Source organism: Ipomoea triloba, chromosome 13, assembly GCF_003576645.1.
Source record: "Ipomoea triloba cultivar NCNSP0323 chromosome 13, ASM357664v1".
Classification (NCBI taxonomy): Eukaryota; Viridiplantae; Streptophyta; class Magnoliopsida; order Solanales; family Convolvulaceae; genus Ipomoea; species Ipomoea triloba.
Window position 1 is genome coordinate 22,393,862 of NC_044928.1, and position 72,089 is coordinate 22,465,950.

At 33.2% G+C, this 72,089-nt stretch overlaps 6 protein-coding genes across 9 annotated transcripts; 3 read left to right on the top strand and 3 right to left on the bottom strand.

Annotated features, from left to right (window-relative positions):
- Positions 1 to 705: 705 nt before the first annotated feature.
- LOC116000915 (probable methyltransferase PMT21) lies at positions 706 to 5,022 on the top strand. 3 transcript variants are annotated; one of them, XM_031240787.1, is made up of 8 exons: positions 706 to 1,064; positions 2,117 to 2,394; positions 2,471 to 2,619; positions 2,710 to 2,905; positions 2,983 to 3,193; positions 3,291 to 3,966; positions 4,065 to 4,142; positions 4,478 to 4,700. In XM_031240787.1, exons 2-8 carry the CDS (start codon positions 2,122 to 2,124, stop codon positions 4,698 to 4,700), a joined length of 1,806 nt encoding a protein of 601 aa, XP_031096647.1. In that variant the 5' UTR covers positions 706 to 1,064; positions 2,117 to 2,121. The 3 variants fall into 3 exon arrangements, with proteins under 3 accessions (XP_031096647.1, XP_031096648.1, XP_031096649.1); XM_031240788.1 differs by lacking the exon at positions 706 to 1,064 and adding an exon at positions 1,725 to 1,875; XM_031240789.1 differs by lacking the exon at positions 706 to 1,064 and having other exon boundaries at positions 2,122 to 2,394; positions 4,478 to 5,022.
- Positions 5,023 to 9,161: 4,139 nt separating this feature from the next.
- LOC116001638 (AAA-ATPase At3g50940-like) lies at positions 9,162 to 11,741 on the bottom strand. Its single transcript, XM_031241532.1, has 2 exons — positions 10,694 to 11,741; positions 9,162 to 9,909 (listed from the first exon to the last, which is right to left on the bottom strand). Exons 1-2 carry the CDS (start codon positions 11,687 to 11,689, stop codon positions 9,409 to 9,411), a joined length of 1,497 nt encoding a protein of 498 aa, XP_031097392.1. The 5' UTR covers positions 11,690 to 11,741; the 3' UTR covers positions 9,162 to 9,408.
- A 16,911-nt stretch (positions 11,742 to 28,652) lies between these two features.
- On the top strand, positions 28,653 to 34,787 carry LOC116002313 (cyclin-dependent kinase F-4-like). The gene is made up of 17 exons (XM_031242418.1): positions 28,653 to 28,873; positions 29,726 to 30,101; positions 30,217 to 30,871; positions 30,991 to 31,069; positions 31,151 to 31,219; positions 31,298 to 31,387; positions 31,468 to 31,606; positions 32,407 to 32,509; positions 32,642 to 32,694; positions 32,798 to 32,864; positions 32,947 to 33,055; positions 33,193 to 33,258; positions 33,446 to 33,514; positions 33,604 to 33,667; positions 33,765 to 33,911; positions 34,100 to 34,134; positions 34,231 to 34,787. Exons 3-17 carry the CDS (start codon positions 30,864 to 30,866, stop codon positions 34,516 to 34,518), a joined length of 1,386 nt encoding a protein of 461 aa, XP_031098278.1. The 5' UTR covers positions 28,653 to 28,873; positions 29,726 to 30,101; positions 30,217 to 30,863; the 3' UTR covers positions 34,519 to 34,787.
- A 990-nt stretch (positions 34,788 to 35,777) lies between these two features.
- On the bottom strand, positions 35,778 to 42,789 carry LOC116002682 (protein BREVIS RADIX-like). Of its 2 annotated transcripts, none has more exons than XM_031242847.1 (6): positions 42,253 to 42,789; positions 39,155 to 39,281; positions 37,599 to 37,963; positions 37,323 to 37,455; positions 36,885 to 37,222; positions 35,778 to 36,225 (listed from the first exon to the last, which is right to left on the bottom strand). In XM_031242847.1, the coding sequence occupies exons 2-6, from the start codon at positions 39,251 to 39,253 to the stop codon at positions 36,147 to 36,149; spliced, it is 1,014 nt and encodes a 337-aa protein (XP_031098707.1). In that variant the 5' UTR covers positions 39,254 to 39,281; positions 42,253 to 42,789; the 3' UTR covers positions 35,778 to 36,146. The 2 variants fall into 2 exon arrangements, with proteins under 2 accessions (XP_031098707.1, XP_031098706.1); XM_031242846.1 differs by having other exon boundaries at positions 39,155 to 39,285.
- An 18,934-nt stretch (positions 42,790 to 61,723) lies between these two features.
- Positions 61,724 to 68,352, top strand: LOC116000914 (MOB kinase activator-like 1A). The gene is made up of 7 exons (XM_031240786.1): positions 61,724 to 61,868; positions 63,849 to 63,897; positions 64,446 to 64,554; positions 65,061 to 65,154; positions 66,222 to 66,355; positions 66,506 to 66,669; positions 67,973 to 68,352. Exons 1-7 carry the CDS (start codon positions 61,846 to 61,848, stop codon positions 68,045 to 68,047), a joined length of 648 nt encoding a protein of 215 aa, XP_031096646.1. The 5' UTR covers positions 61,724 to 61,845; the 3' UTR covers positions 68,048 to 68,352.
- Positions 68,353 to 69,228: 876 nt separating this feature from the next.
- Positions 69,229 to 71,048, bottom strand: LOC116002593 (scopoletin glucosyltransferase-like). The gene has a single exon (XM_031242758.1). It carries the CDS (start codon positions 70,943 to 70,945, stop codon positions 69,404 to 69,406), a length of 1,542 nt encoding a protein of 513 aa, XP_031098618.1. The 5' UTR covers positions 70,946 to 71,048; the 3' UTR covers positions 69,229 to 69,403.
- Between the last annotated feature and the right edge of the window lie 1,041 nt (positions 71,049 to 72,089).

The following is a 72,089-nucleotide window of genomic DNA, read 5'->3' on the forward strand; positions in this document are numbered from 1 at the left end:
TGCTCATTCAACCGACTTAAACTGACCCACGCGTCACCTGTACCATCACTGTTCGACAGGCATGCATGAACCAGGAAGAGAGTCCATGACGGGTGAAGCTCACTCGACCATACCAATCGACCTATGACTATGCAGACCCGACACTTGGGAATTACGGGTCCCCGTCACAAGTCTAATCCTTCGTATCAGCAATCTTTGGACACTTGGACACTTGGCACCACCGATCTCCATCAGGAATCTTTGTACACTTGGCGTCACCGACCTAACTATCCAACACTTAAGCACCACATGTATAACTTGTCGAAAATTCGACATGTAGCTCTCACAACCTCTATAAATACCCCCATAAAGCATTAGAGGAGGGAGAAAAAAAAAGAGAGACTTACGGGCAGGAATTATACTTATTCATTGCTATTTACATTATCATAAATATTTTTCAAAAAAAATATTTAGAATTTTACAAAAGCACTAAAGTTGTTTGATCTGATTAATTAGAAATTTGAATTAAGAGGTACATGTAAATTGCAATTACGTATGAGTTTTGTTGGACCGACTTGGATGGAAGGAAAATGAAGAGTTATGCATGGGGCCGGGGAGTTTGAGTGTTTATCCAACGGTAGAAATGAGAGAGAGAGATGGAAAGAGGAGAGTGATTTGACAATTGATATAAAACATGAAAAAATGCAGAAAAAAAAGAGAGAAAGAAGGGAGAAAGAAGGGTGGACATAAAAGCCAAGCAAGAAAACAGGACAGCTAGCGAGCCATGGCAATGGACAAAGATCTTCTCTACTTATATATCAAACAAAAGACGACAAAGAACATGTCACTTTTCTCGTTAATGGAAGCCCATCTCTTCATGTCATTCTTTCCTCTATCCTCCTATACATAATACTACTCCAACACATTCCCTCTCCTTCCCTCTTAGTCCCTCCCATTTCTCTTCTCCTTCCCCTCTTTTTTTCTCTGCATTTCATTCTTTATTCTCTTTTCTTGCTTTACTTTTTTGTGTAGGGGCCTTCGAATTAGAGGAAATCTTGGGGTGGGTTTTAAGGCTTGTGTATCAGGTACTTATTCTCTTTTCACTTATTTCTCTCTGTTCTCTGAAGCTGATGAATTGTTTGTTCTGTGTTGCATTGATGATATATGAACTTTGGGTCAGATCTTGTTCAGATTCGTGCAATGTATTTGCTGTCCCTTTCACATTTATGTTCTTTTAGCTTTTCTTGGAATATTGCAGTTGGGTTTTCTTTAATTTTGACAAAGAGCGGTGGGTGGGGTGGAAAAAGATTTGGATGGTAAGAAATATAAGTTTTTGACAAAAAATAAAAAGTCACCATTTTTATGTTTTCCTCAAGAAAACACAATAAAGATGGAATATTTTTTTATTTCTAGATTTTGGGTACCCTCTTCCCTATCCTATCCTTTAGGAGTAATGCTTATCCTCATTATTGAAGGGATTATCGTTATGAGAAGAGAAAATTTAAAAGTGGTTGTGTTTGCCTAGGACTGTATTGAATGGTGGTTCCCCTTTTTTGTATGGTTTCTGTTATGTAAGGGATTGACTGGTTAGGTTTCAAAATTTCTCAACCTATAAGCTGATTCCTAGTGCCCAAAGAGGGTCCTCACTCCTCACTGGATGTTTGCACTTTATAAGGCTTTGGGCCCTCATCATGTGAAAAACACCCTTGAAGGGGATAGTTATATTAGCCAATCTTAACCATTAGAGTAGGTTAACTGTTTGGTTTCTTTTGGGGTTCCTGCATTCATTTAATATTGAACTTCCTCTTTCTGCTCTCTTTGATTCAACAAAGTTCTTGGTCTCAAAGAAGTGCCATTTTCAGTTTAGTTTGCAATTTTTGTTGTTCAGTTGGACAGGTATTAGATTGATTGATTGATTTATGGTATTCAGTGACTGTTTTTAAATCTTTGTTTCATTGCATAGTAAATATTAGCATTCCACTCTTTCTAGTTTTAACTTTAGATGTTTTTAAATTCTTCATAAAGAAACTCAAATCTGGTGAAAATTTATGTGGTTTTTGAAGTTATCTTTCGGTTTTCAATAAGAGTAAATGTGATTGGAGGAGTTAATGAGTTAGAATTTGTGTGATGAAATCAGGGGCAATGAAGTATAAAGATGGGAAACCCTTGTATAAACAAGATCAAAATTCCAGGAAAGTCCCCATGGTGGTACTACTTGTGGCACTATGTGGGATTTCGTTTTATCTCGGTGGAGTCTTCTATTCCGAGAAGGACGGTTATGCAACTAATGATGTATCCAAGGAGGCTGAGTCTTTCGAGGGCACTGCCGGTGGCTCACTGCAAACCGAGGACACTTGGTTGTTTCCTGAGTGCAGTCCCGACTTTCAGGATTACACTCCCTGCACTGATCCTAAGGTATTTTCGAAGCCAGTCTCGTGGTGTGGTGTTTACTCTACTCTTGTATGTTTGAATAAAATGCGGAATATTACAGAGGTGGAAGAAATACGGCCTACAAAGACTAACATTCATGGAACGCCACTGCCCGCCTCCATTTGAAAGAATGGAGTGTTTGGTCCCTCCACCAGAGGGCTATCAGCCGTCTATCAAATGGCCAACGAGCAAAAACGAATGTTGGTACAGGTATGGCCTTACCTTATTCGGTGGTTTTTGATGTTTGGTTGAATTTCGACCCTCGGGTCTGATATCTGTTGCTATTTGGAACTGGTTTAGGAATGTACCATATGATTGGATTAACAAGGAGAAATCTAATCAACATTGGTTACAGAAGGAAGGGGAGAAGTTCCTTTTCCCGGGAGGAGGGACCATGTTTCCCAATGGAGTTACCCGGTATGTTGATTCGATGGTAGAATTGATTCCCGGTATGAAAGACGGGACAGTCAGGACTGCCATTGATACTGGATGTGGGGTAAGTGCACTTCCATGCTTTTATCGAAGATTTTGCTGGATTTTTCAAGAACTCGTTTTCTTCCTTCTGATGTTTAGGTTGCAAGCTGGGGAGGGGATTTGCTGAACCGAGGGATACTAACAGTTTCACTAGCCCCGAGAGATAACCACGAGGCTCAAGTTCAGTTTGCTTTAGAACGTGGGATCCCTGCCGTTCTGGGGATTATTTCGACACAACGACTTCCTTTCCCTTCTAGCTCCTTCGATATGGCTCACTGCTCGAGATGCCTTATTCCATGGACTGAATTTGGTAAAAGAAATTGACAATCCTAAGTGACTATTATATTTTTCTGTTAACTTGGAACATTATATTTTTAACCTCTAACCTCGAATCTGATTGTTTCCAGGGGGAACTTACCTTCTTGAGATACACCGCATATTACGACCTGGAGGCTTTTGGGTCCTCTCGGGTCCTCCAGTGAACTACGAGAATCGTTGGAGAGGATGGAACACCACAATCGAAGAGCAGAGATCAGATTACGAGAAACTGCAAGACTTGCTAACTTCGATTTGTTTCAAACTGTATGACAAAAAGGGCGACATTGCTGTGTGGCAAAAGTTATCAGACAACAGTTGCTATAAGCAGCTCGATAGCCCTGATAGCTACCCGCCAAAATGCGATGATAGCATGGAACCAGATTCAGCGTGGTACACACCACTTCGGACTTGTGTCGTGGTACCAAACCCAAAGCCTGGGAAAGTAGCCTTAGAATCCTTGCCAAAGTGGCCGGAAAGGCTGCACACTGCTCCAGAACGAGTCTCGGATGTTCGTGGAGGCAGCGAGGGGACCTTTAGACACGATGACAGTAAATGGAAAATGCGAGTACAGCACTACAAGAAGCTGTTGCCCGAGCTCGGGACTGAGGAGATAAGAAATGTGATGGATATGAACACATTATTCGGGGGGTTTGCTGCTTCTCTGGTGGACGATCCTCTGTGGGTCATGAACGTCGTTTCTTCCTATTCATCGAATACACTTCCTGTGGTATACGATAGGGGTCTCATTGGTACCTACCATGACTGGTAAACCGACACCACTTTGAATTGCCTTCACGTAATCAATGATCTCTTTAGTAATGGCGCTTCCTATTTATCAATTCAATCTATTTTTGCTGTTACAGGTGCGAGGCATTTTCAACATATCCTAGAACGTACGATCTACTTTACGCTGATGGCCTCTTCACTGCTGAAAGCCATAGGTAAGGCCTTGGAAGTTATAATTTTGTTTATCAACTACAAGCATGCCCTTAGCACACATGTGGACTTTGTCACATTACCCTTTATGTTTTTGTACTTCCATGTTGAGCATATATATAATATATAAACATAAATGTGCAATTCAACTAGCTTTAGAGTGTTTCAATTTGGTATAAGAGACTATGATTCACGTATTGCTTGGAGCCCATGAAAAGTAACTGGCTCACACATGTGATCCAATTATCAGTTTCCATCCCTCGACTAGAAAGAACCGAATGCTATCCATCTACATTCCTTGTAGACCTTACTTGACACTACTTGCATGCTCGTCCTGCAGATGTGAAATGAAGTATGTTCTTTTAGAAATGGATCGGATATTGAGGCCAAAGGGGTACGCCTTTTTCCGTGAGTCAAGGCAATTTGTGGACAGTATAGCGGCCATAGCTAAGAGGATGAGATGGGTGTGTCGTAAAGAAGATACAGAAGATGACGTAGAAACTTCGAAGGTATTGATCTGTCAAAAGGACCTCTGGCATTCTTCTAAGCAGAGTTCAATATGAAAAGAGAAGCCATTTTTTGAGGAGTAAGTTGTGCACTTGCTCACACAGAAGCCATTTTTTGTTCTTCAGATAGCAGAAAGAGAATTTTCAATAAGGAATCCATTTTTCTGCTCTCTTTTTCTATTTTACCCTCTTTAGTCTTTTCTTTTGTTAGAGCCAGCAAATGCAATTACCATTGCATACCTTATTTATGTAAGAAGTTCATTTTTTAAGTATTTATGAAAATTGGAAACTCCAATGTGTACTCCTGTCCGAGTCCTATTGTACTTCCGCTGCATTGTAACATATTCAGTAGTACTCAAAAAAAAATCATTTGCTCAAAGTTGCCATGCCACTTAACACTTGCCTTAACTAATGTCATTTAAATTTTTGATGATTGGTTTAAACATTGCTTTGAGAATGACTCCATTTAATTTCTCATACATATTATTTTCAATAGTATCACATTCCACTTGTGTCTACATAAATGTCTTACACCAAAATTTAGCAAGATAGTTGGCCAAATTGGCTTTGGCTTATGAATCTTTATTTTCTCCCTCAACTACTCAACCATAACATTGAATTGTTGTTTAGTTGTTGTCTTGGCACACGTCTATCAATATTTTTTAGCACTTTGCCTTCGTGCTTTTTATTCCAATTTGCATGGACATGTATAAATACAATTTCCATGTTTAGTATCAGGTTGCAATTTATGACTCACACTAACTAAATCCATTAATAGCACTATTTAGGAAAACAAAATTAGTAACTTTTAAACCATAGTCCTAATAAATTAAAAAAAAAAAAAACAAAAATGAATTTTATCCTATAGTCCTTATTAAAAAAACAAATATGAATTGTAGACCATAGTCCTTGATAGCATTAATGATCTAGGGTCAATACGCTATAAGTATAAAGAGAATGAAAGAGAATGAATAGAAAGAGAGTAAAAGTGGTTTTTATATATCAAGGAACCTTAGTGCACAAATTATTTCTAGAGTTTGAGGTCAAGGAAATTCTAAATTAGGTCCGGATATACTAAGAATTCAAGCATCCAAAAGTCCCTTTATGGAAGGGTAAATTGGTTTTTATAGTATAGCGCATGAAACACATGTTGAGATCACGCGGAAAGAAAAAAATTTATGTTGTTTAGGTATTGTTTGGTTAGTTAGTCACACCACGTGCTTATTTTAAAGTGACTTGAGTCGATAAGATAACTGAAGAGACATTTCACATGCTAACCATTTTTTTTTTTTTTGATAGGGTTGGTTTTCCAACCTCCGAGGTCAAGAAAACACTATTGAGATTGAATAAGGTTAATTAGGAATGAGTATATATACTATACACACTCTGTATATTCCCATCACTAGTCCCCTTACTTCCTATTGGCGCAAGGAGTATTAGCAATAAGAAATATAGAAGAGGTGGAACTATTGTCCTTTCAACCTAGTTCAGTCGAGGACAACTCCCAATGAGATCACAATTTCATGATCTACATAAATGTCACATTTAATTTCTCCCACTTCAAGTCTTCAAATGTGGTAGCATCATTTTATAAAAGTTTTAGTTTATTATTATTTTTAAGCCTCATTGGGGATGGGGGTGGGGGTGACGAGAAGGGGGGGGGGGGTGCGCTTTATAGTATATGAACTAGGATATGTTTAGTTTTTGGAAAAAATTTATTTTTTTATTTTTGGAAAAATAGAAAATGGAGGAAATGTGTTTTTTAGTAGTGTTTTTTATTTTTTATTTTTTCAATTTTCCAACACGCTGATTTTAGACTGCAGAACTCTCATTGCATATTTTCATGACATCAAGATCACGCATGTTCTTCGTGAAGGGAATAAATGTGCTGACTACCTGGCTAATCTTGGCCAAGACTTGGCTTGGGGAACTTCTCTGCTATACGATCCGCTAGAAGGTCTTCAGGAATTGCTTATAAGAGATTCTCACAGTGTTGCCACCAGCAGGCTGAGATAGTTTTTCCTTTTCTTTAGGGTCCCTCCATCCCACCAAAAAAAAAATAAAAAAATTTCCAATTTAACAAAGGATTTTGAAAACAATTTTTCTCATTTTAAAGATTTTTTCAAATACAAAAATCACATAGTACTTTTTATAATCAATGTTATTATTACCTATAAACTTCCATTTCACTTATCTATCTACTCATATGATCTATCCAACTACCTATTTATATATCTCTACCACCACCTACCTACTATATATATCACTACCCCTACTTGAAATCATCCCAAAACCTATTACACACGTGCACACATACTCGAGTAGGATGATTTCACTACTACGTATCTAAACACGTTCTAAACCATGCTATCAAATATATGAACCCGTCATATTAGAATTCAGGAGGTTAGGTACCTGGTATTATTTTATTTGTTGTCATCTATGGATAATATTTATATTCTCCAAATTAAAACTCAAAAAGTAACACTCAAAATCTTAAGTATTTGAGATAAAATTCATATATAATCGATCGATCTAACACTCACACAACCATAATAATAGATATTATTGTCACCTATCACTAACATTATTTGTAGGTTTAAATAAAGAAAAACATTAGAATATTAAATAACTTATTAGTATTTTCTCATTTGAAAAATAATATGAAATCTAGATTTGTTTTGAGTAATATGAAAAATAGATTTTGATAAACATGTTTTCTATTTTACTACCATTTTCTTAATGGAAAGAAAAATGAAAAAATGTGAAAAAATGAAATAAAAAATGCACTAAACTAAATAATGTTTTCAAATTGACATGTTTTTATGTGCTTCAATAAATTAAATGAGGATATGATATCACATATGGGTCACTTTCTACATTGTAAACCTTACTTTTTTATGGACATACAACATTATAATAGAGTTAAAAAAAAAAAACTCATAAAATTTTACAAAATTTCTCCCATGGTAGACTTCTAATTTTACATTGTCCCCGTGCCTGCAATAAGTATTAAATTATTAAAAGTCATTGAGACAAAATAATTTCATTATTACTAAATTCAAACTACTGCACCAATTCAAGTAAATTAAAGTAAGAAATTAAATTATAACAAGTCATCCATAAGAAAGATTGTAAGTTGAAATTTCATCTCAGTTTAAAGTTGATATAATTGTTAAACAGATTAGAGTGTATTAAAAAAAAAGGTCACTTCCTTTTCAAATCAAGTAAAAGAACATGTACCAAATACAACAATTACCCATCATAAAGTCATTAATGAAGCATAGGGCCCATTTCCAAAACACATCAAAACAATTTCAACATGATATATATAGGTTTCTAAAAAAAAAAAAATGATATATATAGGCATGCATCAACTCACAAATATTACAAAAAGTTAAAAGGACTATATTTTTAAAAGAAACTTAAAAAAGTAAGTTGTCGCCATTATTGAGTACATATTGAAGAAGTACAACTTAGCAACTACACAAAACAAAACAATTCAAACCTCACAACATATACAAACGAAACTTTAAATTAAATCAAAGAAGTACAAAGTTAACTTAGCAAGTGCACAACAAAGCAATTCAAACCCCACAACATATACAAACGAATCTTTAATCGAAGACATACATATGTACATATGTACTTTAGCTATTCTTGTGAAGATTGTGTTTGAAGACTAAGCAACTAATTGTCTAATTGAGCGCTATATGAAGGTGACTACAACTTTATTGAATGCTCGTTGAAAGAGTTTCCATCTTTATTGTTTGTTGAAATAAATTGTTTATATTATTTTGATTTTAGTATTTTTTTCTACTTTATCTCCTAAATCATTTACATTTCTCAAATTTTTCCGTATTTTGTCAATGTAAACTTTAATAATGAAATATTCTGTTAACTATTTATTATTTGTAACTTACTCATTGATTTCCATAAGGAAATTCTTAGGTTCGAACCAATCTTAATCAGAATTGGCTTGTTGAATATATACTATAAATATGTTAGAGTGTATTAAAAAATAATACAATATAAAATTTAACATAAACTTTAGTCAATTAATTAACCAGACTATATACATAACATTCAAAGTTGAGCATCAAAGATTACAAATAAAGAACCTTGAAAATTATTTTCTTGATTTTTTAAAAACAAATCTAGGTTAATTTTTATAGCGAGACTTGTTATTGAATTTCATTTTATACACACTGTAGTCTTATTATAACACCACTGAATTATAATTCTAATTCAACTACGGTTTCATTAGACAATATACATTCAAATATGTGAAACTGTTTTTTCAGTTTCATTTTATATACAATGTAATTTTATTACAACACAACTAAAGTATCATTTTGATATAGCTACAGTTTCATTTGATAATATACACTCAATATATGAGACATGTTATTCAGTTTTTTTTTTATACATACTATAATTTCATTTCATTTCAACACAACTAAAGTATCATTTCAATTCAGCTACAGTTTCATTTGACAATATACACTAAACATGTGAGACATGTAATTCAATTTTATTTTAGATACATTGTAGTTTTATTTTGTTTTGAACACTCCAAAAATACAAAATTTGTTAAATATAACAACTGTCATTTCTTTACTTGGGTACCATTTTCAAATCATGGTCCACAGCCTTGCCGCCCTCCTTGGTCAAGTAGTCCACTTATGTCCTCCATGATCAGTACAGCACAGTTCTGCCAGCCCAGCCCAGGCCAGCTCAGGTCACTTATCAATGGTTGCAGATGCTACGATACCCATCCACGCACTACCTGTTTTTTTACCTTCCTCCTCTTCTTGTTCTTGTTTTTCACCACTCTCTTCTCAACCATTGGTTTGATTTCCTCACTGCAGATTCCAATATCCCTTCCCACCTTCCCCTCATCACCCTGACCAGTTTTCTTCTTCTGCTGCATAAAGTTGATGAGTCCTTGAAGGGCAACATCTGCCTCTTCACTCTTCATCAGCTCTTCTGCAATCTCTGCGGGTGTCACCTCCACCTCTCCCAAAAGTTTGTCAATCTCAGTGAAGTTGCAGTGATCATCTTTGAGGCCATGGTAGTTTGATGCAAGAACCCGGAATCCACTGGGAGTGCAATAGGACATGTGGATGTGCATGTCCATTCTTCCTGGCCTTAGTAGTGCAGGCTCCAATTTGTCCTTGTAGTTTGTTGTGAACACAATGATCCTCTCGTCGCCACAGCATGACCATAGCCCATCAATGAAGTTCAGCAATCCGGATAGAGTTAGCTGCCCATAACAAACATCAACTACTCTTAGTCTCTTAGTTGGGTGGTGCAATATACTAATATAAAATCCAGAGTTAATATTCAAGTTAGTTAGTTATTGGCTATAGTAGCTTTTCTGATCCTTTTTCAATTTAGTTTGATGTTTTGTGCTTAATTCGTCTTCAACTTTGCTGGTTTTACCTAATTGAGTCTTCTTTTAGGATAACTTGGTACCTAATTTAGTTATTGACTATAGTGGTTTTACCAAATTTAGTCTTCAACTATATATAATGGTTTTATCCAATTTAGTCATTGGCTATAGTAATTTTACCTAATTTAGTGTCCGAATATAGTGATTTTACTCAATTTAGTCATTGATTATAGTAGTATTATTTAATTTAGTTTTCAATTATAGTGATTTAAACCAATTTAGTCATGGACTATAGTGATTTTTGTCAATTTAGTCCTAAATGACCTTTTGTGTGCTTAATTGGATCTTGGACTTCAATGATTTTACCTAATTGAGTCCTTTGTTATGATAGCTTAGTAATTTTCCCTCTATTAATATCCATTTAGTCATCAACTATAGTAATTTTACCCAATTTAGTTCCCAACTATCATTGAATCTATCAGCCATGGTCATAAGGTTGACAGAGGACTCAATTAGGTAAATCTATCGAATTTCAAGACCTAAGAAAAAGTCATTTATGGCTAAATCGAGAAAAACTAATATAGTGGTCGGAGGACTGAATTGGGTGTTAACTCATAAAATCTACCACTCCCAACTATATATGCTTAATTATTACCTGACTTTGATCACCCTGGTTGTGAGTGTGAGGCCATTGTTCAGCATTCCTGTTCTGCAATTCAATGCTGCAATCAATATCCTCAATCACTAGAATGGATCTGTTTTTGGTTGTGGCTAGTAGGCTTTGGAGTTCCAAGTTGCTCTGCAGGCTCGCAAGATCCAAGTCATAGATGTCAAATTTCAAGTAATTGGCCATGGCAGCTATCAGGCTGGATTTCCCTGTCCCTGGAGGTCCATACAACAAATACCCTCTTTTCCATGCCTTCCCAACTCTCCTGTAGTAATCTTTTCGCCGAACAAATCTGTCCAAATCCTCAATCAATTCATTCTTCAGCTCCCTATCTATTGCTAGGGTCTCAAAGGTGGATGGGTGTTCAAGGTTAACACTTGCATGCCAGTTCCCCAGAGAGTGGAGCTTTATGGTTTTTTTCTCTTCTTTTATGGCCCTTGATCTTTCTAGCACAAATGGTATGTATGAGGTGAACACCATTTCTCTAAATTTCTTGTTGAAGCTAAGCTCAAATGATCTATGCTCTGTAGTTTCTGAGCCCTGATCATAGTTATAGCCTCCGGGCTTCTTAGATTCAGAGACTATGAGTTCCCAGATGAATTCTATGCCTTCAAATGTATCAGTGATTTTCTCCCCTTTGGTGATGATGAATGAGAGGGCTTTCTCCTCTGCTGCCTTTGAGATCTTGAGCCTATCTGCTGAGGGGCTGAGTTTTGTGCCCAAATAAACCTCGGAAGCCTCGAATATTTCGTTAGAGGTAAGCCCATTGTACTCATCAATCACCAAACTCGCTCGGGAAGTGACGGTGCAGAATAGGCTTCCGAGTTTGGACAACACCTTGTCCCGGATCCCCTCGGGCACGAGCTGGTTGGCTATGGCTTGGAGCTCGGTCACCACGGTCCTCATCAGGACCGCGAACGCTGTGAAAGCGGTGTAGGCTGATAAAACTGATGTTGTTGAGGGCATATCTGCAAGAGAAAACATTTTCTCAAGACTATTGGTTTTTGGGAATGAAGAAGAAAGAAGAGGGTTTTATGGTCTGTTTTTTTTGTTGCATGACATTCTGGGTGGGGGGTTTTATAGGAGCCAAGTTTTAATTAAGCTTTCATCAGAAGCTTAGCTTATTGGAATTAGGTAGTCAAGATGTGGACTAACTCCAAGTTCCAGATGGTATAGTAAGAACCTTGCTCTGGAAGAAAACAGCATAGCAAAGTCAAAGCGTGTTAATATTCCAAAATACTTGTCCACCAAGGGAACTTTAATTTGTATACAATTGCTACAAATTTGTTCATAAACTTAAATGGAAAAAAAACCCAACTTTCTAAAAACAGCAGTATCTGCTTTGGCTCAAGTATTCACCTAAAAAGTTTAATTTTACCATACATTGCCAGAATTTTAAAAAAAAATTGTACTTTTCGTTCCTAAGTTATATGATAATTATATAATTCGTCCCTAGGTATTGATTGTGCTAACTTTTCGCCTCTAAGTTATTATTGGTGTTGCACTTTTCGCCCTTTTATTAACTTTTCATGCTCACTGTTTATTCTTGGACTATACTAAAGTTGCAAATTCATCCATGATATTTTGTTAGTAAAAGAATGAAAAGTGCAACACTAATCATAACCTAGAGATGAAAAGTGAGCATGACCAATACCTAGGGACGAATTTTTCAATTATCATATAACCTAGGAACGAAAAGTACAATTTTCCAAATAAAAAATTACTGCTGTAATTATATTGTTCAATAATATTCTTATATCTAAAACAAAACCAAAAAAAAAAAAAAATCTTATATCAGAGTGGAAACCAAGAAATTTAACCTTGTCATTAAATGGTTACAATTGTACAGATGTATGTATGATATGAATGAGACAGTAGATTACAATCAGAAGTTTAAAATTTTGAGTAAGATTATACAATTATTATTTTCTATTTTCTATTTTATCTTTAAAATTCTTAATTTTTTTGTTTTCAAAATAAAATTTTATATTTTCTTGAAAAGTTAAATTAAATATTCTTTCTAATCTATAATTTCCATCTTTTAAAGTTATCATCGCTTCTGGGGTGACGATTTTAAAGTCTATCTCAATTGTTATTGGATCGAAACGTGTAAATTCTGAATAATCTCTTTGACGCTGAACTTGGTAAAATGCAAGTGTTAAACAACAACTATAAAATGAGATGATTTAGAAATATACATTAAAGATTAGACATAGAATTTTGGTTAGCAAAAACGCGTTTATGACTTTTTCAGAAGATCCAGGAAAAAAGAGAAAAATCCGACTGAAATTATTGTACGCTGTTTAGTCAAAGCAATACGGAAAGGTTTATAATATTATTAATATATTGATATGAATAGTAAGATTTGTCCCATAATCAATTCAGTTTTTGCTATTATTCTCTTCTTGATTTCTTTTTCCTCCTCAAAAATTAGAGTTTGGAGAAGTAATAAATGAAAGAGTTTGGAGAAGTAATAAATGAAAGATCTTGACAGAGAAAGCGCTTAAAAACCCGTATAATATTCAATTGCAAGAACTGAATTTATTATTTTATAATAAATCAAACGAAAAGGAAATTGATTTCTGATTTTGTAACTTTTAAAAATTAAAATACATGACTTCTAAGTTTTTATCAAAGTTGGTCTTTCCAGTCAATCTAGCCTTCTCCCTAATATTACTCCTTAAACAAGAAATCAAAATCCATGTTCTAAAATTTCCCCAATTCTCTGACTTAATCGTATCATCTGAGAGAAGAGAAAATCCACTCAAAATACGACATTTTTTACCAATAGCCAACAAGTTCTTCATTACTTTGACCACACAGCAATGATGAGTCAGAGCAACACCATCAATAATTTTTTTAGAATTATTTGTGAGGTCAATATTGAGGTGAAGGAAAGAAACGAAATGAGAGAGAAAATTGAGGAGCTCTTACAACTCTACAAATACGTATAATTTTTGTGTGGGATCCACTAAAAACACAAAAAAACAATAACAAGTAATTCTGGCGTGAGTTGTACCCACTAGATACTCTCAGTCGGGTGCATGCGTTCCATGTAAACAGACATTTCTTTCTGACATATCGAATTGTTTTTTTAAGCTCTTTTTCTCTCTCTCATCTCCCAATTGACCTGACAAAAATCAAAAAACAAAAAAAACAAAAAACAAAAAAACTTTATCTATTGAAATTGCTCTTATGCAACCATAAGTTTTTCATGCAAATTCCAATCAATTAAGTTATAATTGTTAAAGTAGTTACACTTGGTTTTTCTCGAAGTATCGTTACACGTTTGTATGCTGGTTATTCTTTTAAGAGGTTCTACATGGTTATTTTCTGTGTATGAGTTTTCAACTTAAGATGCATGTGTTTTGTGTGTGTGTGAATATGTATGGTTATCTGCATGTAGGGACCAATATTTCTAAGTTTCTGTGGATAACATCATGTGTTGAATACTTGTACGTTTTTGTTCACACTACAAACAAAATGCTTTTACCAAGGGACTAGTGGACCCCATATGTGTGTGCTAGTTGTCATACATTATTTTTGTTTTCATTTTGGGTCCTTTGAAAAGCAGAAAAATAACTTCCGAAAAATGTTAGAAAACATTTTCTTTTCCCTGTTTAGTTGCGTTATGAAAAATTATCTTAGTATGTTTGGTTCATGTTCTAAAAAATGAGTGAAAAATGAATAGAATTGTATAATTATATATTTTATTATTTTATTTAAAATATAAAATAATATAAAAATATATAAAATAATAATATTTATTATAAAAGAAAAAAAAAAACAAAAGTCCGGCTCTGGTTTCCACCGGAAACCAAAGTAGTTTCTGGCAGAAATCAGTCCGCCGAAATGGGTGAGATGACCATTTTGGTCGAGAATATTCTGAAAAATGACTTACGGAAAAAATTCCGTAAGTCATTTTCTGAAAAAAAGAATTGATTTTCCTTGGTCAACAGAAAACATTTTCCGTTGACCGTATTTTTCGGACGTTGCCAAACACCAAAAATTGGAAAAAGATTTTTGAGAAATCATTTTTCGAATTACCAAACACACCTTTACTTGGCTTGTACTTATATTGGCTTGTTAGGATTAATACGGTTAAATTAGGGTTAAACTTGTTCATTTATTCATATCAGATCCTACATGTGATAATACTCCCCCCATTCTTACACTTCAGTATGATTGGGCAACTCCAACTACTTTGGTCGAGTAGTTGATTTGGTACTCACAAGATTTCAAGATCAACTTTTCGTAAAAAGTGTTTATTATTGACATTCTAGATTTGAGCTAGTTAGCTATAAACAAACTAGACTAGTTTACTTCTTTGTGGCCATTTGTTGATTAGAGTTACAAGACATACTTTACCTAGAACGCATTTTTGAGTAGACTTTTTTGTAAATCAAAATAAGAAAGGTATGCCAAATTAGTTATTTGGAGGGTGATAATCCTCGTTAGTGCATAACCATTAGCCGTAATAATGTACAAATGACAAAGTCGAACTCACAGGGATTTGAAACAATATAATGCAACAAATAATTAAAGGATAAAAAAGGGTGACACACTCGAAATAAGACTGAATATCAAAATCAATAAATATATAAGAATTAAATAGAAAACTTGTCGAAAATCTTGTAAATGAATACCAGGAACAAGAAAACAGATAAAGAAAATCCTAAGAACATGAATCAATTATTATTACTAATCTTACACTAAAGTTCAACATTGTGAATTAAATTAAGAGTTCGTTCTTCCTATTATATAACTAGTCTGTATGGTATCCCGAGATAATAATGTACGGAGCATTTTTAGCCATTCATATGCCTAGAAAATTTATTCAAACATCTAAAAACTATGAAGTGTAAAATAACTTATGGAAAACATGGTTAAGGAAGCAAATATGTAATTTAACACGACAATCAAACTATCCATATTTTTATCCTATATAAAGCATGAAATTAAAAGACATGTCATGTACACAAATAATTTCTTCAAATACATTGAATTATGCTAGAATTGGCCAAGTTTTAGCATAACCAATCAATAGAATAAGGACAGAATAAAACATAATAAGATCGACAAAAATAAAGACTTAGGGTGTGTCTGGTTGGTAGGTTTAGGCATAATGTATGGGTATCAAAGTGATTGTTATTGTTTGGTTGAATTGGTTTTTAGAATATAATACTACTATGGGTTTGGACTCATACCCTAATGAAATAAGGGTTTCATTCTCCTTCTTCATTTCTTTCCCAACTAATAATAATCATTCTCATTCCACCCTATTACCAAACATGCAAAATACTTTCACCAAAACCTTATTATCCTTACCAAGTATTTGATACCATACCGATTCTAATTCCCATGTACGAACCAAACACACCCTTAAATTAATACAAAGTTTTTATAGTTATTTCATCATATTCATAGAACTGAAGGTTAGCACGCCATTATTAAGATTTTAAGGTCCATTTGAAAACTTGGAAACTGACTTTCGAAAGTCATTTTTTGAATTTTTTTTACTATTTGTCTACAAAAAGAAAATGAAGTCAACGAAAAATATTTATTCAAGACTCAAAGAAAAATGGCTCATTTTGGTATAAAATATATTTTAAAATTTTTACTCATAAAACATTTTCTATAATTCTATCTCACACTTTACCTCTTCTCTCTCTAAGTGATGTCAATGGGTGGATTGACTCACCATATGTCTAGTTATTATTTAAATAGACAAGGCTGCGACACTCCACAACCCAGTAGTTATATTGTGGACCATGGTCCAAAAACGACACCGTTTCTTTAAGTAAAGAAACGAATATCGTCACATCTTAACGGAGTTCCGTAAATGAAACTACAGTTTATCTCAAATGATACTGTCTCACATTTGTTTTTATATTATTAAATGAAACTGTAGTTATATCAAAATAAAACTGTAGTTGTGTTGAAAGAAATTTGCATTGTATATAAAAGGAAATTGAATAACAGTTTCACATATTTGAGTGTATATTATCTAGTGAAACTGTAGTTATATCGAGATGATACTGTAGTTGTGTTGAAAGAAAACTGCATTGTATATAAAATGAAACTGAATAACAGTTTCACATATTTGAGTGTATAATGTTCGAATGAAATTATAGTTATATCGAAAAGAAACTGTAATTGTGTTGAAAGGAAACTGCAGTGTATATAAAATGAAATTGAATATGTTACACTAATATAGAGCTACTTTACTCCTAACGGCTCAGATAGTGCGGTCGGATTGTGAACCGTGGTCCACGGTATAATTTGCGTCCACAAGGCCTAAAGGTTAAAATATTTTTTTTAATTTCTTTAGTTTAGAGTTATTATATTTATCAATATACAATTAAAATATTGGTCAGATTGGTCTGGACCAACTAATAAAAAATTTAGTTCGACCCACAACCCAAAAAAACTAAAAATAAAGTTATTTTCTTCAATTTGTTTAGTTCGGAGTTTTTACATTTTATCAATCTTTTATTAAATATGGGTCAGACTGGGCCAATGCTAATAATAAAAATCTTAGTTTGGCCCAGTACGGCCCACAACCTATTTTTTAGAGTAAGTTTTTTTTTTTTTTAAAATTCTATTTCATAGTTCAAAGTTATTATATTTATCAATTTATGTATTTTTTTTTATTATAAGTTACAATTATAAAAATTATTTATTTATATCTTTTTATTATAGTTATTGTTAAATCTTTATAACCACTCCCTCGGTCACATTTTATATGTCTAGTCCAGTTAACAAGGTTTAACTTAAGTTATTTTATTCAATTTTTCATAATCATAATTTTAGCATTAGTTCAAAATTTATATATTTACAAACTACATTAAAACTACTATTAAACACAAAAATTTAAATTTAAACAAAATAAGTAAAAGAAGAAATAGTTGAGTTGACCAATGAATAATAAACATGAAGTTAAAATGAGATAGATAGAGTATTAAAGAAATATGACAAGTAAAATTAAAATTTTAACATTATTATAGGAAAACATGACAGGTAAAGTGATAAATTTATCTTAATATATATAATTATTATTATCATCATTAAAATAATTAATATCAGAAAAATAGTCAAATACGTCATTGAACTTTATTCGAGAAATCAATTAGGCCCCTAAATTTTAAAAAGTAGAAATTAAAAAGACTTTATGGTCTAGTGGCATCCGGTTGCACACTCATATAGAAGGGAGTGGGTTCAAGCCTTAGTGGAAGCGATATTGACTCGTTATGTTTCAGTAGGTTGTCGCTCCTTCTTCACCTCCATGTCTAGAGCCATGAACGTCGCCCATGGTTGCCTCCAACTTCTTTTTATATTTTTTTAATAATAATATTTCCCTTCTTCGTCTCCAAATTTGGAGACAAAAAAGGAAGGGAAAGAATATCCTTCTTCATCTCAAGATAGGGAGGCAAAGGAATGAAGAATAAGAAAGTCATGGTAACAGAGTTAGTAGTACTCAAAAAAAAAAAAAAAAAAGAAAGCCATGGTCGGCGGTCATGGTTACCTTCAATTTTTTTAATTAAAAATTTGTCCCTTAAGAAGGCAAGGATGAACCTTCTTCGTTTCCCGATCTGGAGACCGAGAAGGAGGGAAAATGGCAGTCGGCCATGGCTGCCTTCAAGGGGAAGGATTTTAATTTTAATTTTAAAACTAAATATTAATTTATTATTTTAAAATAAAACGACAGTCGCCACGTAGAAGATTACTAGCATTTATAGGTAAATAACTTGTTTTTGCGTTTGAAGGCACATATTGGTAGCATTGACTTTGAGCAGTTCTTATATCGTGGACCGCGGTCCACAATGCATTGTGGACCGCGGTCCCAAAACGACGTTGTTTTAGTAAGTGGGAGACGGAGCCTCGTAATTGACATTACAGTTCATTCCAAAAGATACTGCCTTACATTTGTTTTGATATTATCGAATGAAACTGTAGTTATATCAAAAAGTAACTGTAGTTGTGTTGAAAAGAAAGTGCAGTGTATATGAAAAGATACTGAATAATAGTTTCACATTTGTGTTTGATATTATCGAATGAAACTGTAGTTATATCAAAATGTAACTGTAGTTGTGTTGAAATGTAACTGCAGTGTATATGAACAGATACTGAATAACAGTTTCACTTTTGTGTTTTTATATTATCGAATGAAACTGTAGTTATATCAAAAAGTAACTGCAGTTGTGTTGAAAGGTAACTGCAGTTGTGTTGAAATGTAACTGCAGTATATATGAAAAGAAAGTACAGTATATATGAAAAGAAAGTGAGTGGCGCGAATTCATCCGTATGTTTTCATTAATCAAAACGACGTCGTTTTGGGACCGCGATCTACAATGCATTGTGAACCACGGTCCACGATATAATTTGCGGACTTTGAGATTCTTTTAAGCTAAATGCACCAAAATGGAGCTTCATGCCATTATGGAGTTTGTGCCTTGTACAGTTGTACTTGGATTCCTTTGAAAATTATTTCAAGAAGAATTAATACTCTTGAGTTCTCTTTTTGGGTCTCTAAGTTAGAAGAAAAGTATCCTAGATCTCAATCCACTCCTGAAGCCAAATTAACTTGAAAGTTGAGGACTTGTTTAAGTTGTTTGGTCTTCTTAGCTCAAGCCCTTATAATAGGACCTTCTGAAATCTTCACTAGGCCTTTGAGTTGTTATTCACCCTGGATGGATATCATCAAGTATAATATTACTCTAAATATAACGACTACAAGAATACGTATTTTTAGGTACAAAGATATACGTCAATCATTATACGATGGACAATGATTATACTGTAAGGTAGACCATTGATATATAGGGTTAGTGGGCCATTTTTAATATCTTAAGTGTTTATTTTTAATGTGTTGAATATTCATTTTGTAAAGATTTATTTTTAGTGTAGTACTGCAAATTCATTTTTTGTATACTATCTGAAAATAAACATTCAGTATATTAAAAATAAAATATTTTTCAATGATTCGCCTTCTAATATGGATCATATAATTTGTCAATATTGTATGTAACGATTCAATTATATTTAGAAAATATTTCAACCTTTGGAATAAAATGCAAATGCAAATGTATGTCATACTCGGTATCAGACAACACAAGAACATACCTCCTTTTCTTGTCTTATTGTTCCACAAGAATCAAGGACCAACCATTCATAAATTTCAAATGATTTCATTAATCTTGTCAAAAAAAAATGATTTCATAACTTATAATGAGAATTTATAGACAATTTAATTTATTAAAAAAAAAAAAAAAAGATATGGCTAACTAACACGTGATGCATGCGTGGCAATTGGTCAAAATTGACCCCCACCTATCGTATCCTTCAGTTTTGAATCATTCGACAGCACATTCCAACAACATTGTTTCGGTGGTTCAAAGAAAACTCATAACAAGTGCTAGACCCGCATGAAGGAAGAAGAATAGGAGTTTGTTACAATAGCATTGGAGTTTAGAGCATTCATAATACTTTATTGAGTATATGTATGTGCAGACTATATATATAGAAGACTACATTAGGTAGTATAGGAGTTTGTTACAATAGCATTGATAGTGTAAATTGAATCGGGGTCAAGACTACGCTACAAATATGCATGCAGTGAGAAAGTAAAATGACTCTTAGTAAGTCAGTCGGTCAGACCGTCAACCGGTTGGTTGGAAGACAACTGAGCTAACTAAGGCGTTGTAGTATTATGACTAGAAAACGATTACAAGTGGTATTGTGTTACAATGTATTGGATTTGACAAGTGAGGGGAGGACCCTCCTATTTATACAAAAGCAAGTCGGGTAAGCATTAAATTCTCCATATGCAAGTAGCTTAAAGTGACGCGCTCTCGTTGGTCTGCTCAGTCAGTCGCTCTACAGCTACACGTAGATTGATTTCTTAGGTGAGAAAGTCATCATTTTTGCACACTATCAGCAGCCTTCCTTGCAAGCACAAGTGGATCTCCTTTACTTGTAGCGTAAGCTAAGCCCTCCAACTTGTAAAGCGGATCACGTAACAGACCGACTGGGTGGCTTTGGCGAACCAACTGGTGGAATTCTGTCGGTGCGATCCCACGAGTGATCCTGGAGCATCTTTAACCATCACTAGGCTTTCCAATCTTCACAGCAAGCGACGCAATCAGTCACAAGCAATTGGGATCCGACCAACCGGCGGTTCTAGCGGACAGACCGGGTGGTTCTCAATGGACCAACTGGGTGGTCTCACGGGTAGTCCTTGTGTGTATCTACCCATCACGAGTCCCCCACTTCTTGAATCCACGATTCTCGTCAGTTTTGAGAAGTGAGAAATATATTTCCCTTTGTAGCAGTTGTCCATCTTCATCCAACCTCGTCTAGTATCTCTAATTGCGAACCTTCTTTCCTGTCTAGGCTGTTGAGCATGCCAACCGAGCACTCAAATCATGACCGAGTACTTTAATCTATGTTGAATATTACGTATCACGATATATTCGCTACTCGCCATCCGATCGGTCCCTGACCCGACTGGGTGAAGACTTCGAAGTACATAATGTTCACCAGCTTGGGTGGTCGGTTGACGGGTTGGGATTATTGATCGACAACTGATGGGCATAGTTGAGGTATTGGAAGAATTGATGGAAACATCCGAGAAGATTGTGACTGGGATCAAAACTACTAAGAGTTTGAAAGACTCCTTGAAGAAAGAAGTTTGTGCCTCCTCTAGTGAGCTGCACACGACCAGTTGACCGCCAACTAGTATCCGACTAGCTGGTTCCTTGATTGACCTTTCACATGTTGCTTGGGGGTGGCAAAACATTCTGCACCAAGCGCTGTAGGAGGTGCTTCAAGAAGATTGGGAGCAAGTTTGTACTATCCTGCCTGTGGATATCTTGTCACATGGCCCGGAACCTTTCACCGATCAGCCAGCTGGTCCACCTAACTCCTCTACCGCAGCATCCCAGAATCCAGGTTCATAGGTAGTTTGTTTATCTTTGGTTTAGACTTGCAGACTGCCACTTTGTCAAACAGGATTTTTACGTCTAAGAAGCCTGTCTCGCTCTTGTGTCGGTCGAACTAATTTGCAGGTAGAGTCGAGATAAATCAACTAGGTGAAACCTCAAACGGAAAGACCGGGAGACAACAAGTGAACTTAATCACATACTCAAGCGGGCAAGACCATGCAGGTAGGGCCGGGATTAATCAACCAGACAAAACATCAAACGGAAAGGTCAAGAGACAACAAGTGATCTTAATCACTCACTCAATGGGGCATGACCATGTAGGTAGGACCAGGATCAGTCAACCAGGAGAAACCTTAAATGAAAAGGCTGGGAAATAACAAGTGAACTTATCACATACTCGATCGGGCAAGACCGTGCAGATAAGGCCGGGATAAATCAACAGGACGAAACCTCAAATGGAAGGCCGAGAGACAACAAGTGAACTTAATCACATACTTGACTAGGGAAGACCTTGCAGCTAGGGTCGGGATCAATTAACAGGGCGAAACCTAAAACGGAAATGTCGCGAGACAATAAGTGAACATAATCACACACTCAACCCGGTAAAACCGTGCAAGTAGGGCCAAGATCAATCAACTGAGAGAAACCTCAAAAGAAAAGGATATGAGATAACAAGTGAACTTAATCACATACTCGACCGGGCAAGACCGTGCAAGTAGGGTCTGGATCAATCAACCGGGCAAAACCTCAAATGGTAAGGTCAGGAGACAACAAGTGAACTTAATCACACACTCAATATGGCAAGACCGTGCAGATAGGGCCGGGATCAATAAATCGTGTGAAACCTCAAACGGAAAGACCAAGAGATAGCAAGTGAACATAATCAGATACTCGACCGAGCAAGATCGTGCAGGTAGGGCCGGGATTAATCAACTAGATGAAACCTCAAACGGAAAGGCTTGGAGTCAACAAGTGAACTTAATTACACACTCGGTCGGATAAATCTACTAGGCAAAACTTCGGATGAAAAGGTAACAAATGAACTTAATCACATACTTGACCGATGAGTGAGTAATTAAGAGGTACTATTGCAACTCAATACTTCATGCTCTTCCAAAAACATACTCCAAACTTTTACACCCACTTGTGTTCAAATTTGATTAGAGAAAGAAAAAGAAAAAGAATGGATAAACATAATGACCCCTATTAAATTGAGTAATCAAAACATGACAAATCATAGGGAGTACAAAATGAGAGTATAAATTGGGAGTACATGTAGAATTCCTCGCTATATTATTTTAGACAAAAATTATATTTAGACTATGATTGTAATTTTAATTTTTCCCTCCTTAAAGAATGAGTTGTCCAATGTAGACATACGAAACTATCACAATTCAACAACTCAGTAAGCAATTGACAAGGACAGCGTACAAGTGTTTGTATGACTGCGCACCAGCAAACCACCAACACATCATTTCACAAGTTATAACTCATCTAATATGATGCCAAAAGGAAGTCCCTCTTTACTAAATTAAAAATGAAAGGTGTGATAATGAAGAGAAACTTTAGAAGGGTCCCACATACATATATACATTTTAAGTGAAATGTAATTGTAATCACATTTGAAATTTCTCTTGATCAAAGATCATCAAAATTTAAACAAAAGTGAGAGTCATGATTAAAGTGTCCTTAGAAGATAAATTTAGATATTGGACGTGTAAAGATTGAGTTACAAAGAATTTGTGGTTCTGTGGCACCAAGTTTCTTCCTTATATAAGAGGTTGTGGTTTGAGTCTTTACGTTGTGGGTTTGAGCTTCAGTGGAGGTGATACTAACTTAGCATTAGTAGTTTCAAAACAAAAAAGATTAAGTTACAAGAAATATAATAGATATATGTATACATGACATGCATTTTTTTTTTTATTTTTTTATTTTTTGAATCACAAGAGCTTTTATGTAGTAGATGACATAGTGTTCCGAGATGCTCTAACTAAATACTTAGACTTTATAGTAAATTTTACTTAAAAAGTTTAAATTCGACTCAAATGATTAACCAGTTCAAATTAAAAAGATCAATATTTTTGCAGAAAATTGAGTTTAGAATTTTGTACCAAATTGGCTAAGGGCTGCCCATTGCATATAATAAAGGTGGATTAGTGATTTAGGACAAACTATATATCATAGATATGATTCCATATTGCAATATATATGGATTCGTAACTAGTTTTTGTTATGCGCGATGCGCAAAAAATAGTTGCCAAATATTAATATTTTATATTAAAATTTTAAATTTATTTAGATTTTAAGTATTAAAATTATTGTAAATAATAATAATAATGTAAAATATTTTTATAAATTATATATTTATATTTTAAAAAATAACTAACACATAACTCCAATATATAATGTGTATGTATTATTATTATTGAAGAAAATATATAGTGGATGCATATATATGGTAACAATAGTGGAAAAGATAACGGAAGTTATAACGGTAAGGGTATGTTGGTGATGATTATTCAAACTTAATTGCCAACATAAATACTTCAAACAATCAATGCCACTAAAGTATTTAAAAAGAAAAAATAATAAAATATGCCATAAAATATTACCGTGATCACTATATCTTTACTAAAAATATTCTTTCATGTATAGTCAAGAAGAAAAAGATATGCACACCTTCAATATTATTTATTCAATCATAATATAATATTCAAAATCAATTAAGTTAATTAAAATAAATTAATTACAGATATATCCTACCTACAATAATACATCTCTAATTTGGTTGTCAAATATATAAATATATAAATATAAATAAATAAATAAATAAATAAATAAATAAATAAATATATATATATATATATATATATATATATATATATATATATATATATATATATATATATATATATATATATATATATATATATCCAAATATTGCTCTAAGATTACACTAATTTAACAACAATATTTTGAGGTTGGCTAACATTACTTGTCAGTCAAGACAATTAGAATGACATACTATTAGTTAAAAGCTAAAGCTACACTCTCTTTGTTGGGAAGAATTTCGGGAGAACCCGGGTTCGATTCCCACAAGCGACGATTCCTCCTGGGCCAGCTCCTGTGCCTCTCGTAGCGAACTTGACTGGATCCGAACCGTTAGACGGACAGAGAAAGACCCCGTGAATTTACCAAAAAAAAAAAAGAAACTAAAGCTACACTTATCTCTATAATTTTCTCTCAATTTCAAAAGTGAACCATATTTTCATATTAGTATACTTATAATTCTTTATTATTTTTGCTACATTTCTACAATTTCAATTTACTATCAAAAACTAATATAATAATATAATAATTATATAATAATATAAAAACTTTTTTTTTAATCCTAAAAAGTCAACTAAAACTGAAAATGTCAGACGTAATCTAACATTTTTTGAGTTTCAAGGATTGCATTAATTTAACTTAACTTTTTTTTGCCTCACTCCACGAGTTTTTTTTCCTACCATGGATATTTTTTAAATATTATTTCTTAAATAGGAATACTTTTAAATTTTTTAAAATAAAGATAGTTTTAACCTCGTTATTGCTCTATCACCTTTAAAATATTACATTATCATTGCACATTATACACTTTATCATGTAATTTGCCCCACATCATCAATGTTATTTTTTTAAATGATAAGATATCAACATGTTTTTATATAATATTTAAAACTTTAACCACTCTGCTAAGGACTTTGTGGTCTAGTGGTACTAGGTTGCTCTCCCATATGGCCATATGGGAGGTTGTGAGTTCAAGCTAACAGAGTCAAGAAATAAAAAGTTTCAACCACTACAATGACTTTTGATTATTATTTCATTTATTTCTACACTTATATCTACACTTATAATAAGAGTCAATAATGTTAGACCCCTAACTAGGACTAAAAAAATGTTAGTGTAATTGTCTGCTATAACATATTGTACTTTGTGTTCTTCTTATTGTTCAACTTCCAATTAAATTCCTAATATATCCTAATCATTTATAATTTTACCAAATTCTTTCCGTTAAATATAACGGAAGTTTAACATTAAATTCTTTAGGCAATTTGTTTCTTTATTGCAGTTTTCAAACAAATTGGCAATATTCTATAATACAACTCTGTATAGATTCCTAACTTAAAATTAGAATATTGAAGTCTTAATAGGATTCTATAACACAATTTTGTATAGATTACTAACTAAACCATTATTCTACCCAAAACAACAGTATATAAACCCCTCCCATTCTCACTGATATTCACCCAAAACTAAACCTAATATATTCTGCAACACGCCATCTACTTGACATTCTATAGGTATGATTATCAAAATATTATCATGCTAATTCTATTATTTATGTTTATACTCATAATGATTACAGTTTTAAAAAATCAATGATGGTATACTGATCATTAATTAATATAACTTCAATATTGTTATGTAAATATATCTATTGTATAATCTGTTCATCTATACTTATATCCTTGTATGTAATATTATGGTTCGCATTATATTCCTCTATAATCTATACATTTTAGTTACTCCTAACTCCCTAATTTATGGTTTTTGAATTTATGTTATGGTTCACATTATATTATTTCATAACATCCTTTATGAACATATTTCTCATGGCACAAGGATATTAGTCATGACAAATGCAGTAAAGTTAATTGATATTGACACACAAACTGTGGGCTGAAGTTGTACCGTTCATGTCATTAAGAAAAAAAGAACCAAAAAACGCTATTGGAACGCTTAAGAAATCACATTTAGTTATTGACTATTAAAATTTTCTAGTTAGGTGCATGACTATCTAATTTGTATCACATTTTGTTATGCTTTTCAATTTCTCGTCCAACTATTGTTGAAAGTGCACCTTCCGAAAGGAGCAGTGCATTTGCTTCTTCCAAAATGAGTACTTTCAGAAAGGATCACTGGATTTGTTTATTCCGAAAGGAGCATTGCATTTACTTAGATTGGAAGGAACATTTGCGGCAATAGTTAGACGAAAAATTGAACGACAGGACCAAATGTGATACAAATTACATAGTCATGTACCTAATTAGGAACTTTTAATAATTAAGGACCTGACGGTATTATTGTTACCGGAATGTAATTTGTACTATTAGTTTGAGTACAGTGAGTAGTACAATAGTATTATGTGTAGTAGTTTTTGCGTGTCCTCCTTCTACAACGTGATTCTTCCTTTATACTCTTGAGTGTAACGACTCTTTGTAAATGTAACGGATGCTTAACTCCTCCTCTTCAATGTGTACTAAGTGTGGATAATAACATCGAGGAGCCGTTGGAGTAACTCATCCTCTTTAATGTGTCACGTTGTTGCAACGACGGCTGTTTGACTTCCTATGCGCCCGTTCATCTGCCTTTGGGTCCTACTTGTGGTTCCGGGCCGGGTATTTACCCAATTACCCTATTAGAACCAAATGTGATTCACATATAATCAAGGTTGCAAAAATAGCTAGACGTTCCTCATGCACTTTTTTTTTTTAAATTTTAATTTGATAATAATAAATTATTTAGTACTTTAATAATTAATACTAAAATATTAAATATTAACTTAAAAAACAAATAGAATTGTAAATTGTATAAATATTTAAAGAATTAAAACACAATTTCACAAAGTCCACAACTCACAAAGTATCAATATTAAAGTAAATAATTTCGATTTTTTTAAATACATATATTTGGTTTGCGACCGATTTGAAAGATTTAGGAATTTTTTTTATATATAAAAATAAAGAAACTCATTCATTTAATCATAAACTTGAAGCGATTACAAATATAATCGATTGAACGGTATACCGTTTCTTACAGTCAGACATAGAAACAACTTCCCTATCAATGCTACAAAGAACTTGATTCACAAACTGTTTCACAAAATTGAAGCATATTTCGTTGGATGAACTTAACGCTTATTTAATATCATTGAAAAATCGATCAAACGTAGTCAAGATTGACTTTGGTTGAAAAGTCTTGCACACCACCTAGTATATGTTTTCCATTTGTCCATTGACAATGTATCCATCGAGCTAAGCTGCAGATGCTCTTTTTCATTGTCATCTTTGTCACCCAAGATGAAGTTCTCATACGCCAAAACCAACTTATATGTTTCATACTTATGAAAAAAAGAACTCGCTAAAAGAAACAAGAGGAAAACAAACTCGTCACACAAACGAGAGAAAGACATAGAACACAAAAGAAAATAGAAGCATCAGTACACCACCTCTTGAACTTTATTTTATGGATCCACTAGAATCAAACCACCTCTTTATCCAGATCTGGCGGAATCCTTAAACTTTAGATCTTTGAAATTATCACAATATCCTTGAATGGTTGGTGGCTAATTCGGCAGTGAAATTTATTATGAAACTAAAAAACAAGAAACAAAAGAAAATAGGAGACCGCCAGCTAAGAAACGAAGCTCCGTCAAAGGCTCAAAGCTTCGGCCAGATGACTGCGGCTACCAGATGAAGAATCGCACAAAGAAGAACCAAGGGTTTCGTGCAGTGAGGCAGATAGAGAGGTTCTGAGAGAATTAGGGTTAGCCGCTTACGAAAAACTACTTTTAAGGTTTAAGATTTTTTTTTTTTTTTGCTCAAAATGAAGTTGTTTTGAGAGAAATAACACATTTTTTTAAAAAAGGAACAAAAGCTAATTGTTGGGTGTCTAGAAAACTGGCTAGTTCACTGCGGCCCAATCAGCACTTAGGTTGCCGCCGGCCGGTTGCATAAATCACCGATTTGAGTGATTTTCTAGGTGATCGGCCGCCGGCTATCACCGGCTAGACGTGATCTTTGCAACCATATTTATAATTATTAGGGACCAAAAAGTGAAATTTATTGTAAAGAAAAAAAATTGGGAAAGAATATGTACCAAAAAGAAAAGGTAGGAAAGGAATAAAAAAAGAAAATTGCACGAAGGGGAAGAAGAAATAAATAGGAGCAGTAATATCTTTTTCTTTCCCACAAAGCCAAGATTCACATCAACATCATTGTCACAGAGGGCGAGAGAGAACGAGTCAGACGCAGGCACATATATACATGTAGGCACACTGGTGGCCTTCGCAAAAACTCGTAGAATATACAACAACAACGTTATTCACATTAGCATTGGGGTATACTGGAGTTGTCGATAATCTCCGCATTGGCTCGCTTAGGTTATGCCGTTTCCCCCTCAGGTATGAAACCAATGCATATTCTTTATTTATGATTCAATTTCATGGCTTTCTGATCCTGATCTGGGTGAATTCTTGGTGTGAATTGATTCGTTCATGATTCCGGATCTAGGGTTATTGTTGTTCTGGGTTTGATATTCGGCTGTTTACTGGTTTTTCTTTAAACTGTACTTTTTTGGTTTCGATCTTATGGTTTTAATTAATGTAGGCTAATATTATTGGCTTTGTTTGAATGTTCGAGTTTGTAATTTTTATACTTCTCTTTAATTTCTAATGTTTGGGGAATCCATTGATTCCATATACTTTTGTTGAAGAACTTTGATTTTTGTTGTCGATTGGAATGCTTTAGCGGTTAATCTTTGGAGTTATCCGAGTCCTTGATGTTTGGAGAATGTATTTTCAGCACAAGTGTGTGATATTGCTTCTTGTTGCAGTGATTTGTTACTATCAACCTGATTGTTCTGCATTTCTGTGTGAATCAGAAACATGCTTTATTTATTGTTATTTTTTTGTATAATAGATGTGGTATATGAAGTGAACTTGGTTTAGTTCTATTGATTGTGATACTTTGGTTGAATTTGCTACTGAGAATCCTGATTTTTCTAATTATTGAAGTTATATAGGGCTTGGCTCTGTTAATGCTTCTGCATGCTAAAACAGGCATGAGAATAAAACAATAGCTGATATTTAGTTTGGCTTGGCAGGAGAAGATTTTGTTGTATAATTTTGATTTATTTGTTTAATTTTGTTAAATGCTTATCTGAAAATGCTAGCCCTTCTCTATTGAGGTTTTGTGCTATTTCAGTTATGTGATGCTTTGCTCTTTTATTTAGACTTTATCTTGTGGTATTGCAGGTTTTGTTAGACTTCAATTCCAAGGGATTAATATCACTTAGGACATGGAGCAAATATGCCTTTGGTCAGATTGCTATCTGTATCAAGTGTTATCATTCCAAAAAGTGCTTGATGAACGGTTTCTCATCCATGTGGATTTTCTTCTCGTTTCCTTTGTCAATTGCACTTAGTGATGAGCCTTTCTTTAATGATCAGTTCAGGATGCCAACTGCAAATGCTTTATAAAATAGACATTGGATCTTTTATGCAATTTGACAAACTGCATACCTTGTTATGATGTCAGTTGTGACTATACTGTTAACTCATGCAATTTCAGTGTTGCTAGTGATTTCTGATACACCACCCATTTGAGATCATTTGGAACCCTTCACATGAGGTATTGCCTTTTCTTTCTTTTGTGTTTCCCATCAACCTTTAATTGTTTATCTGACTCTTTTGTAATTTAAAAAATAAAAACTCACATCTGAGCTCTTTTCCCCTTGCCTTTGCAGGGCTAAATTCTGTGAGCAAATGGATGATGTTTCTAAAGATCATTGAAGAGTTAGATTGTCTCTTGCACTCTTTCTTAGAGTTGGTAGTTTTTATACACATCTTGGCATTTTCGCTAGACAGGTGCCTGGTGCAAGTTAACCAATTCGCTTGGCTGAAGGATCACATTAGCTTCTTCTAGCATATCTGAAAAGGAATGAACATTAGCTCTGTCTATTATATATGACAAACTTGCCGTACTGTTTGAGAGAACACTTTGGACAGTGTCCTGGGCTGAGAATTAAATAATTAATCCCTGTTTGATTCGACTTCATTCTGCTCCGGCTAGTAGTTGGGTGAATACCGAGATGATCAACACTTGTTTTCTTACCATACCGTACCTAGCTTATTATTCCTTTGATGTCATGGTGGTATATCTCATGAATAAGGCTGTGGAACCTGTCCATCATATCCTTACTGATTTTACCATCATGTGTGGGACCACACACAATTGACGGTGGATTTTACCTAATCAGCCATGCTAGTAGCTTATATGTAGTTCTCTTTTTCAGTGTCAACTACAGGCACAGTACTTACACCTTCACAGTGTCTACATTCTTTCTCCATCTCGTATAAATAAGTGAGTGCTCCGTGCGGGTTAAATATAGAAATGGATAGGTAAGTTTTTTTTATTTCTTCTGTTTCTCTATTATATGGAGTAATTCTTTTTTATTATTATTATTATTAATTTTTTTTTTGGCTGGATTTAATATACAAGTGCTGCTGTCTTGGTGCAGGTATAAGATAATTAAGGAGGTTGGTAATGGTACATTTGGAAGTGTATGGCGAGCAATCAATAAGCAAACTGGTGAAGTGGTGAGGGCTATTCCTATTTAATGAGCTTTGTGTTATGTTTATTATAAATTAAAAGTTCCATTAACATTACCATTTAAACAGGTTGCAATCAAAAGAATGAAAAAGAAATATTATTCATGGGAAGAATGTATAAACTTGAGAGAAGTCAGGGTAAACTTTTCGCTCCCTATTTGATTTTATTTAATTTTTCTTTCCTTCTGAAAATAAATGATAAGTTGTACTTTGCAGTCATTGAGGAGAATGAAGCATCCAAATATTGTGAAGCTCAGGGAAGTGATTAGAGAAAATGACATCTTGTTCTTTGTGTTTGAATACATGGTATGTGCTGCCCTCTGTTAACCACTGTTTTATCTCTTCAGTCATTGACTCTTATACGGCATTGATTTGACTTCTTCTAGGAGTACAATCTATACCAGCTTATGAAAGACAGAGGAAAGCTTTTCTCGGAAACTCAAGTGAAAAATTGGTGTTTTCAAGTATTTCAAGGTCTTGCAGACATGCATCAACGTGGATATTTTCATCGTGATCTCAAGCCAGGTGCAAATTGGAGTGTTCTATTATTTTCTTTTTAGAAAAGTGGCATTTATATGTTTCTGTTACCAGAAAACTTCTGGTAGTGTTTTTTATATACTAAGTGTGTGTCTACCTGTTGATACTCCCTCTGTACACAATTATTTTCCTCTTGGAAAAAATACACGGATTTAGGAGAACATATAAGTAGCTATAGTTCCAATTCTTCCCCATCACAAATGTGTTAAATGCCATATTATTTTTTATTTCAATTTCAATTCAAAAGGATATTTTTGGTAATGAGGCTATAAATATTATTCCATATTAAACTTGGTAGATAGTTTTTGTTGGTGTATCCAAACTAGTAAGGACAGTTACATATGTGGACAGAGGGAGTAGTTAAACAATGAAGACATTAGAGTGAGTTGTTGCATACAATCACAAAGTTTTCCTTCAAAAAAGAAAAGTTGGAGCCTGAAGGAACAAAAAGAGATAAATCTATATTATTCAACTGTCAAACTGCCTTTGTGCAGTTGTCTTTGAAATCTGAACACCTCAGAACTTTTTCAGCCTTAATTTGGTATTTTCTATGAGCTGTTAGCAGTATCAGGTTTACCCTCACACGTGTTCTTGAAGTATAGGAAAGTATTTCAAAGAGTCTTTCAATTCCTGCTGTGTTTGCTATTTCCATGTGACATGAGTAAATTACAGTGTTCTTCTGTTATATGACTTTTGCGTACAACTGCCTTGTATAAAACTGAATTGTTGCATTACTTCTATACTGATTGTGGTTTGGCTGTGCTAATGTAATTTCTATTGTTGCACAGAAAACCTGTTGGTTACAAAAGAGATCATTAAAATTGCTGATTTTGGCCTTGCCCGTGAGATTAATTCTCAACCTCCATATACAGAATATGTTTCAACCCGCTGGTAAGCATTTGCTTCTATAATTTGTGCAAAACAGTACAGTCCAACTTTTATCTTGTTTATTATTATTATTATTATTATTATTATTTAATTTACTTGTATGTTTGAATTGATAGCTAAAATTTTAAACTACAGGTATCGGGCTCCTGAAGTTCTTCTCCAGTCACCAACATATGGTTCTGCTGTTGGTATGCATGAGATTATAGAGAATAACTGTTTTGGAATCAGTTTGCGTCCTTTCATCCTTTTCTATTTTCTGATGTGCAATTTACTTTTGTCTTTTGCTCAAAGATATGTGGGCTATGGGTGCAATAATGGCCGAGTTGTTTACCCTTCGCCCTCTATTTCCTGGCTCAAAGTAATCTCTCTTTCTCTTGTATCTTCTTTTTCATTATTTTTTTTTTCATAAAATGCTTACAGATTATTCTTTTTGAATACAGTGAAGCAGATGAGATCTACAAAATATGCAGTGTAATAGGCACCCCAACAATGAGTGAATGGCCAGAAGGTCTGGAACTTGCTAATGCTATTGGTTACCAGTTTCCACAGGTGGGATAGTTGCCATCCCTTCCCGTCCTCACCCTTCCAAAGCGTGTGCTTGGAATGAACCCATTCCATGAGCATGTTTCCTAACATGTGAATCCTACTTTAGTGACATACTGGCTTTATCCTGCTTTTCATGGCAGATTGCTGGTGTACATCTTCCTGCCCTGATACCATCTGCTAGTGAGGATGCAATTAATCTTATAACAGTAAGTGCTATTTTCAAGTACTTTTATCATTTCTCTCAAATTGTCTTCTATATTTTCTTTTGTGTCTGGGCCATGGGTTCTTGGGTTGGATTGGCTTTTGTAGTTATAGACTGGAAATAATTCCATTTCTTCTTTGCATTGGGACAGTCTGCTTTATAACTTTTCTTGTTCATATGCTCCCTTGCAGTCACTTTGTTCATGGAATCCCTGCAAGCGACCTGCTGCAGTTGATGTCCTTAAGCATCCTTTCTTCCAGGTATCCTTTTTTTTTTTTTTTTGGGTTTAAATATTGAACCATGTATTAGTGCAAACAGTAGATGGAACTGATTGTGTATTATGTGTCAGAGTTGCATCTATGTTCCTCCATCTATACGGTCTAAAGAAGTCCTTGCTAGAACACCTCCATCTGGTTTGTCTTTCTCCAAACACCTCCCCAAGATCCCCACCCTGTTCTGTTGTTCTCTTTTAATCTTTTTCTTATACCTGTTTGGATTATATGAATACAGTAGGGCGCCATAACAATGGATTTGCTTCTGCTGGAACAAAGGCATTTGAACCAAAAGGCAATAGGTGGTCTTCAGTTGCTCTCTCCCACCCAAAGCCCACTAAAAACTTCTCTCCTGCCAAGTCCCATGTGTCCTTGAATACTGCGGGTAATGTTACAATGCTTTTTAACTAGTAATCTACACTTGTAAACTCTCGAGAATAGCCTAAGCCCTAAATGTTGTCATAAGAAACAATGTGTAATTTATACTGTGCTCTCACATGAACTGCTCTCATGTATAGCAGAGGATTAGAAATATTTCCCATTGTTGATTCAATTATTTTTTATGCATAACAGGCGTGCAAAGAAAGTTGGAGATGAACTACCAACAGGTTTGTCTATTTGTAAATTGTAATGATCTTTTACACTATAATGATTATATCACGTAGAGCTAGAGCTGATAACGTTCTGTCTGTTCGTTGTCCCAGGATGCAATGAAGAATGATAAACCTGTTAAGGCTTCAATAAAGCAACAACTGAAAAACCGGGCTTTAGCAAGGGACAACCAACGCGCAAGTGAAAAACCTAGTGTAGTCGTCTCTGGTGCAACAGAAAAGCTAGCCAACATGACAATTGGGTCTACTAGAAGAGTAGCTGCAAAACCTGTGCCTCAACCTATGAAGGCTGGAGGATGGCACGCACAACCTGATACGTTTCTTGTGAAATCTCAGGATATTCTTCCCGGAAGAAGTTACACAAGGAAAGTGGCAGGATGAACCAACTGCTCGATCGCTCTGTTGCTTTTATAGTGTGCTATTGCTGGTCCGTTTTTCTGTGGCTAAAATATGTTGTGTTGAGTGGGCGATCCCAGCCACTTCTATGGTATCTTTCATTTTGTTTCGTTTTATTCACATTACTTGTCTCAGACACAAGTTCGTATGTGTGTGTTTTTTTCCCTGTTTTGACTTGGTTAATAAAATACTGGTTTGTGTTGCTGATATTTTCTCACAGAAATGTGTGCCCATAAATTTGCTGGTTTTGTTTATTGAAAATGTTGTATTTCCCTCAATGTTTATATTAAATTCTTGGCTGTCCATGAATTGAAACTCAATTGTGACTTTTAAAAAGTCATCCCAAGAGGTGAGTATTGAGTTAATACTTCAGATTATACAAATTACAATCAATCTGGATTCTCAATTCCAATCGTTAGTCGTATGTGGAGTCGCAAAATCCAAAGCCCAAAATCTATTTTACTAGGGCATGTTTGGTACGCCAAAAATGTTGTTTGGTTAAATGGCAGTTTGGAGAATTTTACAAACGCTGCATTAAATGACGTTTTGACCAAAATTAACTTGCAGCTTACGCTGCATTAAATGACGTTTTGATCAAAATTAACTTGCAGCTTGCCCAGCGAGTGGGCATAACTATTCGAAAAAATGGAGCCTTGAATATTCTTTTTGCAGGTTGTGTTTGTTTTGAACATTAGAATCAGAATCTGAATGAGAATTAAATACTTAATAATTAGAATGAGTTTTGGTAAAAGTATTTTGCAATGCTTGATAGTTGATAATAAGCTAGGGTTGGAATGAGTACTAATATTATTGTTTGGTTATATATGTCCCTATAATTGGAATAAAAAATAGGAATAAATGTTTTAAAAATACAAAAACAAAAAAATTAGCAATTGATTCTAATTCTAATATAATTTAATTAATTCGAAAACACCAATATGAACAAAAAATCAAAACAAAAATCTAAAGGCACTAATCATTTGTAGTGAGATGGCAACGAAATTAGGAGGCGATGAAATGAAGAAAGAGACAATGAAATGAAGAAAGATAATAATAAATTAATGGGATGATACCTAATTTAAATTAAACAAATTTTTTGAAAGTATAATGATAACTAAATCCAATACATGTGTTTTAAAAACTTGTCAACCAAACAATGCGTACGACTTTCATTCTCATTTCTTGTATTTAACCCATGAACCAAACACGCCCGATGGTTTACCTATTTGAATAATTAACCATAGTGACATTCAAAACTTGTATTACCAAGAAAAGAACAACTGTATATACATATGTATTAGAGACAAAGCCAATAGATCCTTGAAGCCATAAAAAGCAAAGAGCAGAAGACAAAAACTGGCAAATTCAGTCAGGTATTGAAGAACAATGGCTGGAGAGACTAAAAACTCAGCAAAGTGTATTGCCCTGACAAATGGAATCCTTTCTAATTCAACAACTGTATACTAAAAATTAAGCCTTTAACCATCAGAAATGCATGGTAGTGAAGTCAACTTGTAATGTCTCTGATCAGTGGCAAAAATTAGTGCCCTTTCTTTGGATATCCATCCAGTTGTTGTATGAAAATGCCAATCCCTTAGTAAAAGTGGTATACCTCAAAGGTATTCAGCTTGTATTCTCTCTCTGTTCTGCTCCCACCAGCTCTTTGCATGCATCTCTCCAAATCTTTCTCGGCTGTGTCAAATATGAACAACAGCTTAGAGGTGAAAACACTAAACAACGAAGATCATTGCCTAATTGTTTGATTTACTCTTTGTGCTCTAGACTATATTGTTAAGCAAAGGCCGAAGCCCAACACCAGGTGCTTAGGGATTGTTGGGCGGAGGTCTTAAAAGGCCGAGTCGAATGTCTTGCCTTTCAAAAACGTAGCAGTATATAAAGAAATAAAGTTATGTATTTACTACGAGCTATGTTTTTTGAGATAGTAGTAAACGTTTGATCTAATAAGTGGTATTAGAGTCATGCCAGGAGTTCGAGTTCGGGTTGAGGCCTGAAGGGATAAAGTTGCTCATAGCGGAGGCCTAGCGCACCAGGTGCGTGGCTAGGGGTATTGTTGGGCTTGAGTTCAAGCGGAAGCTTGAAGGGTTAAAGTTGCTCGCAGTGGAGGCCTAGCACACCAGGTGGCTAGAGTTTAGGCGGAGGCCTGAAGGGTTAAAGTTGCTCGCAGTGAAGGCCTAACGCAGCAGGTGGCTAGGGAGATTGTTGGGCTCGAGTTCAAACGGAGGCCTGAAGGGATAAAGTTGGTCGTAGTAGAGGCCTAGCCCACCAGATGACTAGGGGATTGTTGGGCGCTTGATCCTAACACATATTTTTGTAGAATGGGAATGTAGTACCTGAATCTGACACGGCGCAGTTCTCTAGTGCCATCAGCTAGTTGTCTGATGGTAATATAGACCCCTGGTTGATCTTGTTCAACCCACTCTGACTCCATTTCACTAGCATTGCTAATGGATATCGAAGCATCAGCATCATCCCTGGATTCTGTAGTTGTTCTTGATGCATCCATACAACACATTTCTCCATTTTTATGGTGTTGGCTACCTCCATGATCAGGCAGTGCAATAGGAGGAGGAGGAGGCTTATTATTATTGCAATTTCTCAGTGCAGGAGTCATCATCCTAATAGGGCTCTCTCTTGAGGAGGACCCTAACCGAGAATAACAAGAATCTCTCTGTGGACCAACAGTTTAAATTAAATTAAGCTTCTGGGAATCAGATAAAAGTTTGTTTTTGCAATGGAGATTTAATTTGTGCAAATAATCATAAACTTACCCCATTTTCAGACTGTGAGGGAGTGCTGGGAGCTTCTTGTTGGTTAAATTTCTGCACATTGTACAGCTCCATTATCCTGTCATAGTTCTCTCCCCACCATCTCTGAGCTTCCCATTTGTCATACATGTCCCGGCTTCACATTCAACAATTCACCAGCGTTAAGAGTCCCACATTGAAAATATATGACTTTATAAGGTCATTAGATAGACCAGCTAATTGATTGGATTCAGTCTTTTTAGTGTAGTTTATAAGATGGTATCAAAGCTTAGGTTATACCTAAAGCGGATTCTCCTAAGATCATTTCCACCCTGGGGAAGAGACACGAAGGTGATTTGAATCCCGGGCTCCACCTGTGCAGTCCACTCCTCTACTCCACCAAACTGGATGACAGGATCTACACTGCCGTGTGCTCGGGCCCCAGCGAATCTCGAGCCAGGCCTAGGAGTTTGGGAATGGCCAGCATTTGTAAAATCCCATGCAGGTGTAGAACCTGAGCTCCCAGGCTGGTAAGGGAAGGGAATGGCCTCTGATGTGAGGGCATCGAAGTCCGGGTTCGGGCGTTGCCCTTTCCTGCAAGAGCCAGTGGGTATGCTGGACTTGCATTTATATGCACCAGAGACCTTTACTGCAATTTCCTTGATCTGCAAATGGTCAAAACAGAGATGCTTCATTATACTGATTGCCATTGTTTTTATGAAACTAAGCAAGCAAAAATGGTTAATGTTCATGTGAATGATAGATATAGCACTTAAGTGCAACATCAGCAACCATAAAAAGAAGGATTCTCTTATAACTGAGGGGTCTTGGACCACTAGCTACTTAAGAAGTGCAATATTTTGGGACCAAGATTTGGGCACATGATCCAAGGTGCAGCGTGATCTCAATCCCTTTTCCCCTTCCACAACCTTGCAGGCTTTATTGTCAAGCAGAAAATAATATTCCCAAGACCCTTTTTATGGGTGGGTCGGGGTGTTGTCATTCAATTGTTATATCATAGATCAGGTTCACCTGCACTATGGACTAGATCAAAAAATTATGTGTCTTAATATATTATATATCAGGTAATAAATTTTGTACTTGATAATATTTTAACTATACAAATGCAGACACATAATTTAGATATTATTTTGAATAATGTAAAGTGGACCATGAACCATGGTATAATGTGCCCAAGTCATTGTCTTGGGTACCATTTAGTGGCCACACAAAAGCTTGGGGCCGATATGGCTCCACACCCTTTTCTGGTCCTTCAAATGGAGAGTGACAAGAAAAAAGAAAAGAAACAGCAAAAGAAATTTGTTCATTCCAATTTATGGGTTTTTGGAGTTTTTGTCATAACTCCAATCAAATGAAGAAATTGGAAAATGAAGTAACAAGACAGACAAAAAGGCAACAATATAAAATTATGGTAATTTTAACTCAAAGTTTACTAACTTAATTCACTAGACACAGCAGTTGTTTATTCATGACAATGTATCTATCTTATTTCCTCAATAAACTTTTAGCTTTAACTTCCTCAACAATCAAGCACTTCTCTTACTTCAAAAAAATAAAAATAAAAAATCAAACACTTCTCTAAATTTTACATTTTAAAACATTAATCCTTCCCCACCATATAAGAGAATGTTATTTGTTTAAGAAATTTTATATTAAAATTATCAAATCAGAAGAATTGAAATCAATTGACTAAGAATTGTAATAAAGTAGTGAATAAAATTTGAAAATAAAGTTACAAACTAAATGTGATAAAATTAAATTATGAATTAAACGTTACAATTTAATAATTGTGTAGGAATAAAATAGAAAATAGTGAAATAGTATAGGGATAGAACCTGTGCCGTGAGGCTTTTGACGGTCTCGGGCGTCCCACGCGTGCCGTCTTCTCTTCCGTCATCTTCTATCTTTGGCTTACACGTGATACACGTAAGCATTTGTTCAAGATTTTCTATTTCACTTTCCCTACCTTCAAAAAAGCTACTCTAATAAACAACACATTTAACATAAATTATTAAAATTTTAAGAGCAAATATCATTTTTAGTCCCTTAACTATAATATATGTATCAATTTTGGTCCTTGACTATTAAAAATTTCAAATTAGGTGCATGACTATTCAATTTGTATCACATTTGGTCCTTGACTATTAACATTTTCAAATTAGGTGCATGACTATTCATTTTGTATCACATTTGGTCCTGCCGTTAAATTTTCCGGCCAAATTTCCGACGAAGTCACCGGTGACTGACTAATTTATTTAATTTTTATTTTAAAAATTATTTTAATACTCCGTAACTTTTAAATAAAAAAAAAACTTACAACTAAAAAATAATAATAAAAACAATAGAAAATGCCGGTCACCCCCGATGACTTCGCCGGAAATTTGGCCGGAAAATTTAACGGTAGGACCAAATGTGATACAAAATGAATAGTCATGCACCTAATTTGAAAATGTTAATAGTCAATGACCAAAAGTGATACAAATTGAATAGTCATGGACCTAATTTGAAAATTTTAATAGTCAAGGACCAAAATTGATACATGTATTATAATTGAGGGACTAAAAATGATATTTTCTCAAATTTTAATTAGTATAGGACTATTTTAGTAATTTTAAATATTTTTTTTATTGCTGAGCACAAGGTGCTCAGATGACATGTAGTAACTTGTCCATAGGAAATGTTATGAGATTGAGCCTCAATGGTCTATATAATAGAGTCAATATAACTCAAAAAATATATTTCTTTATTTATTATAATATGCTTTAGTCTCGATATTTTATATATATATTTTAAAACTTTAATAGGTTCGTGTAAGAAAAATATGGCCAATGTACAACAATTAAAGAAAAAAATTATCAATTTTCCATTTTGCATATGAAATACTAAAACTGAAAAAGTTATAAAGAATAAAGATAATAACATTTTAAAACAGTCATGTCTAAGAAAAAAAATTTAATGGAGTTTAATACTTTTGTTCCTTTTCGAATTAAAATTATAACTTTTTTTTTAAAAAAAAAGGATTAGAGACTAAAAACACTAATAAGAAACAATTGAATGACTACAAATATAATTTTTTATTTTATTTATTACTTCTTGCTCAAATTAATTTTCGTTTTCCGTTTATTCTTTAGCAAATCTTAATTTGTGTTTAAAAGAACTATTAGTGTGATGCTTTAATATATAAATGTTTTTACTAAAACTGAATTAAATATTTTTAAAATTAGATTATAAGTTATTTAAATCAAATATTGTTATTTGAATGGGACATAACAAAATGAGGTTTTCAAAAAAAAAAAACAAAAACAAAATGAGGAATATGGAATTTACGGTAATACATTAATTACTATTTTGAAAGAAAAGGGAAGGAATATTACTATATTAGCCCAGCTTTATTTCACATCTACCGGATGTTATTTCTAGGGAACACAAATCATTCATTTCAAGAATTTAAGGGCGCTTGTTGATGTTAAAAAAAAAAAAAAAAAGAGCAAAAAAAAAAAAAACCTTAAAAAACTCTAGGAAAATATAATAAACACTCTTTTACTACACACTAATTTAATTTCCATATTTTAGTATATAGTGTAGCATATTAAAGAGTTTTAAGCTTCTCTTTTTCAAATTTAAAATAAAGGTCAAAATATATCAATGCAACTCAGGTCAAATTCAAATTAGTCTCGTAATATTAAGAACATCGGACCCAATATGCAATATATATATATATGTGTGTGTCATATACATTTTTTTTGTGACCTCAAATTTCACTTTAATAGTGAACTACCCAAACTTTAGTCCAATTTCAAATTAGTGTTTGAGTCTAACTTCAATTTTGATCATAGGATTATTAAAATGTTCACTTTTAGACTTTAAGTTCAGAATCAAGGAAAATTGTTATATGTACCCTCATTTTCTACTCTCAATTTTTATTTATACACAAAATCTTGATGTATAAACTTGTATTGAGACCCACATTGAAAATGTAGTTTATTAGAGCCGTCACATGAAGGAGTAAAATTGAGAGAATAAAATTTGGGAGTACACGTAGTAAAACTCCAAAATCAATCAAAACTTATTTCTTGATTATTGAAAATATATCCCTTTTAATCTTTTGAAGGACCACAATTAGCTAATTTAAACTCAATGATCATAAATAGAAAAATGTTATAATCAAAGAATTATGAAATAGTGTTTTAGTGTTGGGAAGAATGTAAGTTTGAAGATGGTGAGATAGTTATGAAGTCCCTCCCACCCACTCAACACAAATACAAACAAAAAGAAAGCCTGGAAAAAGCAAAAGAAAGTGAAGCAGATCAGAGTGCAGGGAGATCAGAATCAATGGCTTTTAATATCAATCAATCATCAAATTCTATGCCCCAAAATATAAAAGTGAAAAAAATAATTAAAAGTAAAAAAATTCTCAAAGTAACTTCATTCTCTGCTCTCTTTACTCTACTCTCTTTCCCCACCCACCTATAAAGCCAAAAAAAAAAAACAAAAAAAAAAAAACAAACAAACAAAACAAAACAAAACAAAAAAAACAATAAAACAAACAAATACGAATTCTACTCCTCCCTCCTTCCCTCTTCAAACCCGAGGGGACAACCATCCCAATACTTTGATTGTCTCGTTTTCTAAACTGATAATTGGATTACATATTTACTATTTATTGTTTAAATATATAATGCTAAATACTTTCTCTTGTCAAAATCAATTTTGAGATATTTTTTTAAAAAAAATTATATTCATATCTTTTGAGTAAGAGGGAAGATAGTGTGGAGCATGGGAATGGGAATGGCAATGGCAAATAGCTTTAGAAATCAAACACAAACACACAAAAATCACTCTCTGGAAAGTGACTCGTAACAAATTAAATTTCTAAAAACAACTAACACAAACACAAAAACAAGAGCAAACAGAAAAAGAGGTGAAGCATTACCTGGGAGAATATGGGTCCAACGTTAGTTAATGGTGTAATGGAGAATGTTCGGAGCCCCGTGACGATTTTTCCGGCCCTTTCCCGCTTCGATTTCGGAGAAAAATAATGTACATCGAGAACCCAACCGGATCAAGTCTGTAAAATCCAGAGCCGGCGGCGCAGTTTCGGAAAGTCCGAGGGAGGGAGGATTTTCAGGTCCAGGTTTTACGGTAACGTGTCGTGTAGAGAAACATCGCAGGATGGAGAGATTTGCGAGATCGAGATTGTGCTCAGAATCAAACAAGGAAAGAAAAGAGGATTGAAGAGAAAGGACGAGAAGACGTCGGGATATGATGAAGAAGAGGTGTATATATATATATATATACATAGAAGAATGTGACGGCGTCTATATATCTCGTTTCGCTATAACGGAAGAGTGGGATTGCACGCTGTGCTTTAATTTCTGCAGCATAAGAATGATCAGTGGATAAAAGGGTAAACTATGGTAAAATATCTAATTCTATACAAATTATAAAATCCAATTACATATATTTGTACAGCTCAATTAGTCACAGAAGTAAAATTTATCACAAAAAATATTTCGTCAACAAAAATTTAACTTCAGATACTCAGTTGAGTCATCATAATTTATCCACTTAAACTGGAATGTGGGGCGCTTAGTGGGGAGGGGCAACATGTTACGTTTTGTAAATGTAACAAGTTTTATTACATAATTATTAGAAATGTCTTTTAATTGAGAATTTGAAATAAAATATTTATACATGATCCTATCAATTAATAATTTTTTAAATGTTAGCACTAAAGTACTTTAAATGTGTTAATGTTAATTTGAATTTGAAAAAGAATTTATTTCACTTTTGTCAGTTCTTTTAAGGGTGGGCTGCAGGACTAAATTGAAGAACAATATAAACTTGTATAGGATTCAATCGTAAAGATTGGAATAATTTGTTAAATCTTATACGCTCAAATTAGTACAAACAAAAGATAACATCAATAAGGCTGCTCTTAATTAGTAGCAATATCTTCTTCTCGTACGTGATGTTTGGACAACTGTTGAGACTACCATTAAGGAATCTTCATGCGTGTCTGATCCTTAAGCTTGCTGACACAGTTGCAAGAAAACATATATCGTTAGAACACATTGCTGCAATTAGTTTATTAGTAAAATAGTTTATGAAAATAAAAACATTATTGTTAATGAACTAATTCACCAATAAGATATTTACCATACAAGAAAGCTTGTATATTTTTAGAGTTTATCTTATACACTTGCTATATATCCAATGGCACTAGCTCAATTTAAAAAAAAAAAAATTAATAATCATTACCCTTCTTTTCCAAAATGTTGAATCCCCAATTCAAAAGGCCTCTCATCCCACTTACTGATTTGAGAGATTGCTCCCACACTATTGTTGGTAAGACTTGATCTGATCTTTCTTCACAAATTTTATTCTTATAACCAATTGAGCTGCCAATACGGATTAATATTTATTATCTCTGGTCTTTCTTCACAAATTTCACCACTGTGAGCAACTGAACTGCCATTGCGGACTAATATTATCCTTATGTTCAAGGAAGCTTGTTGTAAAAGTACGAGCTAATCTCATGATTAAAGTTGGCTATCCAAGATAGATACGGATATTCATCAAGAAGGATTACTTATTCAAGTGATTGAATTATTGCAATAGTAGGTATAATCTATAAAAAATAAAAAAAAAATAGAGTAGGGTCATGCTACATGAACTAAACATTTTCACCATGTGACAATAAAAATATACTTCTTTTTACGAAGGGTGGATCAATTAATTTATAGTAACCAATTAATGAAGAAAATTAATTTCTTGACTTGATGGTAAAAAATGTGGTCCTTGTAGTATTATTCAGAAGAATATTCGTTTAGGTTGAGTGCAATGCCCATCAAGAAAAAGATGAGCAAAATTAATTTAGACAGTGAAATTTAAAGAAAGAAGTCTTATGTAATATGAAATACATGTTGGTGAACCACTTTGAAAACTATTCTTGAAAACTTTTATTTTGCCAATGATGTTTATACATTTAAATTCACTTTTTAATTTTAGAAGCAGAATGCATTCTAAGGAAAGCTACCATGTCGATATGTTCCATAGGAAAAACAAATAAAATTATATATATATTTTTTATATATCTCAAATTAAACACACTTGTGAGATTCAAATCCCTAATTTTTGAGTGAAAGGCTACGGCTTTAATGTCTTTGTGAATTGCTAGGCCAGGCTTTGAGGATTTGTCCATTTCATGTCAAAGTAATTCAATTTGAATTGTCAAATTAAAGTTTCATTCTACTTCCCATGCTTCTCTATTATTAACATTATTAATTCACAGTTGTATTCATAACTTAAAACATCTAAGCTCCTTTTAATTAATTAATTAAATTTTGGGTAATGACTACAAGTGAAACTCGCTATCACTATCCGAGAATTTGTATTGGTTTGCAGTTTTAAAATGTAGTTAATTTTAATAATGTTGTCTATTGGTAAACAATATTTATTGATTAAATTGTTGAAATAGTGTATGGTTCATATCCATTTGCAAAGTGGGAAATCACAATTAAAGTTACTTTTCTTCTCTTTTTTTTTTTTTAAAAAAAAAAATTTATTTAAATTTCCTTATACACCCCACACCCCCCCCCCCCTAAAATTTATATATTTTTAACTTTGTTCTCATAAATCACGGTAACTCAACTTCCACACTACCACTGGTGAGACTTGATCCCGGATCATTATTCAAAAACTTCAGTTACGAGATCAATTGCCCATGCGGAGTTATATTTTTAAATTATTAACACATATACTTGCCATCTCTCTCTTTTTTAATATTATATTATTAAAAGACAGTTTGTTGTAGTTGTTATTATTAATATTTGCTTTTTTGGATGGATGGATGGATTGGTTGAACTACATCAAAGTTCATTACAAAAAGTTAAATAGTATACAAAGTTAATTCAGCATTATAATTTGTACAGTTCTATTTCATCACAATGGTATTAATCTCTTTCAATTATTTTTAATGGTGATTTATATTTTTAATTACCTAAATTGTTTAATTTGTATTAATTATAATGTATAAAATAGTCTAATTGATGTTGAACAGAATATTATATAGTATACTTGTAAAAAAAAAGATTTTTTAAAAAATCGAATTAATACCCAATTTAGTCATCGATTATAGTGGTATTTCTCAATTTAGTCCTAAACAACTTTTTTGTACTTAATTAAGTCTTCGACTTTGATGGTTTTCTCAATTGAGTCATATGTTAAAATAACTTGGTAATTTCACTTCTATTAATACCCAATTTAGTCTTTAACAACTATAGTAGTTTTACCCAAGTTAGTCTTCGACTATAGTAATTCTATCCAATTTAGTCATCGATTATATTGATTTTTCTCAATTTAGTCCTTGATTCTAAGAGCATCCTTATCAATGGAAATATTTCGCGGTTCTTGAGGGATTTTTGTAAGTGTGATTAGGAAAGAGAAAATGGGTTGGGATGAAAAAAGAGAAAAAGAAAAAAGAAAATCAAACGAAATTCTGACAATTTATTAAAAAAAAAATGAAAAAGTGGTATAAAGTCAGAGTGGCCGCCTGACGCGCCCCAGCTGGGCCCGCTGGGGCGCAAAGTGCGCTGAAATGCGCTTCTCTACGATTTTTTTTTATTTTTTTATTTTTAGTTTCCTCTTGCAAAACCTGCAGAAATGTTAGCTCCAAAATCTGGTCTCACATCTGTGTTGATCTTGCTTGAAGTTTTTTCTTACTGACAATATCCATGTATAATGCGCTGGTATGGTTGCTCTAACAACGAGGACTTAATTAGGTAAACCATCAAAGTCGATCATCTAATTAAGTACAAAAAGTCATTTATGACTAAATCAAAAAAATTACTATAATCAACGACTAAATTAGGTATTAACTCTAAAAATATCTTATCCCATATATGTGCATATCTCATATGTTGTTTGTACACGTAATGTAATGAATGCATGTGAAAAATGTCGAACTATTTTATTAAACTCCTATTACAAATTTATTTTATATTATTTTAACGTTAAAAGTGCTTATCATAGGTTTGATAGTACATAAAAAAAAGTTGTGAAATCACATTAGCAAAACCATATATTTTGTGCTAATGAATTTTAAGTCCATTATTTAAGTATTCTTTTTTATCTTCTTACATCTTTCAGCTTAATTAATAGTTAATTTTATCATACACTACAAACTTTAATCAATTAATTTAACAATTTTCAATGTATAACTTCTAACTACTATATTATTTTTTGAAGCAAGCTACTATATTATTTTTTGAAGCAAGCTACTAACTTTTTACTTAATTTAACTTCTCTAGCTTTTGAATAATTTTTTAGCTAAATTTGCCAAACAAATTAAAGTTATTGTACGTGTGACTGTAACAAGGCTTACACCACACAATCACGAATTAAAATGCCATTGATTTCCTCCTTCATAACAGGTTCGAAGACCCCACATACCATCGTCCCTAACAACACAACCAAAATGGGAAATCAAGAACATGTATCTAAAAAACGTTCACATTTCACAAGAGCCCTCTACAAATTATTGGGTCAGAGTGTGGGGACGTAAGTAAGCGATTCTATCATTTTGTCACAAGAAATATTAAAATTTAAATAGGGTCTAACGGGTGGCTAATGATACCATTCGTTAGAAAGGGAAGAATAAAATAATAAAATAGCAGTAGAATGAGAATTAATATAAAACTTTAATTTTTATGACTAGTATGATCCATAACGTACAACGAAAAATCTATATTTAGTGGCACCCGGTTGCACTCCCATATAGAAGGGGCCAAGGGGGTGAGTTTGAGTCTCATTGGAGGCGATATTGACTCTTTGTGCTTTAGTAGGTTAATAAAATAGCTATGAATAGATACTGCATTGTAAGTTTGTAACAAAGTCAGCAGTACTCGAAAACAAATTTGATCTCAAAAAAATCTCTAACTGTAATTTCTAACCAGAAAAGATGTTGCGTGGTTAGAATAGAAATAATAACAAATTTCATTTACTTGGGCGTGTAATCTGCAATTATATTGTCAGTTGTCAGCAATAATGTTTTGGTCCGCCATTATTTGTGTTGGGGTAATGCAATCTAACGGTGCTTTTTTACCTTGGACACCACTATTCTTGCCTGCCTGCCTTTAAGCAATCCTCTTCCGTTCCTTTTAACCAAACATATATGCGTGCTTTATTTGGAGCTAGGCCGCTGCGCTATATAGATCTTCATCTGCTCTCATCTTTCTTTATATGGATATTTAATTCACTCTTGTATTTGCACGATTCTTGTCAATTTTTGCAGGATTCTTGTCAATTTATTAATAATATTTGCATTTGTGACGAATGAAATTTTTTAAACATTATTCACTCTTACTCTATCACTCAATATTAATACCCGATTTGATCACCAGCTATTAGAATTTTACCACTTTGATCATCGACTTCTAAACTTGTTTAATTTCTTCTCCAACTATGCAATTATTAACCAAAATGATCATAATCAGAATTATTTTGGTTTGGACAAAGAACTATTTTATGTGAAAATTACATAATTGGAGATGAAATTGAACAAAACTTGAAAATCGAAGACCAAAGTGGTGAAATTCGTATAGTCGAAGGGACCAAGTCGAGTATTAACTCCCATCATTCACAAGTCACAATTGTGCACCCAAGAAAACGAAACTTATGGATGCCATATAGCTAGCTAGGTTGCATAGATACGCTGGTATGATATTAAAGGGAAAAAAATTGTAGTTTTAGTTTTCGAGATATAATGCAAGTGTAGTCTTCATTCCTAATTAAAACGATGTTTTAATAGTACCACTCATTAGTCACCGCATTTAGTCTCCACATATGTTTCTAACATAAGTTATAACTATTGAAGGTAATTCATCAACTTCTGAACGAATATTACCGTTTTTTCAATTATTAACGATTCTAATATATTCTCACATTACTAATACTCTAAACCCCAATGAATGCTCTCTTCTCTATTCAAAATCTATTGAATCATCAACGAAGATCATCTCCAATGTGTAGTAGGAACTTGCTAGGTGTTGTTGATGTTTTAATCCAAGAAAATCATACTGAAAATATGATTTTGTCATTTAATTAATTTCTATATTAGTGTTGTTTAAGTTTCATTTCCAAATAACTTTGTCCATCAGAACAAGAACTAAATACGTCACATTGGTAATTAATTAATAAGGCGTACTATTACAGTTTCATGTTAATTAGGGATGAAAACTGCGCATACCTTATAACTTCAGAACTAAAACTACATTTTTTTTTTCTAATATTAAACTCGTTGCCATTATCTACAGATGAATTTTTACATAAAAAGATTATATGTATCATATTTTTTTTTTTTTTTGCTCTAACGAGTTTCTAGGAATGCTTTGTAGTACATTCAGAAAAGCATAGTCGATGCAATAGCCTTTGATGTTTGGGAAAAAGAACACTAATTTTGAAAACAAATAATTCTATAAACTAATTAACACATTTAGTATGAGACCAGTCTGGGAACAGTTATATATATTACTACTTATGTCACAATGTGACTATGTGAGTCAAAGCAACACTGTTGCATTAGTTGTACTTTGCATGAAGTATCTCTTTTATCTTATGGGACCTAAATAATAATGATTCTTTGGCTCATTAGCAAGTAGCATTCACTTTATTTCAAATGGATTCTTGCTTATGGCTAAGGGTAACTACCAATGCACAAATCAGTGCATCACGTTCTAGTACTCTCTCATTGTATTTCAAAGATAATTCAAATTAAATTCTATCATATATAATGATTTGAACATTATTATTCATTAAATATGCACTTTATTGATATAACAAAGGAATTTAAGTTGAGTGACATGCCTAATAATAAGTGACTTTGATTTGTGAGAGATCTTGCATGTAATAGAATATCATTTTTTTAAAGTTCATTCTATATTATTTGTTAATAGTTTTTATTCTTAGAAATAATATTGATGAGAATGAGATTCGATATTTTCATTTTAATTCTTTAATACCTAGATCGATATTATCCTTATTTTATTAAGATCTAAATAAATAACTAACGGGAAAAATATCAGGAATATTTAGTCCATGGGTTATACCTTAGGTATAGATGTTCCTTAATTATTACCGTGTCTATTTTTTTTTTTTTATCTCTTAGTCGTTATTATGGAAGTGGATGTTTTGGTATGTTCCCTTGATATTATATTAGCTAGATAGATGTTTTATAAATGTTACAGTAAATTTTATTTGACAAATTTTGAACTCAGCCATATATATTTAGGCATGCCCAAGTAAGAACGGGTGTCCAAGAGAAAATTATTAAGAAATAATCCTAGTTGCTGCTTGAAGCTCAATGGCTCTAAAGAGTGGAGAAAATGAGAAAAATGCAATAACATTTTGATAAATATCTCAAGCTTTAAAATGTCGTGCACAAATACAAAGCGCACCGAGCGAAACATACAATAGAATGCACTCGATAATACGTAAATGTGAACTCACCATTTAATTTGCAACCCTAAAAATAGTTCATTATTTAATGATATGCAAAAATACAGTGGACTTTAATTTAACACATCACTACGTGCACTTTAGTATTAGTTGGTGTATTTTTCGATCATTTTTGTTCATTGCACTTTAAAGTTTAAAATATTTACCAAAATTTCATCACCCGCATTTTTCCTTTTCTTTAGAGCTATTGATTATTCCCAAGTCGATGACTATGATGAAGTCTCAGTTTTCTTTTGGAGGCCATGTCCCTTTTTATTTGATTCATCTCCATCCTATACCAGTGTGATTGCAATTTAGAACCAAATTTTGAGTGTAATATGACAAAGTCGCCACCAACAATTGTTATATATATCATGGACCACGATTCATATTACATTGTGAATCTTGATACAAAAATTATGTACCTTCAATTAACATATTCTGTACAATACAGTTAACCGTTTCTGTACATGTAAACAAATAATTTGATAATGACTGACACATAATATGATACCTACAAGTACAGAAACTGTCAACTGTAAATACATAATATAATGTGCCAACAACATAAAGAAAATCTGAAAGTTATTTTTAGATCAAGATCTATAATGTAAGGTAAAATCCCGATGGATGGTATAATTTGGCTAACTAGAATCAAACAAAACTTTCGGGTGAGCTGCCGTGTCTGATTATTTACGGAGTGGAAGGAAGATTAGGCAAGCATGTAAAGCAGTGAGGGGCCGGGCAGCAGAGTGAGTACACTTGCTTTTAACGTTTAGAATGTTGTTTGGTGTAAGCAAACAAAACGTACGTACTAAAACATGCAAAGTATGGAAAGGAAAAGTGATTATAAAGCCATTCACCGATCGTCTTCATCATTACCTGTAAAGTACTATCTACTAACTTTGGAACATCTCATCTCATCTCTTCTCTATTCGATCTTAACCCTTTTCCCATTTCCAAGGCTACCTTCACTTAGCTTCTTGCTTTCATAATATTCCTACCATCTTTTCTAGTTTTGCATCATCACTTACTTTTTTTTTTTTTTTTTTTTTTAAATCTTGTTATATGCCATTTTTATAGAATTTCCTATGGCATCTTACAATTGGGATAATATAAAATTCAAACTAACTAAAATCTATTATGTTGGGCGGCGGCTCAGAGAGCCGAGTACAACATATATCCTGCCATCGAAACATGACGTGATTGATATGCAAGTATAAATAAATAAAGTTGTATCTTTGCTACTAGATATAGCTTTTGGTGTAATGGTAAGCGCTTGATTTGACAATTGGTATCAGAGTATGTCGATAGGTGTTAGCCGAGAGAGAGATTGTTGGCTTGGGCATAGCGATGATTGCTATGTAAGCATAATAAAATAATTAAAGTTACGGCTTTGCTACTATCTATAGTTTTTGAAGGGTGTTATTGATTATAATAACTATGTCAATTCCAAGTACAAATGTTTACTCACTTTGCATTGGTTATAGAGTGTACTAAAGGCTAAAGCCTCAGAAGTCAAATTCCTCTTAAGCTTGTGGCATTGGGCTGCAATATATATTTATAGAGTGGAGCAAGGAACACATGTCGGAGATTCATTGACAAAATTAGTATGATATATGAATGTTCATGGGTGATACCAATTGGACATAACATATGTTAGACAATGATATGATCTTCGAGACAATAATAGTTGATGCAAGCATTGCACAATTGAAAGGCAACCCTAGTCCTGAGGTTGACTTCCTAGTCTAGGAGGTAAGAAAATTTCAGACCTGTGGCCTATTCTCCGTATAACCCATCACATTGTAATTTTTTTTGTTTTTAATTTACTACTATGCTGGTATCCACATTTTGTAGGATATGATGAAGTAATTATTTGTTTATCCTTTTTCACAAAGCAAGTAGTATATAATTGATGCTTAAGTATAATTGTTTGTTTTGGGAGTATGTCATCGTGGTACTGCAAGAGGTTTTTACTTAAAATTGGCAGTGGGACAATTTGTGTTGACTAAGATGCTAAGAGGAAGAATACTTTCATTTGAAGATTATTGATGAATTGAATATTGTATTGTCGCAACAGGCTAGTAAACAAAATGCTTTAGTCATTAAAGAAAAAGCGCCGCTAAGTATTTTTTTTCCCCCCAGCTTTTAAGGCTAAGGCTTCAACATAACATGCCCTCTAGTTTGATGTACACTAGGCGGGAATATATATATATATAAATCTATTCAAATGTGGTCGCGCCTTCCCGTGCTGTCGATGCGGTTCACACCACTCAATGTTAGAAAATACACCACTCAATGTTAGAAAACACACCACAATGAAAATATACAAAAACACCATAAAACACACCACGAACCCAAAATAATGCACCATAACTCCCCTGTCATGGTGCATTTGCTAACACTGTGTGGTGTATATTTGCATACCTAGTGGTGTGTTTTTTGGTGATGCGTACCTAATGATGCATATTTGTGTGGTGCATTTTCTAATATTGAGTGGTGTATATTTGTATACATAGTGGTGAGGCCGCACTGACCGCACGTTAAGGGGCGGCCACACCTAATTATATATATATATATATATATATATATATATATATATATATATGGAAGGGTTTAGGTGCAGGTATATCTTCCTATGGGGTTGTGCGGTACTCACCTTAAGCATTAAAACGGCGCACCTTAAGTACACAAACTATGCACCTTAAGCTAAAAACATAAACCACGCACCTACAGTTTTTAAATGGTGCACCTTCAGTTGAGAATAAACTGCACACCTTAAGAAGGAAAACAACGCACCTTAAGAAGGAAAATCACGCACCTTAAGAAAGAAAATCACGCACCTTAAGCTTTAACACTCACGCACCATAAACATACAAATCATGCACCTTAAGAAGGAAAATCATGCACCTTAAGAAGAAAATTACACACCTAAAGCCACCGTACAACTACTAGGGAAACACCCCACCGCACGGGAATTGAATTATATATATATATATATATATATATATATATATATATATATATATATATATATATATATGCACGCTCAAGTGAGAACGGTTGCCTCAAAGCTGTCCACGTGTTCAGATTCAACGAATCATATGTAATTTAAAAAAAACAATGCGGTGACATTTTCGTAAATAACTCAAACTTTGGTACAAGTAACTGGTGCAAGTTTTCAAGTAAAAAGTGCAAGTAAAATCACTTACAAGTGCAAGTAATTTACAATTGGTAACATTTGTGCATCTAATGATAAAGTTTTTCACATAGGGGAACTTAATGATAACGCTTGGTGAAACTAACTATAACGTTAGGTGCATTTAATATTGATGTCCAATGTACATTTTACTTGCACTTAGGTGCACTATATGAAACTGTTACTTGCACTTTGATGTTCAATTATTTATGATAATGTCATAGGTGGGGGTCCGTGCGCAATGGCCGTAGGAAGGTGGATTCCACTTTATGTCTTTTTTTTTCTTCAAAACATCCCCTTTGGTCCCCATCCTAGCATTATTGTGGCATGACGTTTTTTGTCATTTGTCAGCAAATATGTTTAAATGACATTAAAAACAACACTATTAACCACTCAAAATTCTCCTTTTCTTCTTGCCTTGTTAAACTATGTGGCATCTACGATGTTTTAAATATATGTTTTCAATACATATAGCAAGAGAAAAAACCAAATCTATATATATATTAAAACAGAAGTGCTAGCTTTCCCGCTCATTTTAGTCCAAAAAATTTAAAACCGGTCAACATAATATTATATAATAATTCCTTATCAGAAATTCTGGCTTTCCTTGTCATTCCTTATTTATGGCTAAAATTGACAAAATATTCAAAATATGATTCCATTCCTTATTATACACGGAAATTAATGTAATATTTTAATTAATTCCATTCATGTATGAATATATTAATCTTGCGTATTATATATATATATATATATATATATATATATATATATATATATAGATTACTACTTCGTATATGATCTATTTGGCACTATAAGAACAATAACCCATTAAAAATATTATTATATTATTAAATTCCTCTCAAGAAATTAATGTAATATTTTAATCAATTCCATTCCTGTATGAATATATTAATCTTGCGTATTTTTCATATATATATATAGATTACTATGTTAATGTACGTAATTAAATTTCTCTCATGATAATATTAAAAAAAAATTCCAACAATCAAATTACTATATGATGTATATTATTGTATTCAAAAAAAAAAATATTACTATATTATGTTAATGTACGTAATTAAATTCCTCTCATGATAATATTCAAAAAAAAATTCCAACAATCAAATAACTATATGATGTATATTATAGTATTCAAAAAAAAATATTACTATATTATGTTAATGTACGTAATTAAATTACTCTCATGATAATATTAAAAATAAAATAAAAATTTCAACAATCAAATTACTATATGATGTATATTATAGTATTAAAAAATATTACTATATTATGTTAATGTACGTAATTAAATTCCTTTGATGATAATATTTTAAAAAAATTTCAACAATCAAATTACTATATGATGTATATTATAGTATTCCAAACAAATATTACTATATTATGTTAATGTACGTAATTAAATTCCTCTGATGATAATATTCAAAAAAATATTCCAACAATCAAATTATTATATGATGTATATTATAGTATTCCAAAAAAATATTACTATATTATGTTAATGTACGTAATTAAATGCTATTCAATTATACGGTTGTGTTTGTGTTTGTAAGTTATATATGTATTTATATATTTATTAATTTATTTATATAAAAATTTGAAATCAATCAACATAATATTACAATACTTAACAAAATTAAATCATAGTACCTAGCTTCAATATTTTATTTCCATTTAAAAAATAGTATTTTTTTTTTAAAGCAAATGTCGAATATTATAATATGAACATTGGATTATTGAATTTTAAAATGTCTTCACTCGCATAGGCAAACAACAACTAAAGATAACCTACATGCTGAAATTGTTGCTGATTTACAAAACATGCTAGATCAAAATAATGTTCTGGTGCAGTCTTTTAGAATAGCTGGGAAGAAAATAATGGATAAAGAATGCTCAAATGTCAAGTTAAAACTTATTGGTAAGCGTCAAAGAGATGCAAGAACCTGTAATCTGCCATCTGTCTCTAAAGTAGCAGCTTTAATCGTTGGAGATTTTGACCAATCATATCGATAGGTGATAGGGACATAATAATAATAGAAACTCAATCAGGTGAATTGCAACGTATAAATGAATTACATCCTGCATATCTTGGATTGCAATATCCTCTATTGTTCCCCTATGGTGAGGATGGTTATAGGGAAGATATACCCATCACACAGCCCAACACTTCTAATTCTGGCGGACGGAAAAAAATTAGTGAACGTGAATTCTTTGCATATAGGATGCATGAACGAGTCAATGAGGTGTCAACTATATTATTTGCAAAGAGACTTAGAGGGGTAAGTTTGTCTTAGGATTCTCTTTTTTTTTTTTCTTCCTAAAATTTACGGAATGGGATTCTAATTCCATGAAAATGAGGGAATTGCAATTCTCCTCCATTCAAACTAAGGAATTTAGTTGTCTTTGGAATTATGTGGGAATTAAGTGGGAATGAAATTCAAATTTCCTCCTACCAAACGCCCTGTTATAGCATGTATTCTTCTTCTACTCGCAACACAGAACGTCAATCAGTAGGTCAACCTCAATCAAATACGTTTTCTCAAAACTCCCTTATCTATATTATTGCGTGCTTTCGTTATGCAATTCCGAGGTTCATTTACAATGTGCTACATAAATTTTCAAAAGTAAAATTTGAATTTGGTTATTTAGGATTTATAATAATAATAATGATGATGATGATGATGATGATGAAGAATAAGTATGGACATTTTGTACTTTATACTACTTATTCCCTTTCAATTCTAATATGTACAAAACATTGGAATAGAAATTTCCAGTAGTAATTCTATTCTTGTAAACCAAACACTGAAATTTAAATTACCATTTTATTCTCACATCTTTCATCTCCATGAAATTACAAATTCTTTCCCATATAATTTCCTCAATCCAACCAAATGGCCCGTAAAGGTTTATTGAACTTCAGAATACTCCAAAGTTAATAATATAAGCGATTCTATGCACTTGTATCCCAATGGGGTAACTCAAGTGGCAAGCGAGTTCTCTTTGTAGGGAAGAATTTTGGGAGAACCTGGGTTCGATTCCCACAAGCGATGCGGGTGGACTCGGACTGTTGACTGAGAAAGATCTGGTGATAAGTGATTTTATACACCTGTATATTACTATATTCTCATCAAATTCCAGTTTGCATCGCTCCATTTGCATTATCAGCAAGTTAATACAAAAATAAAACAGAACATAAGGGAAATAATATGAATTCAAATTTCTTCAATGAAGAATTATTCTTAATATATCCAAAAACCAAAAAAAAAAAAAAAAAAGAAAGAAAGTAGAACAACTACTTTTTAATTCATTTGAAAAATTATATCAGGCATTAAGAAATTAACCTCAACTAATATCTAGCTAGCGTTTCCACCTTCATTACAAACGCATGACCCTTTGATACATTTTGCTGGGCTTTTTGAAAAATTATTACAAATTTTCTGACAATCCTCATCTGTCTTACAATGTGGACTAAGATTAGCAAAATCACCATGAGCTTCCGAAATAGATTGTCCCATAACCTTCAAAATTGGTGAACCTGTAAAAAGAAAAATCATATTGGATTAGTAAACTAGCATAACACTATACTTTTTTTTTTTAGTATTATAGTGGTAATAATTTCTTATTATTATAGAGAAGAATGGATAATAAGAAACCTAATAGAATGACAGTTAGGAAGGCAAACATGAGGATCATTTTTGTTGATGCCATCTTGATCTTCTTCTGTGTATTTCTATTTGTGTTTTTTATTGTTTTATTTGATCTCCCATTCTTTGCTATATATATATATATATATATATATATATATATAAACAGAATACGATTCCATTCCTTAATATACACGGAAATTAATGAAATATTTTATTCAATTCCGTTCCTGTATGGATTCCTTATTTATGTACATATATTAACAATCAAATTACTATATGATGTATCTTATAGTATTCAAAAAAAAATTACTATATTATGTTAATGTATGTAATTAAATTCCTCTCATGATAATATTCAAAAACAATTCCAACAATCAAATTACTATATGATGTATAATATAGTATTCAAAAAAAATATTACTATATTATGTTAATGTACGTAATTAAATTCCTCTCATAATAATATTCAAAAAAATAAAAATTCCAACAATCAAATTACTATATCAGTTATATTATAGTATTAAAAAATATTACTATATTATGTTAATGTACGGAATTAAATTTCTCTCATGATAATATTAAAAAAAATAAAAATTCCAACAATCAAATTACTATATGATGTATATTATAGTATTAAAAAAAATATTACTATATTATGTTAATGTACATAATTAAATTCCTCTCATGATAATATTAAAAAGGCAAAAGTGTCATCTAGCACCATGAACTATATCCAATTATTCATGCCGCACCCTGAACTTTCATATCGTATATATCGAGCCGCAAACCAAAATAAAAAATTCACCTAGAACTTTTAGCAGGTTTCCAGGTCTTCTTGCTGACATGGCGTCTAATGTGGCATTTCTCTTAACCTTATGTTGTCCATGTAAGCATTTACATATTTAAAATTTTTAAAAAAAAAACAAAATTATTATATTAAAATAACCAGAATTTTATTCTCTTTATTTTCATAATGTATACTTTTCAATTTTGCAATTCCAATGTTTCAATTTTTTTTTCATAATTTATATTTTTTGTCTAATTTATTGTTTAGTATTTTTTCAATTTTCTAAATTTATAGAAACGCTAATTTTTTTTTGTTTGTATTTTTTGTATTTTTTTTAAAAATTATTTTTAATATGTAATGCTTACATGGACAACATAAGGTTAAGAGAAATGCCACATCACTTGAAAACCTGCGCCATGTCAGCAGGAAGACCTGAAAACCTGCTAAAAGTTCTAGGTGAATTTTTTATTTTGGTTTGCGGCTCGATATATACGATATGAAAGTTCAGGGTGCGGCATGAATAATTGGATATAGTTCATGGTGCTAGATGACACTTTAGCCTATTAAAAAAAATTCCAACAATCAAATTACTATATGATGTATATTATAGTATTCCAAAAAAATATTACTATATTATGTAATGTACGTAATTAAATTCCTCTCATGATATTATTAAAAAAAATTTCAACAATCAAATTACTATATGATGTATATTATTGTATTCAAAAAAAATATTATTATATTATGTTAATGTACGTAATTAAATTCATCTCATGATAATATACCATGCAATTCAATTATGGTTCAAAATATTTTAATATTGCGTATTTTTTTATTTTATATTCGTAAACAATCAAATTACTATATGATGTATATTATAGTATTCAAAAAAAATTACTATATTATGTTAATGTACGTAATTAAATTTCTCTCATGATAATATTAAAAAAAAATCTAACAATCAAATTACTAAATGATGTATATTATAGTATTCAAAAAAATATTACTATATTATGTTAATGTACGTAATTAAATTCCTCTCATGATAATATATGGTGGACCTCATGGGACACAAGAGTGTACTTCTACATATGATGATCCCGGTTGTGAGCAAGTGAGTGTTGTAGGCTACCAAAGGCCTCAAAATTTCAACTCATATGGAAACACCAACCAAAATTGGAGGCATAGTCAAGAGTGGCAACAACACCCAAATCAGAATTAAGGGTGGCAAAATCAAAGGCAAAAAAAAAAAAAAAGAATTAGAAAAATTAACACACAACTTTACAGTGAAAAAACCATGAAAATATCATTTGCAAGCCTAAATAAAGATAGGACACTTGGAAAAATCTCATTTTCAAATACCTTTGAAATGTTATTGTCATAAACACCATATACATTTTAATTTCCATATGTTTTTGGCTATTAATTATTATTTTTCCTAGCTTGATAACTAATCAGGTGACATTCTCAAGCGCGCAACTATGCATATATACTAGTAAAGTAAATGAGTTTCATCTCAAGTTCAGAGCACAACCCAAACATACTGAAAATAGGTTGAGTCAAACAGAAGAAAACTAGAAATTCAAGGAATTAAAACCTAACTAAGCATTAAATTAATCCCTATATCTCAGTCAACATACTTTTTAGGCGAATAAGCAAACACTATCTTTGACACCCGGTGTCCCAGTTTACGCTCCCACATGGATGATGGGAGTTGGTTCGAGTCTCAGTGGAGGCAACTGTTGACTCTTTGTGCTTCAGTAGGTTGAAAAAGTAGCTATGAACAGATACTACATTGTAACAGAGTCAGTAGCACTCAAAAAGAAAAAAAAAAAAAAAAAAGCAAACACTATCTAAAAAACATACTTTAACTGGCCATGTTTGGTTATCAGCTTATCCGCCAGTTTTTAGCGGTTTGACAAAGTCAAACCGCTAAAGAAAACGTTTGGTTAATGGGCTTGTTTGGTTATCAGCGGTTAGATTTTAGCGGTAGCGGATTGTATTAGCGGGTTTGACCAGTGGATTGTATTAGCAGTTTGTAAAAAGATGTTTGGTAAAATTAGCTGTTTAGATTAGCGGTTAACATGTAAAATGACCAAAAGGGTATACATAAATGGGGAGTGGAGCCTTGAGGCTCCTAGAGCCTCAAGGCTCCATTTTTCATTCAATCAGTTTGCCCAGCGCAGGCGGTGCGCTGGGCAAACTGTAAGTTTTAATTTTTTTTTTTTTATATATATAAGGGCGTTTTGGGGAAAGTATTACTTTCCCCAAAACGCCAAATGCAAAACGCTGTTATATGCAGCGTTTTGTATATTGGCGGTTTGGAGCAAATCCGCTGCTCCAAACCGCCATTAACCAAACAAGGTTTTCAGCGTTTTGACCATGGTCAAAACGCTGAAAACGGCGGATCCGCCAAAAATTGGCGGATCCGCTACTAACCAAACAAGGCCAATGGCTTTTTCACTTAGCGAATCGTTGTCCAAACCGCCAAAATTGAAACGCTGCTAGGAGCAGCGTTTAGCATTAGCTTTTCTCCTTTTATTTTCTAAATTCTAAATTTGCCCTTGTTTCTCTTTTTTTTTTTTTTTTTTTTTTTTTTTTTTTTTCTTTTCTTTTCTCATAAGGCTGACTTGCTTTTTTCTAAAATGCAACTTTGCATTCCTATAATTAAATTTAATAACTATTTTTCCCCTCTTTTATTTAATTCTTAAATTTAAAAATCATACATTACGGTCCTGTTTGGTAAATAATCAGCCTATCAGCTAATTTTGGCTTATTTGACCACTATTAGTTGGTAGATAATAAGCTTTTTGTAACTCCAAAATGCTAAAATTCAAAAGGCTACTCAAAGTAGCTTTTTCAATTAGCTTTTTGAGAAAAGAAATTATACCAAACAGCTATCAGCTAACAGCTAATCTATCAAACAACTTTCTACAATCAGCCAATGTTATCAACAAATGATACCTTCTAACCCAAACAGCCAACCCAATAAGCCATTTACCAAACAGGGCCTACATCTATTCTTTTTTTTTTTTTGGGAGAAGTGGATGGCTCCTTTGTTCTTTGTTTTTTTTCTTAATTGTTTATTTTTTAAAAATGTTTGCTTTAATTTCTTTGTAAGGTTTGCTTTAATGTTTCCCTCTTGTTTTTTTAAAAAAAAAAATTAAAACATTATTATTATTATTGTTATTATATATATATAATGTATACCCTTTTGGTCATTTCACATGTTAACCGCTAATCTAAACAACTAATTTTACCAAATATTTTTTTACAAACCGCTAATACATTTTGCTGGTCAAACCCGCTAATACAATCCGCTATTTGATAACCACTAACACAATCCGCTACCGCTAACTTCTAACCGCTGATAACCAAACAAGCCCAAATAAAATACAAATCGTACTTATCCTAGCCAAGAATGAATGTTTTTATGCTATGCAAAACACAAACATTGAGACAGACGAAAACAAAGAAAACCAGACCAAAAAATCATGTAGCTCATATGTGGGATTGATTGTTAAGCAATGTTGCGTATTTATTTCAAAACGCACATTTTGAGTTAGATTATTGTATAAGATTAAAATTGAATATTTCTCTTCATACTTATTCTAATTCTTATCTAGCTTTTCAAAAATTAAATATGAAATAGTTTGGAAAGTTTATTCATTCCCCCTTCCCCAGTTCCCCCTCTTTTCTCTCTAAAGCTTTTCACCATCCAAAAGAGTTGAGTACACAAATATGGAGATTAGGGAATAAAGATTTTGACTTGTATCACTGAAATCTCTAGAAGGCCTAAGGTGAAAATCAAGATTTTATTTCAGCTTGGGAGGACTTGTCACTTGGAACGAAGTCAGTGTGAAACAAACATACTCACATACAGCTCTATAAAATTTCAGGCTAAATAAATATTTTTTATTTGTAATATCTGGTAAGTTGTAACACATAAAAGTTTTTACAGTATTATTAAGTAATTTTGTATTATGTATTTTTCTAATATTATAAAAATTGAAATAATACTTTTATCAAATATAAAATAGATTTAGTTTATAAAATAAAAATTATGATACTATATAATTTTGTTCATACTATATTATTATCCGGATCCTATTATCCTATATGATGTAACTAATTCAATTGAGCTTTAATTACATCAATTCTTTTTGTGAGGACGGCGTTATTAGAAAAAATATTTTCTTTTCATTCCAATGTATTTAAAAAAAAAAAAAAAATACAGTTGCCCGTCCTGTCCGCTCTTAAATATAATTCCTCCGGGCAATCCCTTCGCCACTGCCCGCTCTCTGTTTTCTCTTTTACATAAGCTATCAGAGGGATCCGTTTTTCTTCCCGTTTTATTCATCAACCGTCAACATGAGTCTCTTCGGTCTTGGAAGGTAAATTTACTTAAGATTTAATATTAATGTTTTCTGTTCTTTTCCTATTCGCATTCAATTCGCTATGATTCGTGTATTGTTTATGATCTAGGAATTAGGATCAGTTTGCATCAGATCTATGGATCTTCGTCTCTCCGTCTTGATTCTAATCTTGGTTTTATTGTTTCTGGATTTTCTTTTTTCTGATCTTTTGCTTTTTAATTTGGAATTTGCATTCCTCAAGTGTCTCATCGTACAATACTAGATTTAAAATTATTGAATTGATCCGCATATTTCGAAAATGAAATGAACTTGTGTATATATTTATAAAAAAAAATAGTAAAAACGAAATTGAATTGGATAATAGTAAAGGATTGGCACTTCTCCCTTGAATTCATATATGCATGTGCATGTATTATATAGATCCTTTTGTGACTGGTTTTTAAGGGGAGTGGCTCTGTTTTGGATTGAAACTAGAAATCAGATTACCTAGCCAGAGTTTTGGTGTTAAGAATGGATCCATTAAATCAAATTAATGACATGCAATAGTAAATTTGGAGAAGGCATCAATGAAATGATAATATTTACTGTACTGCAAATGTTGTTTGCTAGAACGATGAGAGAGCGATAGTTCTATGCAAATTTGGATGGAATCTTGCTATGTTCATTCCTGCATGTATGCCTATATGTAATGGCAGAGCTACATGACTTGCTAGTTGATGATTACAGCATTGGTTTAAAGTCTTAATATGTCATCGCTATCTTTGTTGGATTTACTAGCTAGTTGCAATATAGTTTATGGTTAGTGCAACTTTCATCACCGTACTCTTCTTATGCGAGAGCTCTCAATGTTTAATACTTGAATGGTGATGAATTATCAATCCATAAAAGAATAATGACTAGAAGTATTAAATTATATACCATATGTTACTTTAAATATAACTGCGGGTAAAAAAATTGTTGTACAGAAAAATCATATTCAAAATAAATATACATGCAATTTGATAATAATCCAGTTCTAAAATAAATAAGTAATTGAAATTTTAGTTACTATATGTTAAAATTTATATATAAACTAGCATGTACTCGTCTGTGCTGATGTGTAAGTGAAAGCAGTAATTATTTTATTAATAATTCTAATAAAGTTATAGCACAATGGTTTTGTTCAAATATAGTAAATGTTAGTTACTAAATCTGCAATTAAATGTTAAAGCAAAACTATAAACCTAGTTAATAAAATGTTTAAAATCTTTGGGATAAAATAATTATATAATATTCTGCGGGCTCCTTTTAATTTGTAAACAATTCATTGATTTAGCCGTAAATGAGTGTTTTCTGAATACTTTCCAACATTTGAGTTTCTAATGGAAGTTAATGGCTATTTAATGGCCAGGGGCCAAATTTGCTACATTTTGACGTAGCTTAGGGGATAATGTTTTCATATACTCATAGCTTATTATTTGGGACTGATTTGACTATTCACATATAACTTGGGAACCAGAAAAGCTTTTCCTCCTTATCGTTATTAGTAAAGCATAATGCTTGTTTTGCAGCTAGCCTGAAACTGAAAGATTTTGATATTTGGTTCAAAGCATTTATTGCATAGTTTGACTTGAAGTGAATCATAAGACCAGCGCATCAATTGGACAAGAGAGATTGCTTGTTTTGTTTAACCTGAACTGAAATTCAAAGAACAGATATTGTTTTTCCATTTTTTAGTATGTGCTAGACAATTCAATAAGCGATGTTAAGAGGGAACAAAGTCATCAATTTCAGTAGTAGACAATTCGTTGAAACTTTTTGAATTGGTTGTTAGTTGCAACTTTGAGCTGCTTTGCATTTTGCCAATTGCAGTGTATGTTTGCACTTTATTATGATCTGCAGCTGAAAGTTCTTTATGATCTATACTTTTCCATTTAAAGAGTGATCTGCCATCAATGCTTTGACTGCTTTTTTCACCCTTCATTTATTCCTAATGCCTAATATGATATTTCTACTCAGGAACCAGAGAACATTCCGCCCCAAAAAAAGTGCCCCCTCTGGGAGTAAGGTTGCTCTTTTTCATCCGCAGAATGGTTGCCTCATCTTTTTTATATTTTCTGGGTTGTTATGGCATGCTAGGTTCTACCTGCATCATGCTGACATTTTATGCCCTAATGTTTGAGAAAGAAAAAGATGAAAGAATCTTTAAGTTCAAATAGATCTAGCTTATTTGATTTTGTCTCTCTTCCAGTCATAGCATGACCAACCTTCATGGTATCCAATTACCTTGGTGCTATCACATATTATCACATTAATGGTGATTTAGATAACAGTTTCAGACTTTTTCTTGCAAAGTCAAAGGTAAAGTTTGTTAGGGAACCAATATAGTTTAGGATTGGTGGTTAAGGAAATGATATAGTCCAACTCCAACGGTGTTCATGTCGGATTTGATACACAAGAGGTAGGCTACAAGTTTTCTAAAATGATTCCCCATTTGATGTGATTTTGAATCTGTGCCAGAATTATAACCAAATTCAGTTCCCAACATTTGAAAGGTCATATCATCTAATAATTCATGAATGATGCATATTTAATCATTATCACTTTGTATTGTAGGGAGCGCAATTAAGAAAGCATATTGATTCAACTTTAGGCAGTGGAAACTTGAGAGAAGCTGTAAGGCTTCCTCCAGGAGAGGACATTAATGAATGGCTTGCTGTCAACAGTACTCTCTCTTCCCCTCTCTTCATTCCATCATATTTAACTACTCACTTGAAAATCCTTTCTCTTGTACCTTTTGAACCCTTTCTTGTTTTTTTTTTTTTTTTTTTTNTTTTTTTTTTTTTTTTTTTTTAATTTCCCCATATACCTAAGTGGAAGGTGGTTGAGAGTCTTCTTAAAACCCTTTATGTCTAAAAGACATGCAATTCTTTCTACTTCATCCTCTGAAGATGTACTCTTTTTCTTTGTGGTTGTGGTGGTAATTTATATGCATATGTGTGTGTGTGTGTGTGTGTCTGTATGTGTATAGTGTTTAACCAACTTCGTAAAGTTATTTATAAACTATTATTGGAATGTTCACACCCAACAGGGTGCTAAGACTAATACATATGATGCCAATGTTTTTTGCACTTAAGGTTTAAAATTTTATACTATTTTGATTACTTCCCTGCTTTACTAGAATACTATGAGTATCTATACTGATAGGTGTTATTTTACTCATTTTTCCAGCTGTTGATTTCTTCAACCAAGTAAATCTTCTCTTTGGCACCCTCACAGAGTTTTGCACACCAGAGAACTGTCCTACAATGACAGCAGGTCCCAAGTATGTCCATTACTAAATGCTTTGTTGATGATTTTACCAATTACTTCCTGTAAAATTTCAAAATTATATTGCTTGGATACATCTAAGTTAGAGCTCTTTTTGTTTCAACATTAACCTTTTTAGGAGGAATATTCTATTAATAAAAATTTAATGACTATAATAGTCACATCTTAGTTCCTCTTCTAACCATAAAATGTTTTGGATGTGTATTCTTCATTATGTATATTTTGAACAATGGACAATACTATTTTATCTAGTTCCTCTAACCTTAAAATGTTTGGATGTGTATTCTTCATTATGTATATTTTGAACAATAGACAATACTATTTTAAGTGCAGTAGGCAGGTTTTTTTTTTTTTTAATGCTAAATATTTCTTTAAAAGAATCAACATGTGTCCTACAAAATTGTAGAACTACTATGTTCCAAATTAATTAGTGTATTGGATCTGGGCGGAAAGTTCAACTTTTCCCTAGAATACTATACCTGTCTGCATTATTTATGACATAGGTTAACCTCCTTAATTTACTTTGGTGCAAAGCAGTAGGGTTGTTTCCAATATCTTCTGTGGACTTCTTCCTGTTTTATGTACCTTAGGCATCTTATCCTCATTCTACAGAATTTATTCTTTCACAAACCAGTTTTCATTTTTTTTTTGGTGGATTAAGAAACCCATAATGTGAATGATTATAGAAGAAAATCTATTATTCTATATTAAACATGTTTGAAGTATAGAGAGAAGAGTGTGTAATCAATTGGAAATGATAAATATCTTTAAGAATTATATTTAATCTGAAGCATCTCATGCACAAAGTATTCATGTTCACCAGATACATTTTTTGGATGACAGTAATTTCAACAACCACTTTAATAGCATAAAATGTTTTCTTGTGTGAAATGGCAAGTTATTCTTGAACCGTAGACCCATAGTAATTAATTTAGTTTCTATTTACTTTATTATTATTTTTAAAATATAAATTTTTTCCAAATTTATCATGATTGCCATCACAAGAAGCCTACACAGTTTGAAGTGCAAGATCATTTGGCTGATATGGGTATTGCTTTTCAGGTATGAATATAGGTGGGCTGATGGTGTGCAAATAAAAAAACCTATTGAAGTTTCTGCACCAAAATATGTTGAATATTTAATGGATTGGATTGAGGGTCAGCTAGATGATGAATCTATATTTCCTCAAAGGCTTGGTAATTTTCAAATTGACTTAATTACTCCATAATACCCTGTTCTTGTCTTTTTCTTTTTATTGGTTGGTTATATCTTCTACTTGCCTTTTCTGCTTGCATATCAAAGCAGAATTCTTGTTGACTTTTTGTTTTATATGCTGAATTTTACAGGTGCACCATTTCCTGGCAACTTCAAGGAAGTTGTGAAGACAATATTCAAGCGCCTGTTTCGTGTATATGCTCATATTTATCACACCCATTTTCAAAAGATTGTGAGTCTCAAGGAGGAGGCCCATTTAAATACCTGCTTCAAACATTTCATACTATTTACCAATGTGAGTTCTCGCAATCTTGAGTCTGAATCTGATATTTGTATTATTTCTTTGAATTCTGTGTTGGGGTATTATTCTTTTCTAGTGTCATCTCTTACTGTATTAGTTTCATTAGGCATCCTCTGCTCAGTCTACCCTTTATCAAATGCTTTATCTAACCTAAGGTGTTATCTACTAACAAAAAATCTTAGGTTATGCTCATTAAATATATATGTTCGAGTGTGCTTAGACTTTGGAGAAAAAATTTCTTTTCAGTGCTCTTCTGAGCATTCCTTTTAGAATCAATCCAGTAGCTGCTTAAGACACTTTAAAATGCATGAAAATTTTAGAATTTTTTTTTCTAGTTACCCTTTATTATTTGCGCAATTGAAGAGGGGGTTGGGCCCAGGCAGTCTAACATATGCCAAGTTATGGAAATAAGTTTTCAAGGAATTTGCATGACACTCTTGGAGACAAAATTATTGCTTTCAAGTAAAATAAGGATTGTTAAAGAAAAATAGGGAACTAAAGAAACTCTGGAATTTTTCCTTCATATAGATGTTTGCTATTTTAAGCTCTTGTGGCCTTGTATAGAAAGTGTGGAAACCTACAAAGCATTTGATTCTATATTGCCAAACTGTTTAATGTTTAACAATTTCTTAGAATGCAACTTTTCATATGAATTGTAGTTAGTAGGTTAGTTGGTAAAGTTTGCTCATTTGTACATGTTCCATAAAATAAATGCAAAACAAAATAGTTGTTGAGCAGAACTATTAGTTGTACTATGTGAATTTTAAATGTTTAGATTGTAAATGGTAATGTACTATTTTTTTTTTCATTGGATGACACTGAATTTTGTAAATGACAATTCCAAGATCCACAAAAATTTTGGCACATAAAACTGAGATGATTAAGATCTACTTAGAAATGATTATGAAAACATTTTGTACAACATTCATTACAACTGCAATGTATTTTGGTCTCTATAACATTCATTATTTTTCAAACTTGTTCATTATAATTTTCATTGCATTTGAAGAAGTCATTCATCATTGGGGCTGCTCATACCTATCTGAGTTTGGTGCTCATAGTATGCCAATTGCAGAAATGCTATCGGGTTCGCATGGTTACTTGTCTGTTATTGAGCAAAAGACCTTCGCTATAGCCAAGATAAACATTGATGATATCTACCAAAAAACCCCTCCTAGTCAACTAAATGCAAAAACTTATAACATGTATCTTCAATTTTAGAATTGTTCTTATAATGTGTTTACTTGTAGCCAGAGCTCGGGTACGACTACTAATTCTTATCACGGCTTCTGTGCAGGAATTTGGGCTGATAGACAAGAAGGAGCTTGCTCCACTCCAAGAGCTGATAGAGTCTATTATTGCCCCTTATTGAGCGTGCCGTCTTTATTTTCCTTGAAAATTGAGTTGCTAGAGATTAAATGCATCTCATCATGTAATAAAAATGTCAAATAGATATTGAAATATAGTTAATTTACCCCTTTTTCCCCAACTAATTTTCCCAATGCATCACTAAAAAAAATGTCCATATAGTAGCCGCCATTGGAAGGAGTTAATGTGTATATCATTGGTGTAATGAATGTATCATTGAAGGATTGTGTATCTTAGTTTGTAAGTGAATGCTCTATTTAAATGTTATATGTAGAGAACATTTATTAATGAATTTTTCTTGGTTGTGTATTTGCTGTTGCGTGGCGTGGGCACTACCAGTTGAGTTGCGGAATACGTAATGTAAAGTGCAAATAAAGTAAGTTGATTGATTTGGAAGGGGTTAAAAAAGTATAATTAGAATGCGATTTTTTTTGATACATTAAGTTTCTTAGTTTACGCTAGAGCGTGAGGACGACTTTATGAATGAGGAAAGAATGGTATTGTCATTTGTCATTTCCATCATGAGTTGCGGAATACGTAATGTGAAGTGCAAATAAAGTAAGTTGGGGGTTCAAAAAAGTATAATTAGAATGCGATTTTTTTGGTTGATACGTTAAGTTTCTCAGCTTACGCTAGAGTAAAATGTGCAGACTTTATGAATGCGGAAACAATGGTATTGTCATCTCCATCTTAGAGGCAATTTGGGGCCTCGGCCCTTTTTTTTTGAAAGGTAAATCGAAGTGTTAACTAAATGGCATTAACTTTGATGTTGTTCAATTCAGACTCCATGTGGCTCTATGCTTTGAGATCCCGCCAAAGAGTGACTACATGCTTTTGAAGCCCCACTAAGGAATTTGCGATCTATTTTAATTTGTTCAAAGATCTTATTTGAGTGACTTTATGCCAATTTATGCACTAGTCAATATTTTGTCTCTTTTTCGTTGTATTTGAAAATGTACAAATAAACGAGTAATGCTACCCACCTTCAAAAAAAATTCCTTCATAATTTTTCATCCTAAAATAACATTATTTGATTGGTTACTTTACTTTTTTATTAAAAATAAATGAGGTCAACCAATTCATTGCATCCAATAATTATAAGTATGTAGATAATTTAGGAAAGGAAAATTTAAGAAGAGAGAAGAATTTTTGTAAATAAATAGATTCATCTCAAAATTCTTGATAGAGACAACAAGAATTTTTAAAGCAAAATTTTTAAGTATACTATAACAATATAATATAATAATACATCTTTTTAGTTTACTAACTGAAATCAAATATTTCGTACAAGTAGTTGTAACTCTGCAATGCAGAGTCTGCATAAGACAAATCCAAACATAGAAAGGCTTGAAGCAGCAACCTATTTGGCTAAAAGCTTTATGAAAGAGTTGATAGAAGTAGTTGAGCTTTTAGGAAAACCAGCCTCAAATTTTGATTTCAATGCCATGGCTCGACTATGAACCTCTTCATCATTCATCAATTTCTCAATTCCTTGACCTATTTCATCTTTCTTCACTGCCTCAGTTGCATCTTTGTCGCTACAAAGTATGTGTCCGACTTTTAAATGATTGGCGATTAATTTTGCGTCGAAAAATTGATCGCCTCTAATTGGCCATGCCAGAATCGGAACTCCTCGTCCTATCGATTCCAGTGTTGAATTCCATCCACAATGTGATAAAAACCCTCCCGTGGAGGGATGGCTTAAGATTAATAGTTGGGGTGCCCATCCCTTGATGATCAAACCTCTATTCCCAATTCTTTCTTGTAAACCGTGGGGATAGTAACCCTCATCTGCTGAATCTGAACCGGGAGTCTTCTCGCCGAATAGACCGACAGGTGGACCGGGTTTACCTGAACCCGGTTGAATAACCCAAATGAATGGCCGGTTTGATTGTTCTAGTGCTTTTGCTAGCTCTTCAGATTCTTCCATGGTGGGTGCAACTTCACTCCCAAATGACACGTAAATTACTGACCGGTCTGGCTTTGAGTTCAGCCATTGAACCACCTCTTCTTCTGTGAAATTGGAGCTCCGGTTCGATGACCGGACCTGGTGGTCACGGAGGATTGAACCGGCTGATTCCCAAAACTGAGCCGGCAGCGACGGCCCAACTCCCCAGATGGGTTTCTGAATCTGGTCCGATAAATAGTCGATGAATGGACGCTCAAGATCATCGCAGGTGTTAATTAGAACAGCAATTGAAGACTCCACCCCTTCCATCCATTGCGGTCTACGCCCCGGTCCCCTTGGACCACCCGGTCCACCCGGTCCTCGACCGCCCGGTCCACCCCTTATGAATCCATTACCGCGGTGAAGGTGAGGAGGCGGTCCACCAGGAGGACCGTGACGGTGGCGCCTCTGCGTCTCGGAATGGGTGAGAGCCATATGTCGGGGCAACCCGGGAAGAATTCGGGTCTCGCCCGGTTTCATCTCGTCGGCCTTATTCTTCCAGGCGGCGAATTCCATGGCGGCGGAGCAGGCGCCGCTAGTGAAAAACGAAACAATGGGTATTCCCATTCCGGCGAAGATCTCCTTGCTCCAGCTCATCATGACGTCAACCACCACGCAATCGGGTCGGGTCACGCCCGACCCGCCATACCTCTCCGCCAAGAAACTCTCAATCCCACCCCCCATCCGCTCTTGGTCTTGCCGAAACGGGTGTCGCGGCGGCGCATTCATCTCCGCCGGAGGCGGAGGCGGAAGCTCGGCGGCCTGGATTTCAACGACTTCTACACAAGAATGACAGCGCAGATCAGAGGGGACGGAAGAGGAGAGATGAGAGGGGATTATAAGAGTGGATTTGTAGTTGAAAGAGCAGAATTTCCTGCAAAGCTCCATGGCAGGGAAGAGGTGGCCTTGCCCAAAAAATGGCACCACCAAAATCTCTCCTGCAATTGCTTCCATTGTGCTTAAACTACTGAACCTGTTTCTTCAGTTTCAGCAACTAAATATATAGAGGATGTAGTCATGTAGATGAGCATTAAATAATAAAGGAAACTTAAGAAGAAAGAAATAGGGAAAAGTGCTAACATCGTGCCAAATAAATACTACTAGACCAGTAGACCTCACAAATAGACTCCGCGGCTTCAACTCGTTTTCACAATTCATTTCATTTTTTGATTAGTTTGATTAAATGGTTGGATTTATCGGAGTTTAACTAAAAATTTTGATATTTTTAGATTAAAATTTCAAATTTTTTATTTTAATAAATAGCATAACTATACTAATACATATAGATTTATATATCGTTTAATTAATCTAGACCAGTTATGGAGGCTCAAAATTCCCCCAAAAATTAAGAATTTCATTTGGCGGTGCGCTCGTAACATTCTACCTGTTAAAACAGTCCTCCTGCAAAGAAAAGTCGAAATTCCTCCTGATTGTCCCCTTTGTCACAAAGAAGTGGAGTCCAGGTCACATTTATTTCTGGATTGTGAGTTTTCTAAGCCAGTATGGGACGATACTATACTTCCTTTACATACTCTTGAGGCTAGTTTTGAAAGTTGGCTTTCACAAGTTGTTGATTTAAATGATGAAAATAAAAGCAGGAGTATTATTGCTATTTTATGGAATGATGAAAATAAAAGCAGGAGTATTATTGCTATTTTATGGACTGATGAAAATAAAAGCAGGAGTATTATTGCTATTTTATGGACTGTTTGGAAGAACAGGAATGAATATGTTTCTATTTTATGGACTGTTTGGAAGAACAGGAATGAATATGTTTGGAACAACAAACAGTGGAATGTAAATGCAATAAGAATTTCTGTGACTAATTGCATCAAGGATTGGCAGTGCTGGTGTGATCTTCAGAAGGCAAATACTTCTTCCATTCCCCTCCAGACTGTTCAAAGAACTCAGGGCATTGATGCAAGTTGGGTCTATTGTGAAGTTGATGCATCGGTCATAGAAAATTCTGCTTCTTTCGGCGCTGTAATTCGCACTCATTCTGGTTTGTTCCTCGCTGCTATCTCCGGCCCTTTGAGACCGGTCAATGAAGCCCGTTTAGCCAAAGCTCTTGCCATCAAGGAGGCTCTTTCTTGGCTAA

Bases quoted from the DNA above. Each gene is read 5' to 3' on its own strand.
- LOC116000915 (XM_031240787.1), top strand. From the start codon at position 2,122: ATGAAGTATAAAGATGGGAAACCCTTGTATAAACAAGATCAAAATTCC. The intron at 2,395-2,470 runs GTATTTTCGAAG...GGAATATTACAG, and splicing joins CTCCCTGCACTGATCCTAAG to AGGTGGAAGAAATACGGCCT. The intron at 2,906-2,982 runs GTAAGTGCACTT...TCTGATGTTTAG, and splicing joins CCATTGATACTGGATGTGGG to GTTGCAAGCTGGGGAGGGGA.
- LOC116001638 (XM_031241532.1), bottom strand. From the start codon at position 11,689: ATGTTTTCTCTTGCAGATATGCCCTCAACAACATCAGTTTTATCAGCC. The intron at 9,910-10,693 runs GTAATAATTAAG...TGTTATGGGCAG, and splicing joins ACCAGGGTGATCAAAGTCAG to CTAACTCTATCCGGATTGCT.
- LOC116002313 (XM_031242418.1), top strand. The intron at 33,056-33,192 runs GTGGGATAGTTG...TTTTCATGGCAG, and splicing joins TTGGTTACCAGTTTCCACAG to ATTGCTGGTGTACATCTTCC. The intron at 34,135-34,230 runs GTTTGTCTATTT...TCGTTGTCCCAG, and splicing joins TGGAGATGAACTACCAACAG to GATGCAATGAAGAATGATAA.
- LOC116002682 (XM_031242847.1), bottom strand. From the start codon at position 39,253: ATGCTTACGTGTATCACGTGTAAGCCAAAGATAGAAGATGACGGAAGA. The intron at 37,223-37,322 runs GTAAGTTTATGA...GTTGGTCCACAG, and splicing joins CCTCACAGTCTGAAAATGGG to AGAGATTCTTGTTATTCTCG. The intron at 36,226-36,884 runs GTACTACATTCC...TATTTGACACAG, and splicing joins CTGCGCCGTGTCAGATTCAG to CCGAGAAAGATTTGGAGAGA.
- LOC116000914 (XM_031240786.1), top strand. From the start codon at position 61,846: ATGAGTCTCTTCGGTCTTGGAAG. The intron at 63,898-64,445 runs GTTGCTCTTTTT...TTTGTATTGTAG, and splicing joins GTGCCCCCTCTGGGAGTAAG to GGAGCGCAATTAAGAAAGCA. The intron at 64,555-65,060 runs GTACTCTCTCTT...TCATTTTTCCAG, and splicing joins TGAATGGCTTGCTGTCAACA to CTGTTGATTTCTTCAACCAA.
- LOC116002593 (XM_031242758.1), bottom strand. From the start codon at position 70,945: ATGGAAGCAATTGCAGGAGAGATTTTGGTGGTGCCATTTTTTGGGCAA.